A 72,089-nucleotide genomic window follows, 5' to 3' on the forward strand; every position below is an offset into this window, starting at 1 on the left:
GGTTCTTTTACAACCCAGAAAAGCAAAGAATAAACTTTTCTATGAAACAGCTGAAAATTAAAGTTTAAGTCCAGAAAATTTTCCATTCATCAGAGATTATCACTGCGACTGTTTGGAAGCTGCTTGTCCTCACAAGAGAAAGTAATTATTTTAAGTATGAGCATGTTATTATAAATGCTTTATTATTGTGTTTGTGATACAACGTCATGCCCTTACATCTCCCAACAACAACATAATCTGATTAGGCATAAGAAAAGTTAGTCTTGTCTGAAATGCTACCTTTTCTTCATAGTTTCACTAGTATATGCCACATCGTAGATTTTAATTTTATATTTAAAAATGTGGTCTAAGTCAGGGAATTCATAGAAAATGGGCTGTTTTTGGCACTATGTTTCTGCAATATAAGAATAAAAGAAAATCAAAGTTAGTAAAATAATTTATTATTCTGCCTGAGAGAAAGTAAGTGAGCAGTTTGATAAAACTTTAGTAAAACAAATTTAAATACAATATATACACAGAATATGCTTTTATGCTACTTTATATGTTTCAGCCATTAAAATATATCTCTACCCAAATATTACTAGCTTACCAAAGGTGATACTTTGTACTCTTTATAAATAATCATCGCTTCTTGTCTTCCCTAATTCAGCTAATGGATTGAACCATTTTTGAAGACTTAAGTTCGATATCAAAATTACCTTTTAATATTCCTGTTTCTCTTTCTTATGCAATAAACCAACCAACATTTACTGAGTGTCAAACAACCGTGTTGGAGAAATCAATACGACAGATAAGGATACTCTTGCCATGAAATTCTTTTAGGTCTAATATGGAAGACAATATTGTCTAAATAACACAATGTGATATTTAAAAAAAAAAAAAAACAGCATGCTATATGAGCAACATATGTGCTGTGTGAAAAGTCAGGTCTTCCTAAGGATATGTCATTTAAGCTGAGACCTAAAACACAGAAATGAGTGAGCTATGTAAACACATTGAGGACAAGATTCCAATTAGATAGGACAACCAACACAAAGGCATTAGAGAGAGGGTGATGATCTCAAAAGGAAAAATATATATATAATTTTCTGCCTAGAGTGTGGGGAGCAAGACAAGAAGTAGAAGTATATGAGTCTAAAGAGAAAGTCAGGAACAGGGTTACAAAGGCCTTGAAGACTGTGTGGTGGTCTGTTGTCATTACAAAACCACCCTCACTTCTTTCACCCAGGTAAAACTCCAGTTTTGCTGAAATGTACACCCCTATATGAGTCCAAGAAAGTTAATGACCTTCCCAGTATTAGAGGTAAATTTTGTTTGGCATAAACTAACCATAGAGTTCCCTTTTCTCTTGCCAGTAATCAGCATTAGGCATATTACTAAACCCTGGCCAATTGGACGTGAAAGAAAATCTACTGGGGATTGTTATGGTCTGAATCTCCTCCCTTCAAAATGTATATGTTTAAGAATTAACCCTCAGTGGGTCTGTATTTGGAGATGGGGCCATTAAAGAGTTGATTAAAGTTAAATAAATTCATAAGGGTGGTGTTCTAACCCAATAGAACTGATGTCCTCATAAGACAGAGAAGACGTCCTTTAAATATAGGGTTCAAAAGTAAAAAATATAAAAGGGGCATCTGGGTGGCGCAGTCAGTTAAGCGTCCAACTTCAGCTCAGGTCATGATCTACTGATCCGTGGGTTTAAGCCCCATGTCAGACTCTGTGCTGTCAGTTCAGGGTCTGGAGTCTGCTTCAGATTCTGTGTCTCCCTCTCTCTCTGCTCCTCCCCTGCTTGCGCTCTGTCGCTCTCAAAAATAAAATAAACATTAAAAAATAATAATAATAAAAATGTACCACGCATATACCAAGCATAAGTAAACTCCTATGGCTGTATTAATTGCCAGCAAAGTAAAATCAAGAAGTATTACTAAAAATGAAAAAGGATATTTCATAATTAAAAAGGATTAACTGATCAAGAAGACATAAAAATCCTAAATTTGTATGTACATAGTAATTTAGTTTCAGCCATTTTCCCATAAAATTGAGGAAAAAACCAAGACATGCAATTTTACACTTCTGTTTGACTCTCGTTCTGTTACCCTTCGGATCCCTTCCATGTCATTTCATTCAACCTCACGAGAGCAAATAGAGTCCTGACCATGTTGTCACTTCCACATAAAAAATACAAAGTTCTAAATTTATTATCTTTGCTAAGCACTTAAATTTGTTGCAAGAATGCATGGTGATTAGAGTTGATTTATGTGGTTCTGCAAGTACTTGGAACTTCCTACTTCAAACTGCGTATTATTTACTGGATCAGCCATAAACACGGTGACAAAATGAGAGTCAGCAAAAGTGACTTACGTTTTCCTGAAATCATATTACTTCCTGGAGACATGAGGCTTTAGGAAAAAGGGAAGAGGCACAGACTAAGGTCTTACGAGTGTGGTGTTAGTCCAAGAACAGTTACTGACTTTCTAAGCTGCTGTTTTCTCATTCGGTAAGTGGCATGGATTAGAAGTGTTTTAATAGGGAACAAAATAAGATGCTATGTAAGAAAGAAAATTTTAAACTATTTAGTGATTTTTTTTCAAATAAGGTACTAGAAATAGTCTTTTATCTCAATAAAACAAGGGAAGGAAATTAATACTTATTAAAGACTGCAATGTGTCAGACAGACATTTGTGGTCTTTCTTAAAACTGAAAAACAACCCTAAGAGGCTATTTTTATTTTTCAAATGAAAAAAAAAATGGAGGTTTACAATAATTAATAAGTCATCTGAATAATATGACAATAATAATACTACATTATTTATGTTGCCATGGACAAGAATGCTTAAGAATTTAAACTCTCATGTCAGCATTTACTAGTCAGCTTACTTACTAGCTGAGTCCATTGGAGACTCAGTTTCGCCAATAGTAACACCCGAATACTATGTATTAGATTCAATGACATAGGTATTACATGAGAAAAAAATTCCGATGAAGTGATTAGCATAATATCTACAACATAATAAATACTCAAAAGCCATGAACTCTGCTATCGTTAACATAATAGTATTAACAATAAAGATTTCCTTATTATTTTTATTTTTTAACTTTATCTATTTTTTAGAGAGAGGAGACAGAGAGAGCACAAGTGGGGAAGGATGAGAGAGAGGAGACAAGAGAATCTCAAGCAAGCTCCCCGCTGTCAGTTCAGAGTCTGATGTGGGGCTCAAACTCATGAACCCAGAGTTTGAGCACCCCTACTATTTTTTTAAATGCTTATTTATTTATTTATTTTGAGAGGGAGAGAGAGACAGACAGAGAGAGACAGAGAGAAAGCGTGACCAGGGGAGGGGCAGAGAGAGAGAGAGAGAGAGAGAGAGAGAGAATCCCAAGAAGCAGGCTCCATGCTGTCGAGTCAGAGGCTCAATCTCACAAACATGAGATCATGACCTGAGCTGAAATCAACAGTCAGACACTTAATCAACTGAGCCAACCAGGCGCCACAAGATTTCTTTAAACAAAGGCATTGAAGAGCTTGAGATGAAGGAAGCATGGTAAGTTCCATCTTCTGTCTTCTATTTTAGGAAATGACTATATGACTACAGATTCTATGGAATCTATTTCTGCCCCATTGGAATTGCCATACTCTTTCCTACACACCATGCACAGGAATCAAAACCTTTTGGAAATCATCCCTAAGAAAGGGCATTTTACATACACCTGTTAAGGGCACTGATAGCTTTTTTTCTTTCTTTCTTTCTTTCTTTCTTTCTTTTTTTCATCTTCACAGAAAAGTAACGTGCAAGGGCACAGGAAGGACAAGTTGAAAACATGATCTTTGGAAAAGTGACACTGAAGGATTTCTTTGGAAATAGAAGTGAAAATATTTATCAAAATTCCATGAATATTAACAAATGGGAAAATAACAGGCTACTATTAGGAGATGAAACCAAACACTCAATCCCACTCTTTTCTGTACTCCACTCCACAGGACTTGCTTTCCCACAAATTTCTACAGGGACTGCCTTGTCCTCAGATCAAACATAACAAACAAGCATGAATTAAAGGAGATGCTTTGTGTTCAGAATCTAAATAAAATGAGATATAACACTAGCAATATAAACCTCATCAGAGCTAACATTTCAACTTTTAATCATTAACATTAATAACAAAAATATTTCCCCAGTACTTAATCTATGTGGAACAAATTTGTATTCTTTAAATATTTGAAAAGGATAGGAATTAAAGATTGAAAAAAAAAGCCACTTTTACCCTGGAAATGTGACATCCAAAGTGTCAAGAGAAATCACATATTTACAGCTTACTTAGGAGCTCCTGGAAATCAAGATTTGGAAGAAATCCTCATAGATCCTTCAGAGTTTTGTAAGGGTAGTTGATAGTGCCATAATAAAAGTTTAAATTAAGAACCCACATTTTGGCATGTATCAGGCAAAAACCTGCTAACAATGCCTAGGCTGGTTTCCAAAAGAAATCAAGGAGTTCTGGCAGGCCAGCTGCATGTATAAGGTAGTAAATTAAAAAATAATAAAACATTCATTTGTCAGCATAAGTCTGGTTGCAAAGTATATGGCCATTATTTTGCAATTAGTGTCACTTACTACAATAGTGCTTTTGCAGCAATTCAGGATTTAGCCACAGTTTTCCAGAGCATTTCCTTCCACCACTTCTGAAAATTATTGCTGAAATAGTCACTCAATATTAAATCAATCTGTCAATTAGTGATTGTGGAAGACCACTCCCTCTTCTGTTCGACACACATAAGCACTCAGACAGTATGAGTGTAACTTTTTTTTACAAAGTCATGATGTTTTGCATTAGCCAAAGCTTATAGGAAGATAGAACTTTCAAATATGTATTTCCATCTTATCTCATCCATCAGAAGCAAATCCCAGAGCCAGCCACTGTATTATTTAATCTTGGCTTTGCCCATCCTCAACATTATTAAGTTCAGTTTTACTACTATACTTTTGAGTTTTAAACTTTGCTTGTCCTTTTCTTCCTTGCCAACTTCTTACGGAACTGATAGTTTTATTATTACATAAAGGTATATTAAAAAGTTATTTTCATGTTTACCCCTCTCAAATGGTATTTGCACTTCAAAAGATGATTCAGGCTGCCGTGGTTCCTTGGGGAGTTAAGACAGGGAACTGATATATAAGATTTTGCAGGATGTGCCCCGCTTAGGACATAAAAGGAGTCTGAAATCCTTTCCAGCTTCCCGTACGAAGCTGAGTACTCTGACTCAGAGCAGAGACATCCAAAAAGGAAAGGTCCCTTATTCTTATTCAAGCAAGCAGTCTTGGGAAAGGGAGCTTTTACTACATTGTTTGATAGTATGTACCAAAGTGAATTGACATCACACAGGTAGCTAGTCATGTTTTGTGTTCCAATAAAAAGGGTTTAAAATCTCCTTCCCAGTAAAACAGCAAGTGGAAGAATACCAATGCTACAGAGAGAAAGCAACCACAGAGTGCTTCGTTTAAAGAGACAGACAGCCTGTATATACCACAAGCACAGCTATGAGCAGCAAAATATACAGGAGAGAATAAGAGCCTCGCATTGAGGCATGGGTCAATAAAGACTCAAGCTTAAAAACCATAGTGGGCTTCAGGGCTCCTGAAGAATAATAGCAGCTGCCTAAATCTGAATATCTTTACACATTTGCCCATAGCCATAGAGATGGAAAAGTAGAGCAAATAAAACTATTCTCAAGCATAACTGGGGGATGGAGAATAGTATACGGTTAAGTATATATGCACGTTAAGAAGTAAATATCTAAATCTCACAAAGCTGCCTCCAGACTCAATACCTAAGCAGAGTCAGGTAGAGATTGCATGTAAAAGACAGCCCAGAGATGGCAGAAAGCACATAAAGACCCCCCCCCCAAAAAAAAAAGAGAATAGCCTCTGACCCAGTGACTCAGAGCAATGCTAAGAAGAAATTGAACAGAAGGACTTGAATAACAGTAGAGTCTCTTGGAAGACACTACTTTGATGGTGGGAATGAAAAGGGCATGTTTATTGGAAGACTTGCTGAAGGAAAGAAGAAAGTGTATGGTGAAAATCAGGGCATTACAAGGAAAAGAAAAAGGGATTATCACAAAAGCAGAATCATGTCTCTTAAAAATGTAAGGTCTCAATCTATTAACATCCAATGACACTGGCTCCCCAAAAAGGGTTTTTATGAACTAAATTTTGTGAACCATGAAAATCTCTCCCCATAAACATATAGGAATGCTGTTATTGCTGGATGAGAATGTGAAACATTTTTAAATAAACAACAACAACAAAAAAGGCAGATAAGATTCACACAAAGCTGTTATAAAGAGAAAACAGAAATTTGGAATCAGAACATTTAAGTATATAGAAACACTAGGACAGAAGGACACAAAGCAGAGAAAAATTTTAGTGCAGTACCTACCCTTGAAAAAAAATTCTTAAGCAAGCACTTGCCAAAATGAAAGAATAATTCAGCAACGTGGGAAAGAAATAGACAAAAACAGTAATGTTGAAATATCAGTTGAGTTTAAATCGGAAATATTAAAACCGACATAATATCACATGATTAAAGACAAAATGGCAAGATAATTAATACTATATATTTATCTGAAAATATGACAAGGGACATTTAGAAAGAGTAAAAATGCCCAAAAGAAATGAAATAAAGATGGAATCTAAAAAGATAAAAAAGATTATATGAATGAAAGGCCAAAAAAAAAAAAAAAAGAGTCACTAAACACATAACTGAAGAACCTGGAAAAGAATAATGAAACAATGGAACAGAGCTAATAATAAACCTAGAACCTAAGAAAACTCTAGATGGTTTGATTTTTTTATACATTCTTTTTGGTGATTAACCAATGCTTACTTTTATTTAGTTAGTTCATCATTAATTAGTTTTCTTTTAATTTTTTAATGTTTATTTATTTTGAGAGAAAGGGGGAGAGAGAGAGAGATCAGGGGAGGGGCAGGAAGAGGGAGAGAGAGAGAGAATCCCAACCAGGCTCTCCACTGTCATCGCTGAGCCCAATGTGGGGCTCAAACCCACGAACTACATGAGATCATGACCTGAGCCAAAACAAACAAGAGTCAGACACTTAACCAACTATGCCACCCAAGTGCCTCTTAATTAGCTGTTTTTAATGATGCAATGCACAACCTTGACCCTTCACCTAAAAGAAAAACTAAGAACTAGACAAACCAACTCCTGTCCCTCCCCAAATCAATAAAAAAAATCATCCTGAATTCCACATGCATCATTAATCTCATATTGTATTTATATGCATTACTAAAAAGTATGTGAATATAATATATAATACATATATAGAGACTATATATGTGTAACTAGTCATATGTATAGACATATACATATTTTAAATGCTTTTCATTTTATAAAAGTGTACTTTTGTTCTACATGATCTTTTGAATTTACTTTTTCACTTAATGTTTTATTACTAAGATTCATCCATATTATTGTATGTCATTTTGGCACATTCATTTTAAAAGTTATATTTATTACGTGATCACATGTTTTAGCTACTCTCCAAGGACATTTGTGCTGTTTTTTTTTTCTAACATGTTCATTATATTACATGTTGCTACAGTGAACCTAGTCAAAGAGTGGAAATTTGTGAATACTGAGTTAAAATTCTAAAGAGCAAAAAAATCAAAACATAATTCCTTTAGAATCAACCCAGATGTTGTAGAGAACAGTCAATATATTTCTAAAAGTATCATGGTGGGCAAGGGTAGATTGAATTCTAAAACATTGGCAATTAATTGAAACTGACCATACACTGAAAGCCAAGCAGAAGAGAATATACTTTAATTGGATCATACAACGTATAAACACTTCCAGTTTTTCATAGTGTATGTCTCAATTCTCAGAAACATTTTGGGAAGAAAGTGCTCTGTCCTTCGTTGCCTCCAGCATTTATCTAAAACATAGTAAATAAATGTCAAAGTAAAGGATAATTAATGAGTGAGCAAATGGATATATCAACTAATGTGTATTTCCGAACAAAGACACTTTTTAGAAACACTGTTAGAGCTTTGTTCACTAGTAGTTAACAAGTTTAAAATCAAGATTAAAATATAAAAAATTCATTTGAAACTGATCTTCACTTTATTGCCAGGCAGCTCTGTACAATTAACTTCATGGTCTACTGTTAAAAAAAATTCTTTCTTTGTTATAATTATTTTCATGCTTATTTACATACATAAACACCCACACAATCACACATATACTCACTCCTTCCCCTTTCTAGAAATCTGAAACACATTCATATATTCTAATTTTTTTCTGTAAAATAAAGATGCTATCATAGTACTCTCAAACTGAAAGTAAGGCTCCTTCCAGAACATTTTATGCATGCACAAATCACCTTATATAACTCTTATAAAAAATAATTTATTTACTGTCATAAAAATCTTACAATCTAAGTCATATTCAATGTTTTCAAATTTAAAAAAGTATATAAAAAGCAAAGACAAGAATGTTTATATAAATTATCCATATCTTTACTTGTGTGGAATTAAAAAAAAACACTTTGCAAAATAAAATAAATTTGGAAAAATCAATGTTTATTTTTTAAGTCAGTGTTGTTTTTGATCTACAGTAAGTATAATAGAACAATTAAAAATTTGAAGTATAATCACCTAAAATGTAAAAGGAATGAAAATGAAAGGTAAGATACATACAGATTATATGAGAAGAAAATACAAATATGCAGTAGAATTTTAAAAATCTATAATAATTTCTTATAATGAAATATATCTATTAAATGGCAATTAATGCTTTGGTCTTAGTACATCTAATATACAGATGTAATGCAGCTAAAAGTTCTCAAATAATGTTTTTGAATATTCAAAACAAAGTTAAAAATGTTTAGCTTATTAAATAATCTATATCCATGTTGGCTTAAAACAAAACAAAACAAAACACTAAATTGATGATGACAGACCTAAGGCAGGGCATGTTCAAGGAGACTGAGTAAATCTCATTTAAACCAGTGGCGAAACTGATAGCATGAATCATTCATAGCTAATTTGTCATTTTATCTTTTGTTCTTGCCCCCATGATATTCTATTTAATCACTTTTCCTCAAGACCTGCTCTGGACTGAGCATTGTGGCTGGTTGGGTTAAAGCAAGAATGGTGCATTCTAATCCTATACAGGCAAGACCGATGTTACCATGTCTGTAATTTTTTTTAACGTTTTTATTGATTTTTGAAACAGAGAGAGACAGAACATGAACAGAGGAGGGTCAGAGAGAAAGGAAGACACAGAATCTGAAGCAGGCTCCAGGCTCTGAGCTGTCAGCACAGAGCAGGACATGGGGCTTGAACTCACAGACCATGAGATCATGACCTGAGCCGAAGTTGGAGGCTTAACCGACTGAGCCACCCAGGCGCCCCTGTACTTTTTTTTTTTTTTTTAATGCCTTCTATATAGAAAGTGTGATATTATGTAGGCATTGAGTGGTTTAAGCTGTACTCCAGGGACATTCAGTGTTTCATCAGTAAGTCACACTCTGAGGGTGGTCCACTATCATTCCGTCAGAAAAGCCACTCTAGAGTCAGCTTCCACAACTTCAAGTCTTCTTATCTAGCACAGATATGTCATTAGCAAAAAAAAAAAAAACAAAACAAAAAAAAACAAAAAAAAACATTAAAAATGGATTTTCTTGGATGAAATTAGTAGTTTGTGAGCAGAATGGATATTTAAAAAGATTTTCCTTGATGAAATATATATAAATATATATATATATATATATATACACACACACACACACACACACATACATATATATATGTATATGTATGTTATTTATTTCTATATAAAGTTATTTCTTTCTTTTATTTTGGAGAGAAAGAGAGAAAGAAAGCATGGGGAAGAGGGACAGAGGGGGAGAGAGAAAGAGAAAGAGAATTTTAAGCAGACTCCACATTCAGTGCAGAACCTATGTGGGGCTAGTTCCTATGACCCTGGGATCATGACCTGAGCCAAAATCAGAGTCAGATGCTTAACCGGCTGAGCCACCCAGGTACCCCAAAATATATCTTTTTTTTTTTTTTTTTTTAGTGAATGGCTTAAATATGTTAGATATTTCTACTAACTGAATATGAAACTTGTATCAGATTCTTCATCCTATACCTATAATAGCAGACCTATATACCTATATACATACCACAGCACATGCTTTGTTCTATCAATGGTTCTGGGGATTCTTGATTGATTTAGAATCAATCTAATTCTTTAGGTGACTAGACAAAATGCTGTGTTGGAATGTTATTGTACTTGTTTAAGAGGAACCTTACACATAGGGTGAATTTCTAGCACTTAAGAAGAGTAAAAGATGAAAATTCTTTGCACTCACAGAACAAGCAGTGGTACAGTCTAATGCCTGCTTGTTAAGTGTCTATGTAGACACATTTGTTTAGGACTTTTGTTACAACCTGGTGGTGAGCTTGTGGAAGAGTAGCCAACCCTCGCCTATCATTAATTATAGACTGCCAATGTTGCAAACTGTCACACAACAAAACTAAAACAACTTAATAAAGAGTCTGGTGTCCTTTATTCAGGAGAAAACAGTCTATTGATTGGGGGAGTGCAGTGCCTCACAAGCAGTGAAGCGATCTCAAGGGATTTTGGCAAAAGCGAGTTTTGTAGAGCCTTAGAGAAAACAACATGGAAACAGGACACGATTGGCCATCAGGTATGGGATTTCTTTACATGGCTAGCAGGTCCTACTCTCTGGGTAAGGTAAGCTAGTTATAGTGGAGTTGGAGGACTGTGGTTGGTGTACATTAAGTTTCCTTGATAGGTGTTTCCTGTAAGTGTAGACTGACTTACATTTAGATTCGATATGGGCATGGCCACTGGCACACTATTTTGTGGGTCACAATATACCAATTAACTGAATCATTACCAAACAAACAAATGAAAAACAAAATTTAGGCGTTGTGCTTTAACTAATGGATTTCAACTAGCTCCCAACAATAAAAATGTAGAAACGTAAAGCTGTGTCAAGGCTGCTCTCAGTTTTTCAACATTAAAGACATGATGATATCACAGAAGCAAATGGCCATTTAGTCATTATCTAAATAAAATACAGTGTCTGTTTAGTGCTACAATCTCACAAATTCTCTGTTATTATTTAACTCAAAGCTAAGAGGCAAATGGACACAATGATGGTGTTATTTAATGGCAATTAATTCTTCATTCATTCATTTCATTATAAACTCTGAGCATTTTCCACCAGGATTTCATTTGCCGAAAAAGAAAGGAATTTATATAAAGGATTTCTTTTTTCCTTAATCTTTACATGCATGATAAGAAACAGAAGAGACCAACTATTGTAATTATCAGAGGATTTTTCAACCTAAGAATCTGTTGATTTATTTCAGAATATGGGAGAAAACGATAGTTATTCTAATCTCTGGGTTAGTAAGACTTTATGGTCTGTATTTCTCAATTTTCAAGGAATAACTAGATTTGTGTGCCAACTTCATTGATTCTAGCAGAGTGGGTAGAAAGTAAGGTTGTTCAAGATAGGAAATTTCCTGGGCTGAGATGCAAATACTTCTTTTGTTGTGAATTTGCCTGTTTTGCAACTGTGCCTCTTCAGAAGGAGCATTTGAGTTTTGAAGATGAAGAATAACTCATTTTTTTAAAAAGTTTGTAGTTGGGTAATCCATTTAAGGATAACACAGTAAAGGGGTCAATTAAAATCCAGTGTTTGGTGAGTGAGCAATGATCCACCAAAGGCACCAAATGCATACTAAATACAAGATGGACAAAATCAACAATATGCGTACAAATGAAATAAGGCAGTGTTGATTTATAAAAAAAAAAATGAGAAAAAAGCTACTTAAAACAGTAATTTTTCCTCCATATGACAACAGTAACCTCCAGAAAAATAAATAAAAAGGTATTGCTTTAAGATAATACAAAGATACAGAAAGACAAATACCATATGATTTCACTCATATCTGTAATTTTAAAAAGGAAACAAATGAGCAAAGAAAAATAGAGACCAAAAAAAAAAAAAAACTCTCACATATAGAGAATGAACTGGTGGTTGCCAAAGGGATCTGGTTGCCAGGTTGGTGTAATAGAAAAAGATTAGGGGTACATTTATCTTGAGCACTGAGTAATGCATAGAATTGTTGAATCATTATATTGTACAGCTGGAACCAATATAACACTATATAAAAATAATAATAAAATAAAATACTAGAAATAAAAAAAACAATGGTTAAACACAGATTTTTACATTTTTAAGTTGAAACTTTGAGATTTTATTCCACCAGTAAGTGAAAGAATTCTCTGAAGTTCTAAAGCTTTAACAAAAATGAAATAATACTCAGAAGAATTAAACACAGGCATGTCAACCGAACTCCATGGCAGTTATCAAATAGATTTAAGTTAATTGTCTTGTAGACTCATTAAACACTTGTAATTATTTTGACAAATTCTGGGAGTGTTAGACTGATATCCAAAGACTGGGGGAAGTGGAGAAATCGTTAAAAATAGAAATGATTGATAAATTAAAAGTAATGAAACAAAAATTGAAATGATATGCATATATATAAGTGAGAAAATGAAGAAATGTCAGATCACTTAAAAGGTAAAAATAGTGCTTAAAAAAAAAACACATTCCTATAGTAATACGAATGAACTTATCACGATCAAAAATGTATGAGAAACAGAAACATTGTCATAACAATGAGTATATTACTAGTTTCATGCTTGAACATCTCTCAATTACCTCATGTAATTCTCACATCAACACATGAAACTGCTCATTCTTATCTTCATTTTATTATTAAAAAAAAAAAAAGCCAACTTCTGAGACACCTGGACAGTATATATGGTGATCTGAAGTCAATGCCATAGAATCTGTACTTTGTTTAATGTCTTTTGAATTCTGATTGATTATTGCTTTGGAGTGTCTGTGAATACCCTGCCTTTGGAGGCACAATTACAGCTTCTGTGGTTTCAACAGGAAAACTATGATGCATATATGCAACACTGATGTGTAGACACACCGAATAGCTTTGCTTCAAATGGGAAAAACTCCAAGAAGACCCTCTTTAGACATGAAAGAGAAGTTCTTGGCGAAAAGTGAGAGTGTGTGATAACTCCATGGTTCACTCTATCATGTCAGATGTTCATTCTGCCTAGACAGATGGTCATTTCTTCAACCTCATGCGGCCCACAAGGAAATCACAGACAGATTTGCTTCAACAGTGAGGTCCAGTTAGCAAGTGTTCCTTGAGAGTTTATTTATGTAGGAGAAAGGAAGCTGTGATAGTTTTTTACTGAATTCATTATTACTTAAGCATCTCCACTGCATGTTTAAAGTCCCCAAGGAAATGTCTTTGAGAGATCTATGTTCTAAGGCAGGGGGCATGCAAATATAGATAACAGAGCCTAAACCTGATGCAAACACAAGATCTCTTGTTTTCTCTGAAGACTGTATAGCAATAAATTCACTGGGTTAAAGCAAAAGAAAGTTGTAAATGAGATTTTTTTCAAAGCTAATGATTTGACCCCTCAGGAGTCACGTTTAGAAACTGGAAATAATTGTGACTTCCTATTAAGGATCAAAAGAAATTCGTTTGTTTTTTTTTAATATTTATTTATTTTTGAGAGAGAGAGAGTGAGTTGGGGAGGAGCAGAGAGAGATGGAGACACAGAATCTGAAGCAAGCTCCAGGCTCTGAGCTGTCAGCACATAGCCCGATGCAGGGCTCAAACTAATGAACTGTGAGATCATGACCTGATCCGAAATCAGACGCTTAACAGACTGAGCCACCCACGCGCCCCCAAAAGAAATTCTTTATCAGAAACCTTTGACAAACCAACCATAGAAATAATTCCACTGCATATGTGTGTTTGTGTAAATATATGCCTCTGTGTGTCTATATAAACTAGTTCAGGACTGTATATATTTAGAGAAATAAACAAAATTCAATGTGACCAAAACACATGTTCCTTAGGAAAAGATGTAGTAAACATATTTTCACTGGATGTCCAAAAATATTAGTTTTTAATCACTTTGGTTGAGATTATATATTTAAAATTTTTATATCTAGTTTCAACATGTTTTTTTTCCAAATAATTTAAGAGATTTGGAAAGCATCCAGAGCAGAGAAATTTAAATGATTAAAGAAATCAACACAAAGTCTTAAGTGAAAAAAAAAAAAAAAACTGGAAGAGCTAAATTTGTATAACTTATCAGAAGAAAAACATTTACAAATATTTGAAGGGTGTGAAGAGGAAGAAGTAATAGCAATTATTCAGCATAACACACAGGAATATGATATAATAAAACAAAATAATATCAACAAGCAAAAATTTCTTTGGTACCTTGAAACATCATAACTGTGTTTAAAAAGACAGCAAATAAAAAATAATTTCCACCTTAGCAGATAATTTTCTATTAATATAATTAATAAAATATGACTTTGGCTGTAAGATAATATACACTTTGCAAAAGACTTGAAGACTAATGCCAATTATAGTAACAACAATAACCATAGTATCATCTGGCAATCACAGTTCTAACTCATTTCATTTTTACAATTAGTCTGTAATTGTAACTATTACTATTCCCATTTTATGTATGAGGAAACTGAGGGAAAGAAAGGTAAAAGAAAATGATAATGCCTAATCATTTGTATTTCTGTATTATTCAATATATTATTAGATAAAAATAATGTAGCATAATAATCTAATAATTCACATTAAGTATACACTTTTAGTTATGCAATAAGTGATAGTTGTTTGGCTAGTATTAATAATGTAACAAGGTAATTAAGATGAACAACTATTTCAAAATAAATATTTTTATTCAATAGATTTGTTTGTAATTAGAGCATGTTTGTATGTTCACACATAATTGGTTTTATAACACAAATGAGAACACATGATAATGTTAAGGACTCCATTATTTATTCTTTTTGTTTTTAATGTTTATTTTGAGAGAGAGAAAGAGACAGAGTGTGAGTGGGCGAGGGGCAGAGACAGAGGGAGACATAGAATTCGAAGCAGGTTCCAGGCTCTGAGCTGTCAGTGCAGAGCCCGATGTGGGGCTCAAACTCATGAACCATGAGATCATGACCTGAGCCGAAATCGGACACTTAACCGACTGAGTCACATAGGCGCCCCTATTGTTTATTCTTTAAGTATCCTTATAATGTGCATCTATAGACCAAACCATTAATTATAAAATTCAACAAATAATTTATTACTACACATATTTGGACCATTCTAGGCCCTGGTGATATAGCCAAGAACAAGACAATTAAGACCACTATTCTCATGGAACATACCTCTAATGGGGAAGAAAAGGATAATAAAGAAACACTATTAATGAGAGTTCTCCACAGAAACAAAACTAATAGGATAGATGATAAGTTATAAAGACAGATGATAGACAATGATAGGTAGATATATAGATGATGATGGATAGATACACAGATAGATAGATAGAATTACTGTAAGGAACTGGCTCATGCAATTATGGAGGCTGATAAGTCCAAAATATGCAAAGTGGGCTGGCAGCTGGGAGACCCAAGCATAGCCAATGCTACATTTCCAGGTGAAAGGCCATCAAGCCTTCAGTTTAAGTCTGAAAGCCATTCACTGGAGAATTCTTGCTGCAATAGGGAAAGATCAACCTTTTGTTTTATTCAGACCTTCAACTGATAGGACAAGTCACACCCACCTTATGAAAAGTAATCTGCTTTCCTCAAAGTCCACTGATTTAAATGTTAATCTCATTCAAAAACACCCTCACAAAAATACTCGGAATAATGTTTGACCAAATAGCTAATCACGCCAAGGCCCAACCAAGCTGTTACATCAAATTAACCATTACATGGTGAAGTAACATCATGGAGGTCTGTGGGATTTGAGTGGTCAGGAAGTCCTCTCTTAGGAGGAAATGTTGAAGATAAGATGTGGATGACAAGCAGTGAAGTGAACACGCATGGGACAGTCTGTGGGAAAGAAAACAGCTCTGTGAAGGGAATGTAATGGTGAGTCAAGTCAAGGAGCACAACAAAGACCTTTGTGATTGGAGTGCTGAGGAGAGTGAGGACAAGCAAAGATACCAGATAGGACTAGAGAAAGGTCATGCAGCTATGGTATGCAATTCAAGTTTAACGTGGAGCAGGATGGAAAGCTGCATTGTTCCAAGTGGTGGATGGCCCATAAATCCATGAAATCCGCACTGATCCCAGCGGAATTCTCCTTCACAAGGCATTTGTAGGGTTTGAAATAATGTTCTTCTACATATGATCAGTAACTAGCAGCCCACAAGCATTTATTGAGCACCTAATATGTATACCAATGACTATGTAATCATTGGGGAATGAAAGAATAATGAGACATCATCCCTACTTTCAGTACATTTCGATCCCAGCCATAGAGAATAATGCAAAAACATAATTTTACCTCATGTTTATTCCCTAAACAGAAATTCTGTTGTGGTACAATAGCTGATGGGTGATGCATAAGGTTACTAATCCTGGAAAACTGTCGGTAAATTTACATATGCAGACAAAACCAAAGATTGAATTATTAACAGCTTAAACATTGTTTTTTTTTTTCCCATTTGTTGTCAAGAATTTGAGTGCATTGTGTAAGACAATGAATTTTACTTTCAGACTACCTAGGAATATCTGAATAGAACAGTAGAACATTTTCTCTGCCAGCATAATTTCAATTAAATCACCTTATAATGAACTAAGCTAAAGTACAAATACAACCTGAAACCTTAAGCAGCAAATTCTGGCTTTAAAATCAAACCTAAGTTTGCTTTCAATTAAAAAAAAGTCTCAGTTTAATAAATGTTATGTTAATAAGGAGAGACTCAAGTGGTTTAAAACCCTTTTTTATAGACATTGTCCTCTATAAAAATAATCTACCTACACATCTACCCAGAAAAATAAATAGGTAAAGTTACAGATATGAGCATTTTTACTGACCTCAATACAGTGTAAATACTTCTTTTTTATTTGTGATTGCCAGATCAGCACTACCCTATGTCTGTGTATTACATATCTAAATTCCAAATCTTCACAGGGGCAGAGTTTTAGCTTCACATTCATAACATCTCCTGAATATTCATACAAATTGCCTCTGAAAATACTCTCATTAAAAAAGACCTGAGTAATAGCCCTTGTAAAGCACTTTAAAAATATGAACCTTTGTGTAAATGCTAAGTAGCATTTTTATTAGTGTTAAACATTAAACAATAGCAGAGGGAGTAATAAATTTAGATTTATGGCATGGCCAAGGAAGAAAAATATTTTCACAAGGAGCATCAAAGGACAGTAAAAGGAGATTTAAGGAGGGAAGCTACACTATGCCGCAGCACAGAAAAAAGAGCATCAAAAATTGGTCCAGCCAATACCGTAAGAATCAAGTCTGGTATAAAACTTTAATGCAAATAATAATAATTAGAGTCATGGAGGTCAGGAGGAGAGGCATTTAAGCTATTTGAAAATGGAGGCCGAATGAAGGGTAACCCCCAATGGACCCTTAGTCACCCAGTTTCGATAAGGATAGTGTTGTATTTGAGGTTTCCACCAGGAGACAAGGATACCTGCAACAATTTGCCTCCCTTCACCACATGGTGAAACAACCTTCTTGGAAGCTTCTAATCAAAAGGATTGTTTCCTCTTCTGCCATCCCTAGGTCACCTCTTCTCTGTTGATCCCAAGCAGTTAATGTGTTTGGATGGTTGCTGCTATTGATAGTGAGTAGTGGCAGCTCTCACTTGGTGCCTAGACCACAAGAGCTGCTGATGGCCAACTCTCTTACAAATTCCAGTCTGAGAAACATCCTCCATTTGCCATTGCTCTGGTGCTGAAAGAGAACACTGGAGTCGGGACCTCTGGCTGCTGCTGTACTTCTGGCTTTAATTAGACCTAATGCAACATATCCTGCTTAGGTCATTCAAAGAGTGAGGAAGGATCGCCCAGCCCTCATTGCCATGCAAGCCCATCATCTGTGCTCTCCAAACTGTTGCCCTCTAAAAATCAAGTATATGGCCTTATCATTAGAATCCAAGTCCATCCTAGGGAAACTCACTCAGGTCAAGTTAAGGGATGCCGCAGCTCAAGGGGTTCAGAGCCACCATTATCCTTTGACAGTGCAGCTCTGTGCAAGACCAGGCACAGTGATAACCATCATCTATGTTGGCCTTTGGAAAACCAGCAGCTTCATTGACCCTCCCTTTCACCGAGCCTTTGTCAGCACTAACAAAGTTCGTGTTGACAGGGTTATTTAGTTTTCAGAAGGAAGAATTAAAGTCCTGTTTCTTTCTCTAGTGTAAAGTCTGAAAGCTCCAGAAACAAATCTGCCCTTTCTTGTCCCAGAAGCTTTCAGGGATCCTATAACAATATCATTTTCTCACATATTTACAAAAAATGGTTTTAAATTTTGGCTTTCACAATCCCACTTAAGTGTTTTATTATATTCCATTATAATGTTATCAAACATAAGAAATTATATCTAGTAGATCATATGTTAGTAGATCTAGTAGATCATAGTAGATTATATGTTATAATACATATAAGTGGTGATATAAATTCTCAATGAACTTTCAGCAGCATCTCTTTTGGGGTTATACAGATAATTATCAAGTGTGTACAATATTTTATTTGAAATCATTAATTTTGAAATAATTCCTGGTATGATTTGTGTGTGTAAAGGTAAGTCTGATCAACACATTAGAGTTGTGTGATTAGCATATATAATGCCTTCAGCTACTTGTTTAGACATTCTTTGATTAGAATTTTGCATCACCTAAAACACAATGCTTTTGGTTAGGGGACATGTAAGAGAACTTCCCTCCCTTGCATGTAAGCCAGCAACCCCACTTTTCTATGCCGGCCAGTCAAAGCCTGCATCTGGCCACTCTCTTCCTCCTAATCTGGTTATAGGTCTGACATATACTGCCACAGGAATTCCAAGGCACCTTCAAAGTAACTCTTTCATTCAAAAAGCTGATCAGGGGGCGCCTGGGTGGCTCAGTTGGTTAAGCGTTTGACTGGATTTCAGCTCAGGTCATGATCTCATGGGTTGTGAGCTCAAGCGCCACGTGAGACACAGTGCTGACAGTACAGAGCCTGCTTGGGATTCTCTCCCTCTTCCTCTCTCTGTGCACAACCCCCTTCAGGATAAATGGATAAACAAACAAACAAACAAACAAACAAAAATGCCGATCAGTGTTCCTGCACCTAGAAAGAGATCTACTCTCAGATATGGATAGGTTTCAGGACTGTCTCTGCCTGCATTTACAAATAGGTCTTCATTTTGTGGACTTGAATATGAGGCTTTGTTTCATTTTAACTTGGTGCCTAATACTAAGCTTGGTTAGAGGGGTAGAAGATGAAGTTCTAAAGCCTTTAACCAACCTCAACCAACAAACTACTAATATTCACCAAAATGAACTTGTCCAATCTAAGACCAATTTGTTTTATGACAGTTATCTATACAAATCTCAATGACAAAAGGGAACCCAGAATATGGTAGCTAATGTTGTTAGATTAGGACAACTTTTTCAGAAAACCTGAGTTGAATCTTATTAGCAAAAATGTTTGAAATAAATAGGTGAATTGAACATATCTATTCATGTTGAATTGTTAACTGCTCCATACATCATCTAAATGATATAGAGTATGAAGAATTAAAGTCAAATAAGTATGTTTAAATTAATTAAAGAAATAAAAGGAATAATTGAAGCCATAACAAAAGGCAAGATTCTACAAAAACACAGCAGGAAGATTTGGAGGAAAAAAAAAACAAAAAGGTAAATTTCATAAAGGAAAACACGGTTAATGGGATGAAACACTAACTTTACAGATTCGAGAGCACATTGGACATGATAAAGAAAGAATTAGTGAGTTAGAATATATATATGAAGAATCACCCAGGAGGAGGCATAGCCAAGCAGAAAAGATATTAGGAAAATATTTGCTGCATGAAGGGTAAAATGAGAAGTTCTAACATATCAGAGAAGTTCACAAAGGGAGAATACAAGCAACACTTGCAAAGATGAATGTTAAAAAAAAAAAAAAAAAAAAAAAAAAAAGCCCAGAGTTGATAGAAGACTTGAATTCTCAAAAATTTTCCCCCAGGACCAAACATGTTTGGTCCCCAGGAACCAAAAACTAAATAAAAATTTGCAGTTTTCTGAACTGCAGAACACCAAAGACCATCAAAAAGTGAACTTAAAGGGGACCCTGGATGCTTTAGTTGGTTAAGTGTCTGACTTTTGATTTTGACTCAGTTCATGATCTTGTGGTGGTGAGATCCAGCCCCTTGTCAGACTCTGCACAGGGCATGGAGCCAGCTTAGGCTTCTCTCTCTCTCTCTCTCTCTCTCCATCTTTCTCTCTCTCTCTCTCCCTCCACTACTCTCTCTCTTTCTCTCTCTCTCTCTCAAAATAAATACATAAATTTAAGAAAAAAAAGATCCCTAAAGAAGTGAACTTAAAAAAATTCTTTAAACTTTTTAAAATTTATTTTTGAGACAGAAACAGAGCGTGAGAGCTGGAGGAGCAGAGAGAGAAGGAGACACAGAATTTGAAGCAGGCTCCAGGCTCTGAGCTGTCAGCACAGAGTCCGATGCAGGGCTCAAACGCATGAACTGTGAGATCATGACCACAGCTGAAGTCTGACATCTAACCGACTGAGCCACCCAGGCACCCCCCAAAAAAGTGAATTTAAAGTAACCAGAGAGGTAATAAAAATTACTTGCAAAGAAGAATAAAATAAATAATAAGCAAACTAGAAATCTATACCTCGCTAAAGAATGATCATAAATATATTTTTAGACAAAGATAGCATTTTAGACAAACAAGGATATACTTTAAAAACTAGTAAAGAGTGAACTTAAAAATGAAATGGAATGCAAAAGGCAAATGAATACTAAATTTGTAATTTAATTAAATTTGGTAGCAGAAGGGTTATAAAAACAAGGTTGAACTAACAATGTATATTGGCAAATGATTATAGTCAATTGATTAAAATTGTTTCAAATAATATGTGTCACATGATTATATCAGTAAATTAGTTAGAATGTGTTACATTTTATACTGCTTAGAAAGAGGATAAAAACATTAATAAGCTTTAGATTTCATTAGGTCAAATGTAAAGTTAAAATTTAAAGGCTAACCACACACACACACACACACACACACACACACAAAACAAATGTACACAAATGCAATAGAAGTTGGATGCATCACTTACAAATCAGGAGATGAAAAAAAATTGAATTAAAAATATTTCAACAATCCAATGAAATTAAGATAGAGCAATAAATCCAAATATATTATTAATAACTAATAAAAATAATAAATGTGAAAGGGTTAAATCAATCAGATTTGATAAAGAAGCAAATATAAATGTGTGAAAAGGATTACAAGATTAACAAATTGAATAGAAACCAAAATTCAATTAAACACTTTATAAAAGACATTAAAGAGTATAAGGAATTGCAACTGGAAGCAAAAGAAAGGTAAAAGTTGCAAATACTAAATATAAGAAAGCTGGCAGAGTTATAGGCCTGTTGATAAAATGAACCAAAGAGAAAAAATACATATATATTTTATATGTGTAAATACATATAAATTCCTAATTTAGATAGATAGATAGACGGATATAGATATGTGGTATATATTAGGTATATAAAGAATGAAATGAGAAAGTTTATAAACGGAAAGCTTTCACTGGGAAAATAGAACAATTCAAATCAATGAACTCCTAAGAATAAAGTATACAACTTACAACGCCAAACTGGAACTATTATAAGAAAAAAATAACAAATCTATGATCACAGAGGGTAAATTTAACTTGCTTTTCTCAATAATTGGTTTATTAAATAAAAAGAGAGAAAAATGGAGAGAGAGGAAAAGGAGACAAAGAGAACACATATTTAGACAAGAAAGACACAAATAACCATCTTGACATATTAAAAGTATATAAAGTATGGAAACTTGGGTTCTTGATTAAACTATTAAACTGGTGGAAATTTCTGGAACTGCCCACTGCAAAATCTTTCTTTATGGAGATAATCAGTATTAGTATGATCTAACTCATTGATAATTGGATCTTCTCACTACTAAAATGATATAGCACCAAATTTGAGAATTGAAAAATGATCCACTGAGTAAATCCAAAACCAGAGAGAAAACAAATGATTAAAACAAAGAGAAGACAATTATGTAAGAGAAAATGAAATAATAAGAGCAATAAAATATAGACTAGTTAACTAAAAAATTAATGTAATAGACAATGTAATGTATATAGATATGTATGTATGTATATATGTATATATATATATTCTAATTTATACATGTATGTATGTATATGTATGTGTATATATATATTCTAATTAGAATAACAAATGTGTTCAGCAATTTACCTGAACAAGATTAACCTACAAAAATCAACTGCACATCTACACATCAGTCAGAAATAGTCAGTAAAATTTTCTTAGATAAAATGTCAAAAAATAATATGAAGTACTAAGGAATAAAACTAGCAAAACACGGATAAAGACCTTTCATGGAGAATAATGCAAAATGTAATTGAAAGCTGTAAAAGTAAACAGAAATGTAGTGATACATTACTTTTATATACGGCAAGTTTCAGTATTATAAGTATGTTAATTCTCTATATATTCAAAGTTGTGTCATCAGAATCACAAAAACATTATCTTTATAATCTGAAATACTGATTGTTATCTATATCGCAAAGTAAAGATCTAAAATGCTTACTCTCTTAATTGTAATCAGAGATATGACTTCTAAAATGTATATTTTTTGGTAATCACTGAAGTTTCTTTGTAAACTCACATATAAGCTATTTTTGGTGAAAAATCACCAGGTATTTTAAAAGAATATGTTTTCTCTCTGCAGCATAAACTGATTATTTGGCATTTAAATAGAATAACAGCTTACTTTGTCACAAAAAGCTCTAAGGATAGAGTCCATTTCCACATTCCCTGGGCCCAGAGGAAGATGCTCAATGTGGTTGCTACGTAACAAAACTACTAGAGAGAAATTATTCTTAAATCTGTTTGTGGAGATCATCTCAGGCAAGACAATTCTGAAGAAAAATAAGTGAGAAAATTTGCCTGACAAAATATCAAGATTCAGTCTACAGTTAAATAAATGGGAAATAGTTTCAGAACAGTTATGTACATAACGGCTAGTGGAATTGAACAGAAATTCTGGAAACACATATAAACATAGATGTTTTATATAGATCAAAGAAGGTATTGCAAAACAGGATAAAAGATGGAATCATCAGTAAAGGGCACTCAGAGAATTAGTGCCCCGGGGTGCCTGGGTGGTTCTGTAGTTTAAGCGTCAGACTCTTGATTTTGGCTCAGTTTATGATCTCACATTTGTGGGATCTAACCCTGCGTTGGGCTCTGTGCAGACAGTGCAGAGCCTGCTTGGGATTCTCTTTCTCCCTCTCTTTCTGCCCCTCGCCCACTTGTGTGCGCATGCTCTCTCTCTCTCTTGCTCTCTCTTTCTCTCTCAAATAAATAAATAAACATTAAAAACAAATTGTGCCCCATATCCAAAAGAAAAAAAAAGTTATTTCCTCATACCAGATTTAAAATCCGTTACACAGCAATAATGGCTCAAATGTTAAAAAAAAAAAAAAAAAAAAAAAAAAAAAAGTCTATATAGAACAAAACATTGAAGTGTCTCTTTCTAATATCACATAAGGTAAAATATCCTAATTGAGACACAGAAAGCCGAAAAGCACAAGACAAAGGGCAGATACATTTATTTCTGCTATTCATCCCCTCCCCATCCAAGCTTTCCTTTTAGTTCTTCAAGTTCACACCTACATCCAGACCTCTGATCTCATTGCCCAGAATGTCCATCTAAACCCTGTTCCCGTCGTTAACCTCAATTAACTGCAATTCATCCTTCAGATCTTTGTTTAAATGTTCAACTTCCTCAAGAAAGCTTTTCATGAGGTGCGCCTGGGTGCCTCAGTCTGTTAAGCATCCGATTTTGGCTCAAGTCATGAGTTTGTGGTTCAGGAGTTCTAGCCCCAGCCCCGCATCAGACTCTGCTGTCAGCTCAGAGCCTGGAGCCTCCTTCGGATTCTGTGTCTCCTCTCTCTCTCTGCCCCACCCCCACTCACGCTCAGCCTGTCTGTCTCTCTCTCAAAACTAGATAAAAACATTTTTAAAAAATTAAAAAGAAAGAAAGAAAGAAAGAAAGAAAGAAAGAAAGAAAAGAACGCTTTTCATGATATCCCAACCTAAGTGTAATTTAAGTCTCCCTATTGGGTTGTAAACTCCCAGGATCTTCCTTAATATTCATCACCGTCCGTCATGGCATGTTTGTGTGGTTGTTCTATTAACAGCTAGCTCCATGCACTACAATACAGCCCCATGCTCATCAGTATGTCTCCAGCACCTAAAACAATGCCTGGGACAAAGAAGGTATTCCATACATATTGTAGAATAAACAATATATGAGACTGGTTTCAGTGGAAAGGTGAGGAGAGGAGTGGAAAAAGCTTAATACGACTTTTGTATAAAGGTGATCTGTGTGCTGGAGCTTTGTAAATAGGCAGGGTTTGGACATCTGAGAAGTGTAGACTGCATTTCCAGAAAGTCAGAAAATCCTAGTGCTTTTCCTCCTAACCCCACTGGTTGTAATCAATCTTTCCTTTAATCCCGCCTTTAAACCATTATCCCTGTTCATTTGTAATTCACTTTAGGGCAGATTCCACATCCCATTTATCTCTGTGTTGCTCATTTCTTCATTGATTTACTTGAGTCTGGCAGACCAGACTACTTCTTTCATGGAGACTTCATTCTTATTGTGGGGCATGAAGGGCAGAAAAATAAAAATGTAATAAAAATATGTCAAATTGCAGTTAATGATTGGAATGTTCTTGAATACCTAAAAATAAAACACAGGCTAATGTCCTTGAGAGAGACTGGATTATAATGGGTAGCCAAATGTGAGTTCACTAAGGAGGTGACATTTAAGCTAATATTTTAATATGTACCTCTAAGCTCCTGACACATTGTAGTGGTTTATAATGTTAGTAGCTGCTTGATTATTGTGTGTTAGATTTAATTGAATATTTATGCAATCACTTAAAATCCTGATAGCTCCTTGTAGCTTTCTGTCACTAAACTAGGTCAGGAGAAGAAGTTATCTCTATATCAGTTAAATAACTTTTACTAGTCATTAAAACTGTAATCAAAGGGAGAAGAATGCCAACCCTGACCTACCTTTGGGTGTCCATCTTATGAAATAGAACTAGTGGCTCTCATTTGTACTCCCAGCCCCTTTGCTGAGTTTTCTTTTATTGGTATTGTCTATACTCTACAAAGCATACCCTTACCAATATTAATTTATCCTATTTACCTTCTCAAACAAGAGCCTGAGGCACCCTGTGTGGCTCAGTCGGCTAAGCATCTGACTCTTGATTTTGGCTCGAGTCATCATCTCACAGTTCATGAGAGTGAGCCCAGCATCCAGCTGTCAGTGGAGAGCCCACTTGGGATTCTTTCTTTCTTCCCCTCTCTCTGCCCTTCCCCTTCTTGTGCGCGCGCTCTCTCTCTCTCTCTCTCTCTCTCTCAAAATAAATAAACCTAAGCTAAATAAATAAACATTTAAAAAAAATTGTTAAGAAATATTCTTTAGTTCATCATAGAGAAGTGCTCCGTATATTAGTTTTCAATGTTGCATAAAAATTTAATGACTTAAAATGACACCCATTGACTCTCTCAGTTTCTGTGGATAGAAAGTCTGAGCATGGCTTGCCCAGTTCCCCACAATATGGCAAGCAAGGTGATGGCCAGGACAGGTGCTTATCTGAAGGCTCAACTGGGGATGGATCCAACTCTGTACTCATTCGGGTTTATCGACAGAGTTCATTTCCTTGAGTCAGGAGAGATCACGGTAATTCACTTCTTTAAGCCAGCATTGGAGACAGAGTCCCTAGAGAGTCTGTAAATTAACAAGTCTTGTTAAACATAACATAATCCCAGAAGTGACATCCTAACACCTTTATTGTATTCTACTGATTAGAAGCAAGCCATAGGTCCCTCCCACATTTCATGAAGAGGATGTAGGAAGGTATGGATATTAGGAGATGAGAAACATGGGGTAAAACTACAAATCTGTCCACTGCAGTATTTTTTTTAAGTTCCCTGCTTTAAAATTTCTTAATGTTTTCATTTTATTTCTTTGAGAGACAAAGTGAAAGCGGGGGCAGTGGAGGGGCAGGGAGAAGGGGAGACACAGAATCCGAAGCAGGCTCCAGGCTCTGAGCTGTCAGCACCGAGCCTGACGCAGGGCTCGAACTCACAGGCCGCAAGATCATGACCTGAGTCGAAGTCGGACGCTTAACAGACTGAGCCACCCAGGTGCCCCTTAAGTTCCCTGCTTTTAGATGAACCTTTCATACACCATAAATTTTGTGCTACAAGTCTTCATCACATATGTTATTACCAATAGTTATAACAATCATAAGATACCGGTATTCAGGTAGCCCTACTGTCGTACTTCACCTAACATATCTTTTGAACAACAGGTAAGCGACAGCAACAGTGCCTGAGGAAATAAAAGCCTAGAGAAGTTATCTACACTCAAATAATCTATAAATAGCAGAGCTAGAATCTGAACACTGGTTTCCTAGTAATGATAATAATTCCTAATAATAATTCCTAATAATAATTCCAGTGCTCCAATTTACCACTTTGTTTCATTGGGAAATGCAATCGCAAAGATTGGCTTCCTCCAACTCAGCAAAATAAATGTAGCTCCAGGAGACACAGAAAGCCAGTTACTGCCTCCAAAATCTAGTGCATCTGTTTACCACTTAATGAATGGAGGAAATTAATAACACTTTATTCCAACCATACATAGGAAAGAGAGTGCAATTCTCTTCTTTGCATTTCTGTGCTATGAGCTGCTTGTATTTCCCCCCTTTGTGGCCAGTCTTAGCCAACTGTTGTATCTCACTCCCACAAGGAGTTGAATGAATGCTTTTCCTCAAAAAATGCTACAAAGCAGTCTCTGCGTCTATAGCTGACTCATAGCTTAATTAATGATTCACCTCTCTTCTTTCCTTTATATAATCATTTTTAAAATGGGTAGGTGTCTTTCTTTTGAAGATTTAAATGTACTAAACAAAACAAACATGTTTTAAGCTGGTTTAGACAGGCTTCTTCATACAACAACAAAAAACTCACAAAGAATGATCTTTGCACAAATAAATTAAATTATACCCAAGGTGGGGAAATGTCTGAATTTCTTATTTGATATTAAGGGTCAGTGGCTTGGCTTTAATTTCCATAAGGTATTGCCTTTGTAGTCATTGGAAATTTCTGGTGTTTATCCATGTTTGTTTAACATGACCTGGTTGGAATGTTTGTCCAATTACCTTGTGCCATCTTCACGAGATTTACTAGGGCAATGCATAGGACAAAGATTTGTTTTGGAGAGCATGGAGGAGTTGAGCTTATGGGAAAAGAAGCTGATTTCAGGAAAGCAAGTAGTGTTTGAGAATACTAACTGAGCTGGTAGAGACAGGTGAGCAGTAAATGTGTCAATAGGAGAAAAGGGAAGAAGGCATGAAATACATGACTTCACTAAAATTTCACTGTGTCCATTTCAAAAATTTGTTCTGGATAAGTAAAAAGAAACATATTGAGATGATACGGTTCTGAAAACTCTTCAAGAATTTGATACAATTTAAGAATTCAAAGAATGTCCAAAGGGATTTAGAGTAGAGGGCTATTTTTGAGGTTATTTGCTTTGTTCAAACTAATCGTAATTCACCCACATTTAACATACACAAGTTATATTTATTTCTTACTTGGGCAAAGAAGAATTACCAACATATGTGGTTTTCTTGCTAACCAAAGAGAGAAGCAGGGCCGTTACAGGATTTGGGAGAAGTGTGGATTTTGCATTAAATGTAAAGAGAGAACCATTTTGATGAGTTATAAACAAAGGAGAATGATTCTGAGCACGTGGTTAACATCAAGTCAACCTTCAAAAGCCTATTTCCTTGGAAGTTATACCATTAAGATAAATGTGCAAATTTGAGTCTGCTGTGTTTTCTGTGAAAGCTCTAAGCCCCAGAAGTAAATCTGAACTTGAGATACAGAAAGCTTGCAGGCAGTACTTGACTTACATAACAAGAACAAAATTAAAGATAGGTGAGAAGACAACGTGACCCACAAGGCTCAGATTCTTTAGGTTGGAATAGAATGAATGTCCCATTCTTAGATTTGAACAGATCAATACTCTGAAACTGAAATTTTACAGAAAAAAAAATCACCTTGCCTCTGGTTAAAATTTTATATCACAGACTAAATGGGATCACAGAGATTCAAGCAGATTAAGGCAGGGGGAGAGCATTAAAGGAAAAAACAATACCTAAAATCTACCAGAAAGGAAAAAAAGTGTGTTGTCTTTGTGTGTGTGTGTGTGTGTGTGTGTGTGCGCGTGTGTGTTTATTTTGTTAATAAAGAAATGAGTTTCATGTTGACATCACAAATCCTAAGAGCCACCCACTCCTAGACAAAAAAATCAACTGTAGTTTGATGATATATCCAAGAATTGATAATATTAATGTTGTCGAAATTGAAAAACTCATGGCTGAAATGGGCGAATTTCATAGGTGATAATAAAAAAGATTTTAGCGTTTTGATTTCCAAAACAGATATGAATTTTTCAAATAGTCTATGACTAAATGATATAAAAGTCTAAATTAATTTAAAAAAAAAAGAATTTTTATGTCAAATATTATTTATTACTAAAAATTATAAAATACAAATTAAAAATAGAAAGACCTCATGTGTTCTTGAATAAAAAGACAAATAATAACTTTCTCAAAATTAATATAATTTTAATAGAATTAAATTTGATCCTCAATATTTATAATGGAGAGGGAGAGGAGGGACTGAATGAAATCAACATAGTTAATGTGGGGAAAACACATGCTTCAATATAGGTAAGAACACTGTAAAAATAAAATAATAATCATAAGTACTTTGCCTTAGCAACTGTTAATATATAGCATAAAGTTACCATAATCAAAAGTTGAGGATTGTTATAGAAATAATCTACTAAATCAGTAGATCAGAGTAGAGACTCCAGACATGAAAGCAAATATATATGCGAATTAATTTTATTAAAGAATTTCCATTTCAGTTCAGAGAGGAAAATAACTATTAATTTAATAAATAGTGTCATTAAAGCTGACTATCTAGAATAAAAGCATGTTACACCTCACTACTTCACACTGTATTAAAAAAAGAAATAAAATGAATTATAATCTCAAATAATAAATGAATAAAACAAATAAATAAAATGTTTATAGCCAACTAGGATAAAATAAGCTAAGGATAAGCATATCAGCTCTAAATAAGGAAGTTAAGAAATTATATTTGACTATGATATACATTATGTTATAATATTTTATAAAGAAAATCAGATGCATCTGATAGACTGGGAAAAGGGCAATGCAAATAAAGAAAATTATCTATAATATAAAATATGGTAGCTATAAATTGATAACTAAAGATCAAAAAAAAAACCAAACAATGATAGTGGGTAAAAAATTGCATAAACATATAACAAAGAGCCACGCCAATGGCCAGTGAATTTGTGAAAATAGATTCAAACTCAGTAGTCATTAGGAAAATGGATAAACAAAATAGTCTAGTGCTCATTTTATCTTATACCTCAGTCTCCACCTCTGAGACCAAATGCCTATGGAGGAGAGAAAAATTCTATTTTTCATGAATTATTAATTACCTTTTCAGAAAAGTCTCTTCTGTTCCAAAGTGATTTTCACTCACACAGACACATAGTTTCCTTTTTCTTTTCTTATATGTTCAGAATTCAAGTCCTTGAAGGCAAAACTTAGAATCTTGTCCTAGTCCTAATCTAGCAATTATAAAAAATAAAGGAGATGATGCAAAAAATAACAATATATAACCCAAGTCCTGACACATTCATTGCCTGCACTATTTTCTTTTGTCTCACGGGGATATTAATATTTTATAAGAAATGAGCAACTGACATACATAAATATGCAGTTAGTACAAAAGAAAATATTTTGCCTTATTGTAAAAACTAAATTCTCTCTAATCTGGGCATTGAATTGAGGCCAAAGTATCATTTTAGTATTTTCGTTTTGATGTGATTAATCGAGTATTTTCAGGTTAGATGTTTGTTTTTGTTAGGTATATGAGAGTTTGTTACTCTTGACAAGCCGGACCCCAGAAAATAACAACAGCAACTTTTAATTTATTTTAAACTGAGTATTATTATCCAGATTTACTATCAAAGTAATTGATGATGACTACTGGGCATAATATTCCACTAATAAATGTTATGCCTTATAAGCCACAGAGGAGTAAAAATCTAACATGTTCCAAGGTTAAAGAAGGCAGAGGAATGAAGATCAATCTAGGAAAATTTACAACTGCATTTGTATGTAGTGTCATGGTTATGAATTCTGTTTCCCATCCTGTATCTCAAGTACAAAGTAATTGCTGGTGGTTTGATTTTTTTTTTATTCTATAAACTTCCTTGTATAGAAAATGTAAATATAATCAAGAAGGAGAAACATATGTGTCACAAATAGTTTAGATTGCTTATTGATGATCTCATTTCTATATTTAAAAGCATATAAATTACAGACTTCTTCAACCCTGTTGATTATTTTAAAACAGAGTCATATATTGAAACAACATCTTAGATTCCTGTTGCATAAGCCTGAAGTATAGTTGCAAAAATCAAACTTCAGTTTGATTCAAACTTTATAAGTTTTAAGCCCATTTTAAAATATAATTGAGACTTCTTTCGTATAAATATCACTAGAGTGGTTATATCTATAACACACAAACATCCACACATATATACATTTGTGCAAACTGTTCTCTTCTACAACCCTATAGTTTAGAGCAAACTCAACCCCAAATATTTGAGGCCATTAAAACCCTATCAATGTTGGAACAGTCCTATCTGAATCATGATGCCCTACGGTTCCTAAAGCCCCAATAAATACTCAGTTTACTTCAACATTCCTAGAATATCCTTAGCCACATATCCTCCAAACCAGAAACAATTGCTCCTTCCTTTTCACTCTATTCCATATGAGTTCACACATACCACCTTATTATTTGTGCTAAAAACATTTGTTTACATTGAGTTCATCCTTTGATAAAAGGATTTCCATATTAATTACATATCCCCAGTAACTCAATCCAACAGCACCTTTCACACAGGAGCCAGTCAATAAACATTTGCTGCAAGTAGTTGAAGTTTAATGTCTGAATTTGCAGGGGGAAAAAAAAAAGAACAATAGCAAAGGCTTTCAGTCCATCTTTCTTTCACTAATAACATTCCCAAATACAGAGAATGTGTACTTTCCCATATTTCTTCCAAATGGTATCTGAGTGCTCTTTCCTCTGTCTTAGTGATTTGTCTATTAACATATGGAATAATTTAGATGAACTTTAAGTATTTGCCTTGTTGAGCATCATTTACCAAGTGTAGCTTTAAGCAAACTGAATGTTTTTTCCAGAGGAACTGCTTTGAAAATTCTGTAGACTAAGTTAAGAGTCCCTTAGTCCTTTATCTGACAGAATGACAGATTCACTGAACAGATCAGTATTTTTAGCGGGGAATTATTTCAGTTTCCCAATCATCCAGGACCTAAAGTCAAAGATATGTGCATCGAGATTAATTTTTAAAAATGCCAAGAGACTTTCCTTGTGATTTTTAATGCAATAGTTAAAACTGCCTGCATGCACACTTTGAATAAATAACCTAAGAGGTCTGAAAGTGTAATGTCTTCTCTGGAATCTCTGTTAAGACTATTTTTCCTCTTACTCCATTCCCCCTCCAAAAAGCTTTTTAAAAGAACAATCTGCCTTTAAGAGTGGACACAATGAACTAAGTATTGATTCACTATTGATTCAGAACTGATTCAACCAGAGACTGCTTCATGAGAATCTATTACGCACCAGGTACCATATTGTACAGCAAGGCAGATTAGATTGGTACAGGACCTTATCTGCACTCAGATGGACCTTAGGCAAAAGGAAGAGATAGGCCATAAAGGTACATGAGGTTGTGTAATATAACTTTAAATAATGATCAGTGTTTCAAAGCACTGACAGAAAGGGACAGTGAGTGGCCGGTGGGGAGTAACATTTTCAATAAGTTGCAAAGCAAATTGGGAATGGAGTACTTCAGCAGAGAATGGAATTTAACATTCAGTGACAGGAGAAGAAGCTAAGATATGGATAGATATTCATGATAAAGGAAGAAAATTAAAAACAAAAACCAAAAAAACAAAGGTTACCTGATGAAAGTATGTCAAGTTTTTTTTTTAATTTTTAATTATCATTTAGTGTCCTAATCTTAAGCATTAACAAATAGCCAATGATCATTGGATATTTAATAAATTTTCTTATTAAGAGGGAAGCACTAAACTAAGTAGAATAAGTAAGAAAATAGAGCACTGGTTCCATGAATAGAAGTCCTTAGAATATACTCAGTTGATATACTCAGAGAATTCAAAGAAAATATCATATCCAAAAGATATATACAAACATGTTAGTACTATTCAGTTTTGTATATCAGTAACAAGAATGATAATGTAAGAAATTCCTTTGTATAATATACTATTAAGTAGGTTATCTTTGTTAAAAAAAGAAAGTATATATTTTTATGGTAAATTGTGGCAGAAAGAGGAGAAAACAATAATAAATGAAACAAGATGGTTCTGAATCTTCAGAGAGACATTATGTTGGTCTTTTTGATATAGGACTTTCTCTTATTGATCAGCTAAAGTACTATGATTCCAAGTAACAGAAAAAGCAATGCACACTGACATAAAAATGATGAAATCTAGAGTTAATTTGGGTTTCCTGAGGGTCAACTTAATCGACGGTTCTGGTTTCTTTGCAGTACTGTTGCCTTGAATGTGCCTTCCTCTCTCTGTTTCCTTCTGGCTGTTTTCTTCACATGAAAAATGATTAAAGAATTTCCTGTGCTGATATTTATTCTTTACAAGATTCAGAGGAAAAGAGTTCTAGAAATTCAATAACTTTCCCGAAAGATCCAACAAACCTTTAATAATGACTCAAATGCTCAGTGTATGAGGAGGCTGTTACTGAACTAACCTCTTGGAAGGGGAATGGACTCACTTAGATCATTCACCACCTGGAGCTGAGAGTACAGTCAGGTTTCCCTGAGTCATAGGGCTATATGCAGAGCAGTCGTCCTAGAAATAAGGGAAGTGGGGCAGGACACTGAAAAGTCAACCAGGACTGTCCATCACAGCATATCCGTTACACTGGAACATTAAATTATTTAACACACAAAGGTATTTCGAGCATCTGCTACAACCATGCTAACAAAGTGGTCACTTGCAAAATACCAGTTCAATAACCAAATGGATGAGTGGCAGGCATAATAGGAAGACTATATAAGAAGTGGTGAAATAATAATAGAAGAAAACCTCATTCTGAAAATTTGTGAGTATGAATTTACTCTGAAGGGCCAACGTGTTCCCCCATGTGGAGACATCATTGCATTCCGCAAGATAGTATCCCTGGCTGTTGAAGCCTGCTGGTAGCCTATACAGCATGGCAGGAGAGACCATGGAAGAGGAGAATTTCTGGTGGTATCATTTCAGTGGAATTATTTGATCAATATTTTAGTATTTCAAGTTAGCATAAGGTTTCATAAAGCTGGGAAACACCCTCTAAAATGCCTCTCTAAACTCTCAGAAATGGCAATCGAAAATCAAAGGTCTCTCCTTTCTGTCTTTCTTTCCCTGAGTTAAGTTTTCCACATTACAAGACAGGATTAACAACAAGTCAACTCTCATGCAGAAGGCGAGTTGTGCGAAATCCCTTTGTGCTTTATTTCTAGTGTTTATATGACATTTAAAGCACCTTTGCTTTGTTGATAGATATTGAACACCAGTAATTGTACTACCTGAGTTAATTAGGCAACTAGAACATGTTTACCATGCCTATCAATTTTCTGTCTGGCAGAATATCTCAAAACCAGTTAAACAAGCAAGGACAGTGTGAAATGCTCGCTTAATTGTGTATACAGTATTCTCTGAAGCTAACCAATGACCTCAATTAACAAATCGAGGTTAGCGTTGTTCATTTCATTGCCATTTTGCAGCCTTCTGCAACTGCTTTCCCCAAATCAAGGCTCTATCTTGCAGAAAAGCTCTACTGGGTTTGCATCAAGCAGAGGGAGAATTGTCAAACCATGAAGGAAATTATGCAGACTTTGGTTTAACCTAAACCTGAGTAGAGCCACAAAGAACAAAACAATTTTAGCATGTTATTTTTCTTTTCAGAGTGCTTTAAGAAAGAATGATTAGGAAAAACAGAATTTTATGTCTTCATATCATGAACATCTTTAGGAGATATACCAGAATGTTAATAAAATGCTAGGTCTTGTACATATAATTTTCCAGGGACAGGAATGTACTCTCTTTGCAGCATTAAATAAGCTGTGTCGTTATCTTGCACATTAGCTCATAACTTAAAATAAACCTTGAACGTAGCTCAGATATTTCCAGTGGTTGGAAACTATCATTAAAGAGGAAACAGATGGGACTGATATTCTTTAATCTGAGTAGACTTTTGTTTGTAGAAAGTTAAAAGGATAATATACTCAGTTTATTTATTTTTTTACTCTTTATGTAAAACTTAACTTTTAAGACTAACCATAGACAGAGGGCAGCTTTAAAGAAAGAGAAAAAAATAGCTAAAACTTACTAAAATCAGACTACATCAACTAAATTATTTTAATTTTTTTAAAACATTGAATGCAGAAGTAGTCCTTCATAGTCACAGCTAAGCATGTCGTATTATCTTCACATTATATTTTATAAACTCACATAGTGCATTCAATTTCCATTATAAGTTCCTTCCAACTCTGGTTATAATGAGGAGAAATTGTAGTGTCGAATGCACTCTAGGAAAGATATTAAAATATTCTGCAATCATCACTGTACTATCTGAACAAACCCAGTTTCATTTTTATTACTTCTTTCTATATGCCAGGAAAAGTTTTTAAAAAGCATAATTAAATGATGGAGAGATCCTTTCATGTATTTACAGAGAAACAAAATATTCTGTAGAAAGTTTTAAGTAGGAGAACAGATGGAAAAACAAAAAGGAGAATATTATATTCCTATTCATCTCTTATAAGAAAAGAAGGGGAAGATTTTTAAAAAGACTTGTCTCCATTGTTTTAAACATTTTTTGGAAATTTGGAAGAGGAAGTTGAAAATGGAAACTTTTATGTTAATCTAAAATATCTAATTTTGTATGATTCTGCCAGTATTCATTAAAATTCTGTTTTCCTTGTTTTTATTCTCTCCCTCAAATAACCCTTGTATATTGTACTTAATATCTCTATAAACCAGTTGGCTGAGAAGTAACAATGTAAAAAATAATTTTGCTCACCATTTACAATAACCCCCCCCCCCCCACATGCTTTCTAATAAGGGAAAGCATGATTTTGAAATGTGGGTTCTGGAGTCAAACAGATATGGACATGAATTCAATTTCTTCTTATTAGCTATATAGTTTTATGTGGGTTACTTTTCTGAGCTTGGATTTCCTCATATTCTAAGTCAAAATAATAACAAAAAAAGTTTTGCCTCAGAGTTTTGATTTTTGAGATACTCCTCCTTAGAAGTATTTCTTTGACTTAAGTATTAGCTATTATTTTTTATTGCTATCACCATCATTATTATGAATTCAAATGATTACCAGTTATCCTCCCTTTCCTGGCAGAATCGATGAGGATTATAGATTTGAGATGTGTAGCTGTATAGATGTTACTTAATCCTATGGACAGTAAGAAAAATCTTTATAAAATAAACAGATATTGGGGCGCCTAGGTAGCTCAGTCAGTCAAGTGCCTGACTTCGGCTCAGGTAATGATCTCATGATTCATGGGTTTGAGCCCCATATCGGGCTCTGTGCTGACATCTCAGAGCCAGGAGCCTGCTTCAGATTCTGTGTCTCTCTCTGCCCCTGCCCTGCTCATACTCTGTGTCTCTCTTTCTCAAAAATAAATAAACATTATTTTTTTTAATAAGTAAATTAAATTAAATTAAATTAAATTAAATTAAATTAACAGATATTTGTAAGGTAGAAAAGTCTCATTGTTTTGATCTTGGAGTCCAGTATAAAAATCACACATATGTAAAAAAAAAAGCCCCAAATCCAAAAGTTTGTTCTATTTCCTTCCCCTATGATAAAATAGACTTCAGTTGCCTTAACTAGTCTTATTTAGCTCTTTTTAAAAGTTTTATATTATTACTAAGTGTCTAGAATAGCAGGTCATTTTTATGGATTAGCTTGAAGAAATCTACACACACATTGAACTGAATGTAGATTTTACGGGGCATCTGGGTTGAGCATCCCATTCTTGGTTTCGGTTCAGGTCATGATCTCACAGTTTGTGAGATTGAACCCTGAGTCCAGCTCCACACTGACAACACGGAGAGTTCTTGGGATTCTCTCTCTCCCTCTCTCTCTCTCCCTCAAAATCAATAAAGAAATTTAAAAAAATAAAAAATAAATGAATGCAAATATTAATAAGTATAGTTTTCTAAATTGTCCCCCCCAAGCCACACTTGTCCTCATCTTGGTTTTTCTTCAGATTTTTCACTGGAGCCAGAACATTTTTATTTTCTTAATGAAAAATACAATACCACTTAGTACATCTAGTTGAGTAAGATAAATATCAAAATCCTTAACTTGCGCTGAAAGATTCTGTACAGTTTGTATTTTATCTACTGAAATTATCTCATTTGTTTCCTTTCACTTTCCTAAAATATATCTACTCCCTCCCACTCCATCCCCACAAAGCCTTAATACCTGCTTCTCTTTTTGCCAACATGCTGGCTCCTCTCTCCCTCAATAGACCCTACTTCATCCTTTAGATCTCAGTTAAAATGAAGGTCTTTTCCTAAGCTCTTTGAAAGGCACAGAAATGCCAACATACCCTTTCATAGTATCATGTAACCCCCCATATAAATTTTTTAACAGTTCAACTTTAAATTTATTCACATATTAATATCATTAATTCTTGCCTCCTACATCATACTACAAGTTCCTTTCCAGGAAGTATTTGGTCTGCATCTATTCATCTTTGAATTACCATCATTTAGCACAATGCCTGGCAAAATAGATATGTACTAAATGAGTTCATAATTTTTTTAAAAAATGACAAAGTTAAAAACCCTTTCTATCTCCTATGTTTATCACATTATATTAACACCTCGAAAGTAGGAGATTTCCCTTATTAATCTTTGAGGTCTTAGTTGTTGCATGTAATGCCTAATCCATAAAATTAATCAAAAAATCTTTGTTGAATATGGAGGAAGGTCAGTAATGTATCCTCTAGACTGAGAAGACACGGTAATAATGAAAAATGAAGCAAGCCACTCTGTACCATTTACCCAGGATTTTATTCATGGTAACTTCCTGACAGGGGCAATCAGACTGGCGGAGGGACAAAAGATCCACAGCACTATGAATTTCCATCCCTATTCTCTGCCTCAATCTGGACCTTAATCTTCAACTTTTATGGAGCAAGAGGCATGGACGTGAGGTCACAGAGTAGTTGTCTAAAGTGGTGCCTCTTTGTGCCAGAGGGGAGAACAAGATGGAGGACCAAAGATGGAGTCAGTGTTATCAGCTCTCCCACATGGAATAAAGAGAGAAATAATGTCTAGTTCAGTACTGACAATGGAGTAGTCTCTTAAAAGCGATAACTAGTAGGGGCGCCTGGGTGGTTCAGTTTGTTGAGCATCCAACTTCAGCTCAGGTCATGATCTCCCGGTTTGGGAGTTCGAGCCCGCATCAGGCTCTGTGCTGACAGCTCAGGGCCTGGAGCCTGCTTCAAATTCTGGGTCTCCCACTTTCTCTCTCTCTGCCCCTCCCATGCTCATGCTCTGTCTCTTAATAATAAATAATAAACGTTTCAAAAAATGATAACTAGTACTAATTAATAACTCATAATTGTTTTCATGATTATTTATGACCTTGAAGTAAACTATTACTCACATTTTTCAATATATATGAACATGTGCAAGCATTTTGGAAAGCCATAGCTTATTCTTTACTTTAAATAAGAATTCTAAAGATTTTGTTGAGACTTTTAAAATTTGAGATTCAATTGAAATCATAATCTTAGCATTTGATATTCTACTCACTTTTAAATCAAGCCTAATATATTTATTAACTTAACTAACTTCATCCAAATATAATCATGTTAATATTTATTTGGCTGGCTTGAAAAAGATGAAGAAATAACTATTCAAAAAGACATTCAATGGCATCTCTTTCTTGGAAATTAAGATAAATGTCTTTTTCAGTATTTAATATTGAAAATATATATTACAGTTCATCTTAGGTATAAATTTCCAACATAATGTTAAGTTATCCCCAAGGAATAAATACTATCAAAGAGTAATTCAGAAAACTCACAGAACTCTATAACTTCATAATACTTTTAAAAAACATATGGTAGAAAATAAAGTTGTGGATTCAAAGGAAAAATCCAGTACATCATTTTGAGAGCCAGATAAAACATATAGACTTACCCAATTTATCCCAAAGAGTTAGGGTTAGAAGCAAGAGTCTAAACAGGGCATAAGTAACTTTGGTGTTATGCAATGATTCACATGAAAATTTGACTTAGAGTACTTGAGGGAAAAGTAGCACTTTAGCAATTGATGCAATTAAAATCTACTTATTTTACAAAATCTTATTTCTTCTTGTTTCGCTTGATCACCTTTCTGCCTACGTTTTCCCCTTAAGAAACAAAAAACTCAGTTTTGACTTGATGCCCAATTGAACAATTTAACACCAACATTAATAAAGTAAAATAAATAATTTCTTCTAAATGTTATTTCACCCTTGAGTGAATTTCTGTGTTGAGTAATTTCTATAGCTTTTGTCAGAGTGCCAATAGTTTAGCTCATGGCTATCCTAGTCTCATGCTCTTTTCAGATTTTTACAGGGATAATCAGAAGACCAGATTCTTTCACCTCTTTCTTCCTGTGGCTAATTGTTGATTGGTGTTTGAGAAAATGATAAAAGCATAAGACTGAAATTAGACTACCACAAAATTAAAGTAAATTTTGGTCACGTAAAAAAGGAAAGAAATACAAAAGTGATGTATTGCTTTGACATATATTTTGTATTTTATGTTCTACTATCCTGAACTCAGGCAAAACTTTCCAGTGAATGCCAAGAAACAAAATTAAATACCAATCCTTAATAAAACAGCAAATAAGAATTAAATGGCTTCAAGACAGAACTATCCACTTACTGAGTTTTCTGTGTTCTGAAGCTGAGACACTAGACAATATTTTGCAGCTTTTGTCAAACTAGGCTTTAAAAATTATAAATATATTGACTGCGTAATCCACTTTCTTTTTTAAAAAGATTATTTTAAGCTTATTTATTTATTTTGAGAGAGAGAGAGAGAGAAGAAGAAGAAGAACAGAGAGAATCTCAAGCAAGCTCCGCACAATCAGCACATAACCCCACTCGGGGCTTGATCCCACAAACCTTGAGATCATGACCTGAGCTGAAACCAAGAATCAGACACTTAACTGACTGAGTCACTTAGGCACCCCGTTCGCTTTCAATTCTATGGGAGCAAAAGCAAATTCTTCATAAAATTCCACCTTCATCCTGCAACTTAATGTACATAGGGCTAATGAAAAAGTGTGTTCAAATATGTTGACCCCTAGGGTATCTGAGTACTAACATCTGTTGTCCCAGTTATTGTTATGACACTCAGCACAAACTCTGGTTTGTGATGCTGGGGCTGGGACTTGCCCATCCTATTTCTGTTTTGTTATGCTGGCTTCTGTGAGTCTCTGCTGATAGAAGATACTAGAAAAGCACTGGAAGACGTAGGGAAAAAAAGAGGCTCACTCCTTCCTGTGTGTTTCCTGTTCCTGTGTTCTCTTCTTGCTGCACTCAGTCACCACGGCCACAATTTTTCACCCTGACAGTGATATTTCATTTCAGTAGCAGTGGCTGGTTTCTTTTCCAACACCTTCTGAACCAACCTCATCACACCTTCTCAGACATGTCAGCTTCACAGAGTGAGCAGTGACTCCTCCTTAGACTTCTGATTTTCAGACACCTGAGTTTCAGCTCTGCAGATTCCCTCATCTATCTCTGAAGTATTAATAATTTGAAAATTTAATTGTCCCAGCCTTGGGATGGACTTATTTTTCAGTAGCTACTCTCTCTAATGACTTACTGTTTCCTTTCTGCTTTTCAGTCCTCCAAAACTGGTAGCAAAGCTTTTTATTAAATCTTCCAATCAAAAACAAAAACGACAACAAAAACTGTTGTAACTTCTATATCCTGACTGGACCTTGGATGATACATGGGTCATGGTCATGGATTAACAAATGAGGGCTTAAATCCTTTTGCCCACATATCTTTGTTTACTGACATATGAAATCATTGTATGAGTTCTTATGCAATTTTCAGGTAACTTCAATTCCTAGAGGCCTTTCATAAAGAGACCAGAGTTGCATGTAAACACTTTACTTCTTTAAGTAAAAAGTGAATTACTCTTGACATTACTAACTCAGTGAAAACTAGTTCCCAACAACTTTTCAGTTATCACCAACAGATTTGCAGAAAGGATTGTCCTCTCGTAGACATTTAAGTAGTCTGAACGAGTAGCAGCTCTAATTCTTTACTCAACTGCATGCACTTGTGTCTCTTCCAATTAAATACGCTTTTGTGTGCATGATAGATACAATGTCAAGAAAACCCAGGATTTCAAACTTAGCAATGTGAGTTTATCTAAAAATTCCTCTTTTATTTTTTTCCAACCTAACACTAAGTTGAGTAGCTCTTTTCTGTGCTTCTTTACCATCAAACATAAACACTTATCATACGTATTTCCTTATTTTCCTGCCTTCTGAACTACACTATCAACTTCTTGAGATAGAAAATATTCTTAGTATCATTCCTACCAATCATGATTCCGTTCAATGCCAACCTTTCTGCATGCTGTCAATAAATATCAGATGAATGAATCAATGAATGGTTTTAATTAATTCATCACTAATCCTCTTGTGTTATATAACAAACACTTGCCATGTCCATACATTTCTATGATCTGGACCTTAGTGTTATTCACTCCCCACCCAAAATAATCTAATCAAAACCTATTTTTTTCCCTGTATACGTTGTATTTGTGCCACATTCTAAACTGCTGCCATAAAGTATTTCTCCCAAACTCTACAGTCATTAAAATGATTAAATTGCGTTGATTTAATTTAGTGTTAAGTACATTCTATTGTTTTCTAATTCTTTGGAAAATTGGTAGTCCCCTATATAGTGTATGTGATAATTCCTTATTAATTAAAAAATCTGTTTAACAAGGACAGCAATTCCCTTTCTACAATAGATAATACAGAGTTTATTCAATAATTAGCTCCCTGTCAAAGTTCTCAAACTAATTTCATCTTAGGTTATTTTCTGAGATGCTTCGGCTCTATCTATGATTCTAGAAACCATCTGGTACAAATCTCCCTTGATTTTTCTATTTATGACGTAATTTTCCTACATAAAACTAAACTATATTTTACTATAAATTCATTTTACTGTATTATTCAACTTAGCTCTTGCTGTTGGTTCAAAACCTCAGGAGCCTCCTGGGTGAAATCTGAAATGGGCTTCTGAACATGAAGGGCAGGGAAAGACCAGATTGGTAGGTAGGCAGGGTTAATAAGCAAGGGAACTTACATAGGACGCTTGTCCCCGGGATCGCAAAATGAGCCGCTTGCACCCACATGCCAAAATCTTAAAAGTTTATACAGAGGGCCTAAATTGGGCAAGTCACATATACCATTCACATGGTCCCAACAACATGTTACTAACTCAAGGCCCTGCCCTTAGGCAGAGGACCTTGGCTCAGGAGGAAGGCAAGCGGAGTGTACATTCCTAAGAGGAGGGAGGAGGGAGCTGCCAATCCCCCCAGATCCAGCTCAAAGGTCAACCTGCGGTCACATCCTCTCCATGACCCCCTCCAACACTTGCATAGGTTTTATTTATTTATTTATTTATTTATTTATTTATTTGCTCACTTTCATATTTTAAATGACTGGTTATTGTTTTTACTAGTCCTCTTCCTACAATATGTATCTTCTTTTAAGAGTGGCAAGTTAAGTGTTCTAATCTCTGCTGTGACATTAGCATATTATGTGAAAGTAAAAATTGTTAGGTTAAGTCAAGCCTCTTAACTTTGGGGAAAATTTCTTACCTCAGTATGAGAGTATAATACCTTTCACTTACTAACAATATCGTTGAGAATATAAAACAAGATGACACATGTATGTTTGCTTAGAAAAGTAACCATTTAAATTTAAGGCACATTAAGGGGCATCTGGGTGGCTCAGTCAGTTAAACGTCTGACTTCAGCTCAGGTCATGATCTCACAGTTCATGGGTTCGGGCCCCCTGTCGGGCTCTGTGCTGACAGCTCAGAGCCTGGAGCCTGCTTCAGATTCTGTGTCTCTCTTTCTCTCTGCTCCTCCCCCACTCATGTTCTGTCTCTCAAAAATAAATATTGAAAGGAAAACATTAAATTTAAGGTACATCTGGGGCATCTGGGTGGCTCAGTCAGTTAAGTCTCATGATCATGAAATTGACCCCCGAGTTGGGCTCTGCACTGTCAGCTTGGGATTCTCTCTCTCTCCCTCTCCCTCAGCCCCTTCCCTGTGAGTGTTTTCTCAAAAGATAAAAATAATAATAAAATAAAACAAATTGAAGGCACAAAATACCTTCTTAATTTTTAGATTCAAGCTTTCCAGAAGTAAAGATATTCAGTCTCCATTGCTTTTCAGGCCCATATCCTGACTTCTCTACAGTGACTGTTTTCTTTATTCTGTCCAGCTAACACTGATCATGATAAAATTGTTATCTGAATAACTTTCTAAATGATATTAGTTTTCCTATGGAATGCTCTTTTCTATGTATAAACATAAATGCAAACTCTTCCTATGTCAATTCAAATCACATGCTACCATTTTCCCCATTTTTCCATGAAGTCTTGATCCCACAGCACTGGTCCCTTTTAATTTTTTATTTAAATTCCATTTAGTTAACACACAGTGTAATATTTGTTTCAGGTGTACAATTTAGTGACCCAGTGTTCATCACAAGTGCCCTCCTTAATCCCCATCATATGTTTGACCCATCCCCCCCACCCATCTCCCCTCTGATAACCATCAGTTTGTCCTCTGTAATCAAGAGTCTGTTTCTTGATTTGCTTCTGTCTCTCTTTTTTCCCCTTTGGTCATTTGTTTTCTTTCTTAAATTTCACATATGGGTGAAATCATATGGTATTTGTCTTTCTCTGACTGACTTATTTCACTTAGCATAATACTAGTCCCTTTTAATAATACCATACCTCAACACCTCAGGACTTTTCATGCTTACTAGATCTTATGACTCTCTTCTCATTTTCTTTTGAACCAACTTTGTTCAGACTTTCACCCCATTTTTCCACTGAAACTGCTTTTGTTGAAATTACCAACAATTTCTACATTGCTAAATCTCATTGCCAATTTTCACTGGTCATTTGCTCATCCTTGAAAGAATTTCTTCACTGGGCTCTCAGAACAATCTTTTAATTTACTATCTGCAGCCCACTGTGCCAGATTCTACTTATATCTTCAACCTGTAAACAGTAGGAGGGCCTCAGCTGTTAATCCATGGATCTCTTTTCTAACTACACCACTCCTCTGGTGATTCATGGCGACTTTTTGTTCTAAATACCATTGATATGCTGACAACTTCTTAAAGTATGCATCCAGGTAGGATTTTGTCAGCCTATGTAACCAACGACCTAGTGTACATTTCCACTCAGATTAATAATAGAATTTCAAACTTATGATGCCCAATATAGAACACGTTGGACATACGATATTGCCTTTTCTACTCTTAGAAAATGGCAACTGTATTTTTCCAGTTTTCAAGGACAAAAGTCTTGGACTCATTCGTGACCCTTCTATTTCTCAGCTGTTGAGATATCACCATCCTTATTAGTTCTAGCCTCAAACTAAAACAAGCATCAAGTCATTTAGCAACTTTGCGGTTAGCACCCTTGTCCAAGCCAACATTATCTCAATAGCATATAATTCATTTTTATACTTGCAGAATCGCCTTCCTGTAGCCTATTCTCAAACACAGTCATGAGGGGAATTTTTCAAAAATGTAAGCCATATATGTCACTGGTCTGAACAAAATACTTAAATGACTTTATATTCAAAGTTAAAGGCAGTATCTTAATAATGTTACACAAAGCCCTATGTGATCTTGCCCCCATTACCTCACTAAGAGCTCATTTCTTACCATTTGGCAATGGTTCACTCTGCTCCAGTCACACTAGCCTCCTTGCGATTTCTCCAACACGCTAAGTTTACTTATGCCTCAGGACACTCACACGTGCTGTAAAGCTGTGCTTAGAATCCTCTTCTCTTAGGCATAACAATCCCAGACTTTAGCCTCTAGTACAAAGCTATAATCATCAGGACAGTATGGTATTGGCACAAAAACAGATAGACCAATGGAATAGAATAGAGAACCCAGAATTGGATCCACAAATGTAAAGCCAACTAATCTTTGACAAAGGAGGAAAGAGTATCCAGTGGAAAAAAAAAGACATTCTCTTTAGCAAATGATGCCGGGAAAACTGGACAACAACATGCAGAAGAATGAAACTAGACCATTTTCTTACACTATACACAAAAATGAATTCAAAATGGATGAAAGACCTGAATGTGAGACAAGAAACCATCAAAACCCTAGAGGAGAAAGCAGGCAACAACCTCAGCGCAACAATTTCAGCAACCTGCAGCCACAGCAATTTCTTACCCAACACATTTCTAAAGGCAAGAGAATTAAAAGCAAAAAGGAACTATTGGAACCTCATCAAGATAAAAAGCTTCTGCACTGCAAAGGAAACAATCAACAAAACTGAAAGGCAGCTGACGGAATGAGAGAAGATATTTGCAAATGACATATTGGATAAAAGGCTAGTATCCAAAATCTATAAAGAGCTCACCAAACTCCACACCAGAAAAACAGATAATCCAGTGAAGAAATGGGCAGAAGACATGAATAGACACTTTTCCAAAGAAGACACCCAGATGGCCAACAGACACATGAAATAATGCTCCACGTCACTCCTCATCAGGGAAATACAAATCAAAACCACACTGAGATAGCACCTCATACCAATCAGAGTGGCTAAAATGAACAAATCAGGAGACTATAGATGCTGACAGGATGTGGAGAAACGGGAACACTCTTACATTGTTGGTGGGAATGCAAACTGGTGCAGTCGCTCTGGAAAACAGTGTGGAGATTACTCAAAAATTAAAAATAGAACTACCCTTTGACCCAGCAATAGCACTGCTAGGGATTTATCTAAGGAATACAGGAGTGCTGATGCATAGGGGCACAAGTACCCCAATCTTTATAGCAGCACATTCAACAATAGTCAAATTGTGGAAAGAGCCTTAATGTCCATCAACTGAGGAATGGATAAAGATGCGGTTTATATATACAATGGGATACTACCTGGCAATGAGAAAGAATGAAATCTGGCCATTTGCAACAACGTGGATGGAACTGGAGGGTATTATGCTAAGTGAAATAAGTCAGGCAGAGAAAGACAGATATCATATGTTTTCACTCATATGTGGATCTTGAGAAGGGGGAAAAAATGTTACAAACAGAGAGGGAAGGAGGCAAACCATAAGAGACTCTTAAATACAGAGAACAAACTGAGGTTTGATGGGGGGTGGGGGAGAAGGGCAAGTGGGTGATGGGCATTGAGGAGGGCACTTGTTGGGATGAGCACTGGGTGTTGTATGGAAGCCAGTTGGACAATAAATTATATTGAACAAAATAGAATCCTCTTCTCCTAGATTTCCTTAAAGATTGCTGCTTCATTTTTCATAATTCTTTTCCAAAATGTCACCCTAGGAGTGAAACTTTCTCTGTTCATGTATTAAAAATGGTAAGCTGACCAAGTCTCTTCTCTATCAGTCCTCCTATTTTCTTCTTATAATACTTATTACTTACCCTAGATTTTACTTATTTGACTACTCTCTGTCTTCATCTACTGAAGTAAAAGATCTATGTGGATGAAGCTATATTCTCTGCTACCAGAAGACACTGTATATATATATTTATAGCTCATAATAGGAACTCAATAAATATTTGTTGAATAATTAAATAAAGTCAAGTAAATAAAAACTTAAAAACATGTCTGAAATACTGGAATTAGACTATTTACCATGACCTAACTATTATCCCCTGTAAATAGAAACATAGGCTGCTATATAAATAATCTTGATCCTATAGGTATAGGTTAAAATATTAAAAGCTTGACTATCTGAAAGAGAGAACATAAAACAAAATATTGAGGATGACTTTCCTTGGAGGTTGTATTGGCTAATTGCTTTCTATCATGCAAGACATTTTTAGAAAACTCAACAATAGATACTTTAGGGAATATGAAGTAGGTGAAATAAATACTAGATACACAGCTTAAATATTTTTCCCAAAGTCTGAGGATTCATTTAGAAGTATTCACACTTGAAAAACGGGCTTTCAAATTAAGAAGGACTCTTGGTTAGGAGGTATGCATGTAAGATGAGAGAAAACTTGTTTTCCATAGTACCTGCTGGCATGTGTACACTAAATATTTACTATACTCATTATTCATTTAATTATAGTGGTAAAATTCTATAACAAGATCCCAGTAGGTAATAATAGTAAATTGAAGAACATTGATTTTTAAAGCAGAAACTACAGATGACATAAAACTGGCTCTATTTACTTTGCCAGAAGAATGTTTTCTGAAATTACAGTCCTGTATTACTGAGTTCATTGTGCCCATATTTTCAAAGTACCTAAAATCATGTACGTGGTAAGGTGTGAGTAAAGACGTCACGAGGCAGCAATTTGAATATAAAAATCATGAGCTGAATCTATAGTTCTTCAAAACCCAGAAAGCAGTTCAACTTTAAAACTCACAATTCTACAATGGGTATACAAATCAATATAATTATCTTATTATTTTTATCATAACCAATCCTTATTTAAAATTACCTAGAATCCTAAAGTGGCTTAAAACATTACCAAGTAAATCTCATGAAACTCTCCTAAAAGAGATTATATAATAAGAATGCCAGTTGACTGATGAGAACCATAAAACTTTTAGCACAAAGGACACCATCCAACCTCCCATGCTAAGAGAATTGGCCAAACTCTAGCATACCTTCTATTGACCCAAGACCATGTTCCTAGGATAATCACAGCCACCACCTCCACCCTCTTAAAATGTCTACTTGAGAAAGCCCAACAATGTTGTAATGGTTAATTTCGTAAGTCAACGTGACTGGGCCACGGTATACCAATGGTGTTGGTGGGGCATTACTGTCGGTGAGGTTGTTTTAGAATGAAATTAACTTTTGATTGAGTAGAGAAAATTGTTCTTTCAGTGTCGGACTTCAGCTCCGATCATGATCTCACGCTTTGTGAGTTCGAGCCCCACATTAGGCTCTGTGCTGACAGCTCAGAGTCTGGAGCCTGCTTCAGATTCTCCATCTCCCTCTCTCTCTACCCCTCCCTCGCTCATGCTTTGTCTCTCTCTCTCTCAAAACAAAACAAAACAAAGTAAACTTAAAAAAAAAAAAAAAAAGAAAATTGCTCTTCCTAATGTGAAGGTGTCCTCATCTAATCAACTAAAGGCATGAATAGAAAAAAAGCTCACCCTCCCAGGAATAAGAGGAAATTCCTCCTGACTGACTGCCTTGACCTGGAACATTGATCTCTCCCTGACTTTCAAACTCAAACTGAAATGTTTTGGCTCTTTTCAGGTCTTGAGTCTGTTAGCTGTAGGCTAGAACTTAAACCATTGATTCTCTTGGTTCTCAGGTCTTTAGATACAGACTGGAACTACATTATGGCTCTCCTACATCCACCTTGCAGGCTGCAGATCTTGGGACTTCTCAGCCTTTATAACCATGTGAGCTGATTGCTTATAATAAATCACATATAATTGAGTATGTGTTTACATGTATGTGTGTATCTCATTTGGTTCTGTTTCTCTGGAAAAATCTAATACAGCTGACAAAGGAATTTACTCTTTATTCCAACCAGACCTAGGCCCCTGACCTCTATTTTTTCTTACAGGAGTTACTTATAAATTATTTCACTGTCCCTTTGAGGTGTAAGTCTTCTACCACTCAAAATTGTCTCCTTGAATAACTGGGGGCCATTGCTTGAAAATGCAAATATCCAGGGACACTCAGTCAGTTAAGCATCTGACGCTGTTTTCAACTCAGGTCATAATCTCACAGTTTCATGGGTTCAAGCCCTGCTTCAGGCTCTGTGCTGGCAGGGCACAGCCTGCTTGGAATTGTCTCTCTCTCTCTCCCTCTCTCTGCCCCTACCCCACTTGTGTTATCTCTGTCTCTCTCAAAATAAATAAATAAATAAATAAAATGCAAACATCCAGGGAGATGGCTGTCCTATTTCCCAGTTCCCTTGGGACAGTAAGCCTAACTTTGGTGGGCACCTTCTCTAATTTGCAAAACTATCTCCTGTTCTAAAGATATAAAAAGTTTGTTTCTCCCCCAGGTAACTGCCAATTAACAAACTACGATGGCCTAGTCACATTGGCCAAGCCCCTTTAATGCAATTCAGTACTTTTCCTAAATTTAGTGCATTCTTGCATTTAAAAACCTCCTATATTACATTTTGGTGGAGTTGAACCCAGATTATACTGAAATATCTCTCTCCTACTGCAGTAGTCTGAATAAAATCTGTCTTGCAACTTTTATTATTTTTATTTTTTAATGTTTATTTTTGAGACAGAGAGAGAGCATGAGTGGGAGAAGGTCAGATAGAGAGGGATACACAGAATCCAAAGCAAGCTCCAGGCTCTGAGATGTCAGCACAGAGCCCAAACACAGAGCTGAACCAACAAGGCACTAGGTTGCAACCTGACCCGAAGTCATATGCTTAATGGACTGACCCACCCAGGTGCCCCTTTCTTCCAACTTCTAAAGTTTTTCTTTTTTTAAATGTTTATTTATTTATTTTGAGAGAGATAGAAAGTGCATGCACACACACACAAGTGGGAGAGGCTCAGAGACAGAGCAAGGGAGAGAGAAAATCCCAAGTAGATTCTGATGCTAGGCTGTCAGCACAGAGACTGGTGCCAGGATTGATCTCATAATCTGTGAGATCATGACCTGAGTCAAAATCAAGAGTTAGATTCTTAACTGACTGAGCCACCCAGGTACCCCTGTCTTGCAAATTTTAACCAGTGTCTGCTGAATTTCTCTTTGACACTAACTTGGTCACTCTCTAGAACAGACACTGACCTTGGAAATGTGGTTAGAATCAGAAAAAGTAATACAACCTGATTTAAACATTTTTTCCTGCTTGTTGAACAATAGACCTCACACTTTCATTTTTCAATGGGCTCCACAAATTATGTAGGTGACCTTGATTGTAGTAGTAATAGTAACAGTAGTCATGGCAGTGGCAAAAGTGGACATTAAGTGATTCCTTTGTGCCAGACTTTGGCTTAACTGTTCTTTGTGTATCAAGTTATTTAATCTCATAACAGTGGTAAAATATACTATGCTAATACAAATCCCTTTCAATAGTTAAAAACTGAAGCAACAGAGGAATTCATTGCTTTTTTTTGTAAAAGACAGCACGCAGTGCTCATCCCAACAAGTGCCCTCCTCAATACCCATACCCCCTTTCCCCTCCCTCCCACCCCCCATCAACCCTCAGTTTATTCTCAGTTTTTAAGAGTCTCTTATGGTTTGCCTCCCTCCCTCTCTAACTTTTTTTTGTCTCCTTCCCCTCCCCCATGGTCTTCTGTTAAGTTTCTCAGGATCCACATAAGAGTGAAAACATATGGTATCTGTCTTTCTCTGTCTGACTTATTTCGCTTAACATAGCACTCTCCAGTTCCCTCCACGTTGCTACAAAAGGCCATATTTCATTCTTTCTCATTGCCAAGTAGTATTCCATTGTGTATATAAACCACAATTTCTTTATCCATTCCTCAGTTGATGGACATTAAGGCTCTTTCCATAATTTTGCTATTGTTGAAAGTGTTGCTATAAACACTGGGGTACAAGTGCCCCTATGCATCAGCACTCCTGTATCCCTTGGGTAAATTCCTAGCAGTGCTATTGCTGGGTCATAGGGTAGATATATTTTTAATTTTTTGAGGAACCTCCACACTGTTTTCCAGAGCAGCTGCACCAGTTTACATTCCCACCAACAGTGCAAGAGGGTTCCCATTTCTCCACATCCTCTCAGCATCTATATTCTCCTGGTTTGCTCATTTTAGCCATTCTGACTGGCATGAGTTGATATCTCAGTGTGGTTTTGATTTGTATTTTCCTGATGAGGAATGACATTGAGCATCTATTCATGTGCCTGTTGGGCATCTGGATGTCTTCTTTAGAGAAAGGTCTATTCATGTTTTCTGCCCATTTCTTCACTGGATTATTCGTTTTTCAGGTGTGGAATTTGGTGAGTTCTTTATAGATTTTGGATACTAGCCCTTTGTCTGATATGTCATTTGTAAATATCTTCTCTCATTCCATCAGCTGCCTTTTAGTTTTGTTGGTTGTTTCCTTTGCAGTGCAGAAGATTTTATCTTCATGAGGTTACAATAATTCATTTTTGTTTTTAATTCCCTTGCCTTTGGAGATGTGTCAAGTACAAAGTTGCTGCGGCTGAGGTGAGAGAGGTTTTTTCCTGCTTTCTCCTCTAGGGTTTTGATGGTTTCCTGTATCACATTCAGGTCTTTTATCCATTTTGAGTTTATTTTTGTGAATGGTGTGAGGAAGTGGTCTAGTTTCATCCTTCTGCATGTTGGTGTCCAGTTCTCCCAGCACCATTTGTTAAAGAGGCTGTCTTTTTTCCATTGGATATTCTTTCCTGCTTTGTCAAAGATTAGTTGGCCATACTTTTGCAGGACCAATTCTGGAGTCTCTCTTCTATTCAATTGGTCTATGTGTCTGTTTTTGTGCCAATGCCATAAAGTTTTGATGATTACAGCTTTATAATAGAGGCTAAAGTCTGGGATTGTGATGCCTCTCACTTTGGTCTTCTCCTTCAATATTACTTTGGCTCCTTGGGGGTCTTTTGTGGTTCCACACGAATCTAGGATTGCTTGTTCTAGCTTTGAGAAGAATGCTGGTGCAATTTTGATTGGGATTGCATTGAATGTGTAGATTGCTTTGGGTAGTATTGACATTTTAACAATATTTATTCTTCCAATCCATGAGCATGGAAAGTTTTTCCATTTCTTTGTATCTTCTTCAATTTCCTTCATAAGCTTTCTATAGTTTTCAGCATACAGATCTTTTACATCTTTTGATAGTCCCCTCTCACCGCTATTGTTTAACATAGTGTTGGAAGTTCTAGCATCAGCAATCAGACCACAAAAGGAAATCAAAGGCATCAAAATTGGCAAAGATGAAGTCAAGCTTTCACTTTATGTAGATGACATGATATTATACATGGAAAACCTGATAGACCACCAAAAGTCTGCTAGAACTGATACATGAATTCAGCAAAGTCACAGGATACAAAATTAATGTACAGAAATCAGTTGCATTTTTATACACTAATAATGAAGCAACAGAAAGACAAATAAAGAAACTGATCCCATTCACAATGGCACCAAGACTCATAAAATACCTAGGAATAAACCTAACCAAAGAAGTTCATTAGTTCTAAGTATTAGAACTGAGATAGGGAAGAAATAGTGAAAATGGTATGAAAGAAAAAAAAAAAAAAACAGATGAGAGGGTAGAAAGAGAATCAAAAAGAAATAATGCAAGCTTGGAATGAAGTACTTATTTGTGTCAACAACATTCTTATTTTTGTTTAATTTTTGCTTTGTTTGGTTTTGATCTAGGGGTGGTGCATAGTGCCACAATAATTGAGATGGTCTTAAAGAATGAGATAAGTCCAGGTTTAGTTAAACTGAGTTTATATGAAAATGTCTAACAGGTAATTGGAAATATGGGTCTGTCACTCAAAAGCAAAGTGAAGTTGAGGAAGGAAATTGGGAATAACCCAGCAAGGTAATATTTGAGCTCATAGGAATACATGATATTGACAAACCAGAAAGACATCTAAAGAAAGAAACTTAAACAAGGCTTTTTTAAAGACCTGGAAGAGGGGGAGGCAGAAGTAGGGTCTGAGAAATGCTCTTTATTCCAGGTGCCTGCAGTTGTCATTGAACTCAAGAGAGGGGAGAGAGTTTAAGTCAGCAAATGTTCAAGAGTTCTAAATGCTGCAGAGAGCTCAAGGATGGATGAGGAATTGCAGAGAACCAAATATTGGAGTTAAGGATAAACTTTGGTGAATAACAAGAGAGCAATTTCTCCATAGTGAGAATAAGGAGCCAGATTGCAAATGTTTACAAAGGGAATTGTTGGTGAGAAAGTGATGGTTGTTTGTTCCTTTCAGGTGTTGGAATTGAAGAGAAAGAAAGAATAGAATGGTGGGGGAAAATAGAGTCAAGGAAAAGAGTTTTGGGATCAGAGAGGTTTGTCTTATTTAAAAGATGAAGGACAGAAAGAATTGAGAAGGAGAGACACAGAAGGTGTTAATCATTGGAGCTGCATCTTTCACCTCTCCTTATTGGAATCTTTCAATCCCTTTTTCATTTTATTTATGTATTGGGTATATGGGTTTTGCCACTTTCAAGAAGATAATCTCTATCAATAGACTTTGGCTCACTGTATCTCGTTTTCCATTTAAAAAATTAAAGTTGTCTGAGTTTACTCACTCAGGGGACCAAAGAGGAAATGTTTGCAAAACAGACTATAAAATGCATAAGTGAAAATTAAACACAAAAATATAATTATACAGAAAGTTTAAAATTTTTGTTTTATTATTACCACGTTTCCTGTTCCTTGGAATTCTTCCAAGGAGAACCATGAGGTTCATTTTGTTACTCCCTTACAAAGAAGGACCTGCCTGAAAGTCAACCTCAACCTCTTCTAGCTGTAGATCAATTTTGCTGTTTTTCCATTCAACTGTGCCAACATTCTAAAACTATAAGGGCAGAAAATAAGCAAAAATACCAGTGAAATAGCTGTAGGTCAGGTCTAATAAAAATGACATATTCACCATTGTTCATTTAGGTATGTGAACTGACATATTCACATCTTCATATTCATTACTCAGGAATCCATTCTGATTCTTAAAGTTAGTGTATTATGGTTATCATATGATTATCTGCGGCATCAATTTTCCTTCCTGCTACATTCTGTTTTTACAAGCTGTAAGCATCATAAACTTGGAAGATTTTATTGGAAAGTCAAGGTGGCAGAGTTATGGAAATGACTCAGAAATGATGCTTCCCTGCTGCAACAATGTTGATTTACTTGTAATGCTAAACACACTCCACTAAGTCATACACAGCGCTTGGGAGAGGGATGACTAATTAGCTCAGTGACTTATCCGCCCACATGCTCTGCTGATTCTGATACATTAAAACATTTTATTAGCCTGCAAGGTTAGGAAATCTTACTGCTTGGGTAGTATTTCTAAAAAGTTAATAGCAATAGCCTGATGTTAGTTCCTTTGCGTCTGTAGATTGAAAATAAATCCTCAAAGATGAATAAACTCATATACTTATTTCTTAGAACTTCTTTTCATGTAGAGATCTCAACAAAGATTGAAACGTTTAAAGTGGAATAATCATTGGCAAAGTCAGACAATTATTCATATGGTGACAAATAAATTCAGTTCTCTAAAAACTTAGAATCCTCAATATAGTCTACTCATTGTGCATTTCAATATGAGATAAAGATTTGAAGTTCATACTTGTGTGTAAAATGCCCCCTTTTAGCATATCTGATCAGTGGATCATCTTCAGCAAGCATTTCTAAAGACTGACATGTTTCAGGATGTTCAATGTGCAGCTGTCAATGGTAGAGCTGTAAACAGAACCAGAGTAACTAAATATTCAAATAGGGATTCTGTAATCATAAGTGACATTAGCCTACATTCAATCTTTAGTAGATAGAACACACACAAATTGAAAATTTATTTTCCAACATCATCACCATAATCATTAGTTGGGCACAGAAATATTACATTAAATTAGACAACTATGGGCCATGTTAAGTTGGGAGAATTATGCTCATCTCTTAGTTTTCTGCCATTGACTAAATTCCACAGTTGGTGCACTGTCTTCTTTGCATACAAAAGATGGTGGCATTTATTTCTAGGCAGTTAATTGCTTTTCCAATGTTAATCACTTGAAATACCCTATACATTTGATTAGCATCTCTTAGAGCAAAAAGTACTGAAGCAAAAGTGTTGTGGGGAAAGAAAAAAAGGTAGAAATCAAAATAAAGCCAGAGGGCAAAGAATGAGCTGGGTAGTTTATTTTTGAATGCAGAAATAATACATTGATTAACCTGAGGCAGGAAATATTTAAGATTCATATATGTTGCAACTTTTCCGTAAGTACCATATTGTCCCATGTTATTAAAAACATGCAATACCATTTTTTTTTTCTTCCCACTTTGGACTCAGTCATTTTCTATTCAACTGCTACATTCTGAAGACTACCTACCTCTAAGAAAGCACAAAAATATTTGAAGTTGAGAATATATAAAAACAGACTTAATGAATTATTAATTGCTTTTAAATTTTATGTGTAAAAGTTTGATAATCCTGCAAACCAAAGTGGTTCCCCAAATCCTTCAGCACAAAGCACACTTTTTATACTTTTTCTGTTTCCTCATTCTGACACTTTTCATTCATAAAACAATGATTCAATTTTTATGTATGTATTTTTTTTCTCAAACTTTACAGTTCTGACAATGAATCATGAGTTTCAACTGTGCCCACATCTTAAACTATCCAACTCTGTCCATATCCTAAAACTGTAAGGATAGTAGTAAAAATTCCAGGAGAGTAGCTTTGAGTAAATTCTAATAAAATTACTTACTCAGCATTATTCACTTATGTATATGAACTGACATATTTGCTTCACTTTGGGTAGAACACAGCACAAGAAAGAGTATGGGTGATTGAGATGTCACAGATCTGAGTTCAAATTTAAGTTTTGCTATGAACCTCGCTGTAACCTTGAAGATATATCATATTCCATCTCAGCATCAATTTTTTTGAGCTGTAAAATGATGAGATTGAGTCAAATGACCACAAAGATTGCATCTAGCTCAAAATTCCCATGCTTTGTGCCCAATAACATGCACCCCAATTCTCAGTACATATACAAATAAAATGTGGATGAATTGAAGGCTTCCACATATGCAGGGGGAAAAAAGTACTTTTAAACACAGTTGGCATCTGAGTTAAAATGAGAAAATCAATAAACATTTAATTCAAGACAAAAAAATGTGTTCAAGCTTTCTTACCATAGTTAAGGGAAGGCATCTTATGACTTTGAACTTTACTTCCTAGTTACAAACAAGTCGCCTTTCTTCTTTAAAGAAGGCAGAAGTATTTTACCTACCAAAATATCTAATCATTAAAAAGCAGTACACTGATGTAAGAATTTCCACTGGAAATCAGGAGCTCTGTTCCACTTAGATAGTGTAATATCTATATTATATCTCTATTAAGCCACAGAGTCTTATTAACCTCAATCCTTTTCATGTGCATTTTGCTTATTGAGCTAAAGTTGTATAGCACATAGACTGTTAATATCCATTTATACCTCCTTAAGCCTAGCTGAATTTCTTGAACCCACAATAAAGAGTTATTTTTTAGAACATATGAAAGGGAAAAAAATCTTCTGTTGAGCTAGATTTATGAAGACTGAAAAAGTCACCTAATCACACAATCATCATGTAAGTAAATACAACCTTAAGTAACAAAATGAACATGTACGTATTGGGATATTTTTTCATTAATATTCTAGTTAAATTACAAAGAGATTGTCAACAGTTATATGGGCAGAAAACAGGTCATTTTTCACATGAGTAATTTATGAATGCATTCTCAGATGAAATAGAGGCACCCATACTTGGTGTCAGCTATCCCCCCACAGAAAACTCACCTCATGGTTGAATGCCCTTAAGGCAGGCTCTCCAGCCATCCATTTTCAGAATGGGCCATGATATTTTTACCAAAAGGGAAAAGGGACTCAGGATCTGCATGCTTTGTCCAAAAGCAAATGGTTAGCAGAGAGATACCTGTAAAGATTTCATCTGTGGCCTAAGACCCTAACTCTCCCCAGGAACTCACCTAAAATATTGTACACAGAGATTTTTAAAACCTGTGTCTTTTTCTATATCACTAAAATATCCTTTTTAAAACGTGTGATATATGAAGGGGAGATTAACACTGAGCTACCCACTTCAGAGCAGTCATTTTAAACAGCATATACAAATATATAAGAGGAGAGTGTTGGAGGGTAAGTGTGACAATGTCCCTGAGATCTTCTGAAATTGGTTAGGAACAAATTAGTTTCTGGATTTCTTTTGATTTGTAATTATGCAGAGAGACAGAGACAGTTTCTTATTATCAATAATGTGAGTTTCATGTCCAGGCTTGTTTGAACTGGGGAAACTTATAGCATATTTGGTAGGAAAAAAATAATAAAACAGACATGATATAACTCATAAATCTAAGTTTTCCTATTGTTCTCTAGGAAAGATGCCAAAAAATAAGGTATGAAATGAATTTATATTGCTTATTCAAGCAGTAATCATTAAGTCCTGAGCCATTTTCCCGTTTGAATAATGATGGGATTGCTCTCATGGAATATGGAATGTTTTCACATAGGAATACACATTTTTATATACATGTATATTCCTTTGAAGGTGTTATGCTTTCTGGTCTCTATGCAGAATATATAGCTTAACTGCTTCAGTTTCTTGAGCCACAAAATGAGACATGCAGAGATCAAACACTTAATATTAATTTGGCTTTTATGCTATAGCCTGTATAAGTTCAGGTTCACAAGGCTGTGAAGGGGAATATGTCATAAACAAGAAATAGTGATGAGTCACATGAATTTGCAACTCTTTGGCCCTATTCAATCTTTAGTTCTGAATTTAAATCACCTTTGAAAATAGGAACATAAATGAATTTAGACCACAAGAATAAGTTCTGCATTAAATACATAGTCAAAAAGTAAATAAAATTCCTGCAGGAAGGTAAAATGTACAAATCCAGTACTAAAAACTAACCAAGAATCTACATTTCCAAAGTCTGCAATTGTTTTCTGGTAGTGACCCACACCTTGCCATAACCTCAACAAATTAATAGATATGCGCTGAAGAAAATTACTACATTTCTTATTTCTTTCCAGGTTGGCTACGTAATGTATACTGTAATATCTATTTTTAAATACATTTCCTCCCCCCTAGAGGATTTGAAGACTTAGGCTTTCTTAGAAATGACAGAAAAACATAATACGTCTTTTTGAAGGCAGAACTGCAGGTAGTTTGAAGAATGGTCTAATCCAAAAAATTCTCATGCTTGTTATTCATTAATTCATTCATTCACTCACTCAAAAATTATTTGTGAGTTCCATGACATGTCCAGCACAGTACCATGGATACGAATATATAAAAAATCCTGACTCATGCCCTCAAGGAGCACAGAGTCTAGTAAACCAAAGAAGTGAAACAACATGTATGAGGGAAGGAGTAGCACAAAAGAGGACAATGTTTTCCTGAGGTAGAAAGAGAAGAGGGAAGTGTGCAGAATCCCTATGGCAAATCAAATATGCTTTGTGCAGCCACCTGTTATAACTGCAATAGTTTCCACCTAGTAGTTAAGAAGAAACGTGTTCAGTTCAATGTCAGCTTACAGCTAAGAGCTTTTGCTCACTTCTCAAGCTCCTCTGTGGAACTCTGGTGAGGTTTTGAACCACAGAGAGCCGCAGACATAACTTCTGCCCCCACCAGGCAGGCCTGTGGGAGGTAGACTATATATTCACCACTCCGTGATGAGAAAATAATCAAAAGAGCAGCAACATAACTCCCTTTGCTATTTTCAAACCTCACTTGAATGCATATAATTGATTGATTCAAATTTGCATTCAGAATCCTAGCTGTTAATGCAGATAATTTTAATTTTCCAGCTTCTGCAGCAAAAGGAGAATGGAATGGACACTTAGATAGTCATTACCAGCAACCATCATCACAACAACAAAATCCTAAAAGGAAATGCTACGGAAAACTGAGAACTTTTAGCCTCTTCCATCTTCATACATAAAGTCACATGGTCACATTCTGTTCTTGTCTTTGATAGTTCCCTTAGTAGCCTTCCTCTAAATAAGTATTGCATATTGGGGAAAAGGTTTAGGATAAGAATAGAAAAAGAGAGGGAGAAGGAAAGAGAAAAGACTTCATCTCACACTGGTAGTATATTTCTGTCTTTCCCTTAAACCTTTGAAATTATCTTTTAAAGTTTCAAAGACTTAAAAATCTCATTACTTATGTTCTAATGCTATTGTTTAATATGTTTAGTATGCTCTCTGTGGGCAAGGAATTGTCACCAATCCATTTACATAGAAAAAAATCTTTTGGAATTTTCAGATGGCCCTGGTGCCATTCTTCTATTCAAAGTGATTGCTTTCTCCCATTCTGTAGGCTGCCTTTTAGTTTGTGATTGTTTCCTTCACCATGCAGAAGCTTGTTTTTTTAATGTGTATTTATTAAACAGTGAGTGAGTGAGTGGGGGAAGGGTAGAGAGAGAGGAAGACAGAGGATCTCAAGTGGCTCCATGCTGACAGCAAGAGAGCTGGATGCAGGCTCGAACCCATGAACCACGAGATCATGACCCAAGCCCAAGTCAAACACTTAACCAACTGAGCCAATCAGGTGCCCCAAGAAGCTTTTTATCTTAATGAAGTCCCAATAGCTCATTTTTGCTTTTGTTTTCCTTGCCTCCAGCAATAGTCTAGTAAGAAGTGGCTCCGACCAAGATCAAGGAAGTAGCTGCCTGTGTTCTCCTCTAAAATTTTGATAGTTTCTGATCTTACATTTAGGCTTCTCATCCATTTTGAATTTATTTTTGTATATGGTGCAAGAAAGTTATCCAGTTTTATTTTTCTGCATGTTGCTATACAGTTTTCCCAACATTATTTGTTGAAGAGACTGTCATTTTGGCATTCAATATTCTTTCCTGCTTTGTCGAAGAGGAGTTGACCATACAGTTGTGGGTCCATTTATGGGATTCCTATTTTGTTCCACTGATCAATGTTTCTGTTTTTGTGACAAAACAATACTGTCTTGATGACTACAACTTTTTAATATACCTTGAAGTCCAGAATCGGTAATGCCTCCAATTTTGCTTTTCTTTTTCAGGATTCTTTGGCTATTCAGGGTCTTTTGTGGTTCTATACAAATTTTAGGATTGATTGTTCTTCCTTTGTGAAAAGTGCTGATGGTATTTTGATAGGGATTACAATAAATGTGTAGAATGCTTTGGATTGTATCGACATTTTAATAATGTTTGTTCTCTAATCTATGAGCATGAGCTTTTTTCCCATTTCTTTGTGTCCTCTTCAATTTTTTCATAAGTGTTCTATGATTTTCAGAGTTGGAGAAGATATTTGCAAATGGTATAGCTGATAAAGGGTTAGTATCCAAAATCTATAAAGAATTTATCAAACTCAATACCTACAAAACAAATAATCCAGTTAAGAAATGTGCAGAGACATGAATAAACATTTTTCCAAGGAAGACATTAAGATGGCCAACAGATGCACGAAAAGATGTTCAACATCACTGATCATCATGGAAATATAAATCAAAACTATGATGAGATACCACCTCACACCTGTTAAGAATGACTAAAATTAACAACACAATATACAACAGGTGTTGACAAGGATATGGAGAAAGAGGAACCCTCTTACAGTGTCAGTGGTAATGAAAACTGATACAGCCACTCTGGAAAACAGTATGGAGGTTCCTCAAAAAAGATAAAAAAGAGAACTACCCTACAATTCAGCAATTGCACTACTAAGTATTTGCCCAATGAATACAAAAATAAAAATTCAAAGGAGTACATGTACCCCAGTGTTTATAGCAGCATTATCAACAATAGCTAAACTATGGAAAGAGCCCAAATGTCCATCATATATATAGATATGATGGAATTTTACTCAGCCTTCATTATTTCATCCAATATTACTTCAAAAAGAATGAAATCTTGCCATTTGCAATGATGTGGATGGAGCTACAGTGTATTATGCTAAGAAAAATAAGTCAAAGAAAGACAAATACCATATGATTTTATCTACATGAGGAATCTAAGAAACAAAACACATGAACATATGGGAGAAAGAAAGGCAGGCAAACCACAAGAGACTCTTAAAGAGAACAAATTGAGAGGTGATGGAGGGAGGTGGTGGGTGGGCTAAATGGGTTATGGGTATTAAGGAGGGCACTTGTTATGATGAGCACTGAATGTTATATGTAAGCGATAAATCACTAAATTCTATTCTTGAAACCGATATTACACTATATGTTAACTAGAATTTAAATAAAAATTTGGGGGAAAAAAGTGATTGTTTCCCCAATACCCATTCATGATAAAAACTCATTCTCAGTAGACTAGGAATAGTGGGGAACTTCCTTCACTTGATATAGAATACCTAAAAAAAATCCACAGATAATATCATACTTAATACTGAGAAACTCAAAGTGTTTCTATGAAGACCAGGTAAATGTCACAAATGTACTTCCTCATCACTCTTTTCAACATTGTACTGGAAGTCCTTGCTAATGCAGGAAGGAAAGAAAAGGAAATTTAAAAAGGCAGGGCGCCTGGGTGGCTCAGTCAGTTGAGAGTCCAACTATGGCTCAGGTCATCATCTCGCAGTTCGTGGGTTCAAGCCCCGTATCGGGCTCTGTGCTGACACCTCAGGGCCTGGAGCCTGTTTCAGATTCTGTGTCTCCCTCTCTCTCTGCCCCTCCCCTGTTCACGCTCTGTCTCTGTCTCAATAATAAATAAACATTAAAAAAATTTTAAAGGCATATATCTTTGGGAGGAAGATATAAAAATGTCTTTGTTCACATATGACATGATCATCTACATAGAAAATATGAAATAACAAAAAAAATCTCTTGGCACTAATAAGCAATTATAACAAGACTGCAAGGTATAAAGTTAGTATGCAAAAGTCCATTGCTTTCCTATAAACCAAAATAAACAAGTAGAATTTGAAATTTAAAACACAATATCATTCCATAAAAAATGAAATACTTAGGTATTAACCTAACAAACTAGAAAAAAAAAAACTAATAAAAGAAATCAAAGAACTAAATAAAAGGGAGATAGTCCATATTCATGGATAGGAAGTCTCAATACTGTAATGATCTCAGTTGTTTCCAGCTTGACCTAGAGATTCAATGCTGTGTCAATCAATATCCCTGCAAGTTATTTTATATATATTAAGAAAAAAAAAACTGATTCTAAAGTTTATATGGAGTCCAATACACAAAATAGACTAGATAATATTTAGGGAGAAGAACAAAGTAGGATGATAGATAGTACCTGACATCAAGACTTACTACAGAGGCTACAGTAATTAAGATGTGTGGTATTAACAAAGTAATAGAAAGATAAATGGAACAGATTAGAGAGTATAGAAATAGACCCACACAAATATCGTCAACATATCTCTGACAAAGAAGCAAAGTCAATAGAGTGAAGTACAGATAGTGTCTTCAATGAATGGTGCTGAAAACAGTAGACATCTACATGCAAAACAAACAAACAAACAAACAAAAAAACATGAATTTAGACCCAGACCTACACTCTTCACAAAAATTAACTCAAAAGATATTGAATCCAAATGTTAAAACATAAAATTATAAACCTCCTAGAAGATAATATAGGAGAAGCATATGTGATTTTGGATATGTTTATGCCTTTTTGGACATAACATCAAAGACATGATCCATGAAAGAAAAAAATCGATAAGTTGGACTTCATTAATACTAAAAACTTATGCTCTGTGAAAAATACAATGTCAAGAGAATTAGAAGATAAACCACAGATTGGGAGAAAATATTTCAAAAGAAATCTCTTATAAAGGACCGTTATCCAGAATAAACAAAGAACTTTTTTTTTTAATTTTTTTAAATGTTCATTTATCTTTGAGATAGAGAGACAGAGGGAGACAGAGTGCGATCAGGGTAGGGGCAGAGAGAGGGAGACAGAATCCGAAGCAGGTTCCAGGCTCTCAGCTGTCAGCACAGAGCCCGACATGGGGCTCAAACTCATGAACCACGAGATCAACTTGAGCTGAAGTTGGACGCTTAACAGACTGAGCCACCCAGGAGTCCCTAAACAAAGAATTCTTAAAACTCAACTATAAAAAACAGAAAGCCCACTTAAAAAAATAGTCCACAGACCTTAACAGACACCTCACTAAAGAAGATATATAGATGGGGGAAAAAAAAGCGTATATCAAAAAGTGCCCATATCTTTGTCATTAAAACAACGAGATACCAGTAGGTACCGAATCAGAATGGCCAGAATCTGGAACACTGACAACACCCAATCCTGGTGAGGGTATGGAGCAATAGGAACTCTCATTCATTGCTGGTGGGAACACAAAATGATTCAGCCACTTTGGGAAATAGTTTGGCAGTTTTCTATAAAACTAGACATATCTTTATCATGGTACCCAGTAAGTATGCTTCTTGGTATTTACTCAAAGGAGTTGAAAATCTATGTCTACACAAAAACCTGCACATGAATATTTACAGCAGCTTTATTTATGATTGTCAAAACTTGGAAGCAACCAAGATGTCCCTCAGTAGGTGAATGGATAAGTAAACTTTGGTGTTTTCAGAGGATAGAATATTATTCATCAGCACTAAAAAGTGAGTTATCAAGCCATGAAAAAAACTTGGAAGAAACTAAAATACCTATTACTCAATGCCAGAAGCCAAACCAAAAATAGTGTGTACTATAGGATTCCAACTATATGACATTCTAGAAAAGGCAAAACTTTGGTGATAATGAAAAGATTTGCTAGGAGTGAAGGGATGAGGGAGGGATGAATAGGCAGAGCACATAAGAGTATTAAGGTAGTGAAAATATCCTGTATGATATCATAACGATGAATATATGTCATTATGCATTTGTCTAAACCCAAGAGTGAACCCTAAGGTAAACTATGGACTTTGGGTACCTCTGATGTATCAGTGTAGATTCATCCTTGGTAACAAACGTACTACACTGGTGGTGAAGGAGAATGCACATGTGAGGACAGGGAGTATGTGGGGTATCTCCACACCTTCTCAATTTTGCTGGAATTTACAACGGCTCTAAAAATATTAAATATTGTTTTACAAAGTTATTATTCTCCAGGTACATGATAACATCTACAAAGGGAGTCCAGTCTGCTTAGATCAAGGAAGCTAGAGAATGTTGACTGGGAGTGGGCTTATGGAGAAGTCAGGCACTTCAAGTAAAAGGTATTTAATAACCATTAGTCAAATGAAGGGGTACTGAATCTGAGTTTGTGCTATACTGTGAGGGGGTAAGTGTCTATATTTCTTCTAGAACTTAGTATATGTACCCTTGTCTAGTTATTTCTCAGCTCCTAATGTGGTGCCTAGTATATGATTAGTATTTAATTAAAATGAGCTAAGTAAAATAATGTCTATGGAAATGGCCATTGACATCGGGAGCCTATTTATTGTACTAGTTGTGGGAACAGAAATGAGATCCTGCATTGGAATTTAATGATGGAATAATAAACTCTTCACAGAGTGTTATGACCAATTATCTATTTCAGTGTCCTAGTGCCTGCCACCCGGAAGTTAGTGCACAGTGATTACTAACTCAGATAGGAAAATTATTGCATAAATAAATAAATAAATAACAGAACAAAGCAACTGACAAAAAAGCCCGACAACTAAAACTTAACTATTCATGGAGATGTGAAAAATGACCAAGAATCGGAAGTAGTTATTTTAAATTATGAATTTAATACAATTTACGATATCATATAAAAATGAATTAACCTGGCTTCTTTTTAAAATCTTTTTAAATGCTTATTTTTGAGAGAGAGAGAGAGAGCTCAAGGGGGAGGGGCAGAGAGAGAGGGAAACACAGAATATAAAGCAGGCTCCAGGCTCTGAGCTGTCAGCACAGAGCCTGACACAGGGCTTGAACCCAAGAACTGTGAGATCATGACTGGAGCTGAAGTCCTATGCTCAACTGACTGAGCCACCCAGGCACCCCAACCTGGCTTTTAAGATCAAAATGTAATATATTAATTTATACCTTATAATCTGTAACAATGCAGGAGTGATACAAATTAAAAGGTAAAAATTAATCAAAGGAATATATATCCCTCTAGAAAATTGAAAAATATCAGTTACTTTGATCCTCTGCAATCAGAATGGACAAAACATTGGAAAACACATTGCAAAAAATACTCTCCGCCTGACTTACATCAATCTCTTTTATCTTCCCTCTAGCTGACTCAGTAATTAATAGATACTATCTCTGTCTATATTGGGCATTGTTGACATCATTTTTTTTCAGCTAAGTTTTTTTTTCTTTTAATGAGCATTAACAAATAATCTATTCTAATATCACTTTCCAAATTCATTGGAAATAATCATAAAATTATGGGCACCTGGGTGGCTCAGTCGTTTAGGCATCAGACTTCAGCTCAGGTCATGATCTGGTGGTTTGTGAGTTCGAGCCCCGCATCAGGCCCTATGCTGGAAGCTCAGAGCCTGGACCCTGCTTCAGATTCTGTGTCTCCCCCTCTCTCTGCCCCTCCCATGCTGATGCTCTGTATCTCTTTGTCTCCTAATAATACATAAATAATACATAAATGTAAAAAATTAAGAAAAAAAGAAATCATAAAATTAAAAGCAGAATTAAAAGACAATGTCATTTTAGAAAAAGTAGCAGATGACCTATCTGGCTCTGAAACACCAACACAAAATGCATTTTTATTTATCTTATAATACTTCAGGGTTTCCCTATAAAAGATAAAATTGAAGTGAATGGATTTTTTAAAAATCTAAACTCATTATGTCCTTGAGTTTTCTTTCTCTTTTTAAAATTATTTATTTGCTTTGAGAGAGAGAGAGACAGAGAGAAAGAGAGAGAGAGCGCACATGCTTGCACAGGCACACAAGTTGGGCAGGGGCAGAGAGAGACTCCCAAGCAGGGTCCACCCCTTCAGCACAGAGTCTTTTGCAGGGCTTCTCGATCATATGTACCTATTTTAAGAGAGGAGATAGGACTTTCACCGATTATTAAATATGTCTGCATTAGGATCTTCCAAAGAAACAGATCCAATAGGTTATTTATTATATGTTATTTTGAAATATATTTATTACACATTATTTTATTTATATTTATAAAGTGATGTATTATGAGGAACTGATTTATGTGATTATGGAGGCTGTGAAGTCCGACAGCCTCCCATCTGCAAGCTGGAGACCCAGGAAAGCCAATGATATACATCAGTTCATGACCAGAGGCCTGAGAAGTAGAAGGCAATGGTTTTAGTTCAAAGGCAGGAGGAAACTGATGTCCAACTCAAATTGGCAGCAAGAAAGAATTCGGCCTTCCTCTGCCTTTTTGTTCTGTTCAGGCCTTAAATGGATGGGATGATGTCCATTCACACTGAGGAGAATCCACTAATTCAAAGGCTAATCTCTTCCAGAAACACTCCCACAGACCCACTCAAAAATAATGCTTAACCAGTCAAGTTGACACACAAAATTAACCATCACAATATCTATGACCAACGAAACACTAAAGACCATTGAAAACTCATTCAACTGTACTTATTTTGCTAAAGACTCGCTAAAGACTGAGCCATTTGATCTATCTTCTTTTAATGAGCAAAAATCTTACAGTAAATCTAATTTCTCTGATTCAATGTCATTTTCATTTGCAGCCTAAATTTCAGTTTTTGTCTTTAGTCATTGGCTCTTTGCCTCTTTTTTCCCCCTCTGAGAGAAAGCAAGAGCACAAGGGGGGAGGGGCAGAAGAAGACAGAGAGAAAAAAAATCTTAAGTGGGCTCTAAGCTCAGCTCAGAGCCTGACACAGGGCTCAGTCCATGGCCTGAGCTGAAACCAAGAGATCATGATCTGAGCAGAAATCAAGAGTTGGATGCTTAATCTATCGATCCACCCAGGCACCCCGAGTCATTGCCTCTTCTGTTTATGCGTATTCTTTCTTACAATTTCATCTTCTTTTTGGCTTTAGTTACCGTTTGTGTACTGTTGAATGTTTTCTCTTTATCTCAATCTCTGATCCTCCTCCCGTGCTATAACAACCGAAGTGTAGCTTTGGTATATCTTTATTGCATGTTTCACATTTCTTTAGTGTGTGTTTCTAAATGAACTGATTAACATTCACCCACTCAAAATCTATTGTGAAATTTTCATTTCCTATAACAATCAATGTCATCATCCATCCAGTTTCTTAAGGTCTTCATTAAATCACACCTATTGTAGCTTCTCCTTTTAGGGTACAAAATTTCTTTAATTTTGTTGAATAAATGTCTCTTGAATCTTCTCTTCTTTCACACCGTTATATCTAAATTTAAGCTCTTGTCAAGACTTAATGAGTAATGGCAACTTCCTCCTGAATCTTCTTTCTCCTAAATCCATTCAATTTCTCTTCTAATGTCACCAAAATAAATTACTGGAAAAAACAATATTTTTGGTTAAACATGCTTTCTTGTGTTTTCAACTCCTAGCACTTACTTTAGAGGCCACTTCTGGGCAATAGACTTGAAAAATGGAAACCTGAGTAAGGTGGAAGTGCCCACAGTGACCCCAAACCCCTGGCTGAATACAAACAGGCTCATTAAGTGACTCACCTTGAAATAACCATAGGCCCTAAGTAACCAATGTGCTACCAATTTTTTTAATTAATTATTAATTAATTAATTAATTATTAATTAATTAATTAATTATTTATGTTGAGAGAGAGAGAGAGAGAGAGAGAGAGAGAGAAAGCATGAGTGGGGAAAGGACAGAGAGAGAGGAGAGAGAGAATCCCAAGCAGGCCCCACACTGCCAGCACAAAGGCCAATGTGGGGTTCAATCCCATGAAATCATGAGATCATGACCTGAGCTGAAATCAAGAGTTGACACTCAACCAACTGAGCCATCCAGGCATTGCCCAATGGGCTGCTTAAAACCAGCCACAGTTACCAAAAAAGGGAAAAGTCCATAAGTCCCCCTACCTCCTCACCTTTCCAATTTAAATATACCCTCCCAAATAAATAAATAAATAAATAATCCATCCCCACCCACTGGTTTGTGGCAGACTGTTCTCTCCTTTGATGTCCTGTCCACTGCTCCCTAGTGGTGTATTCAATAAACTTCTTTCTCCTTTGTTCTGCCTTGGGTGAATTGTTTTACCAGTTGTGCCACCAGCTTCCACAGATTCAGGTCACCTCACATTTTGGAACTCCTGTGTGATCAAAGAGACCCACCCTTCCCACACAGCACTACATTTTTTTTTTTTTTTTTTTTGCATTCTTGCTTCCCTCATTACATAGTAATGCTGGATGTCTCACCCACCTTTCCAGTGACTCCCCTAGTCCAGAGTATGTAAGGAACAAATAAAACTACAGCCAAGATGGCTGGCTATCTGTCTACAAAACGTGTGCTTCCCCTTCCATAGTGTTGAGTTCGGGGACACATCGGCACAGCTGTGGACTACATTTCCAAACTCCCGTATAGTGCGTGTGACTAATTCCCAACAGTGAAATTTAGGAGAAGTGATATATTGCTTCTAGACCATGACTTTTAACAATTTGGTAGATGTTACTCTCATTTTTATCTTTTACTAGATGAATTCAGAAAATTCCAAGGCCTTGTAGAAAAAAACAAAAAAAAGCCAAAGATTGAAAAACTCTAAGAACCTGAAAACATACATTAGAGGGGAGCTTTTGCCCTGCCAGAAGGACATTCACTGGGGAACATGAGTGAGAATACATTTCTATTATATTAAGACATATTTGTTTAAAGTGTTATGGCTGCTAATTATTCCTAATATAACTAGATTCCAGTATAACTAATTATTCCAATATAACTTAGTATTCCAATACTTAAGTATTTTGAAATAAATGTTTATAATATACCTACAGGTTATACATTTGCACAAATGGGTGAAGGCAGCAAAAAAGAAAAGCATTCCTCCTTGCATTTCCTAAAATGTGATTACAGTATAATGATCTGCCATTCAAAATATACCTCTTCCTTCCCATATAGAGGGGAAAAAAACAGTAGAATATTATTCAGAACATATCACAAAATTTGCGTCTTTATAAAATTTCTCCATTTTAATAGGATTTTACTTTTAACACACAATTGAAAAGGGCCATTTTGTTCAAGAAATTTAAGAAAAAGAACAATACAAATAATTAAAGAAAATCCAGACCACACTGACAACTAATTAGGGCAATGAAAGCATTTGGATAAGAGCCCAGTTAAAACTATCCAAGAAAAATAGATTAAGCTATTTGAATAACTACATTATACACATTGTTTCTTCATATAAACTGTGTGAGTATCTTGAGATTGCTTATTTTGCCCAGTTTGTATGTAATGGTTTTTCCCATATTTGCATTGTCAGTCATTTTGGTAAAATTGAATTAAGTGGGAAAAGAAAATTTAATCAAGAACTTTCCCCTCCAGCACTCTATCCTTCCTGTTATACATTAGAAATTTGTGAAATGAGATTTATATATATATATATATATATATATATATATATATATATATACACATACGTGTGTGTATATATATGTACATGTGTACATATATATATATACACACACATATACACACACATATACACACATATATATACATATATACACACACACATATATATATGTACACATATATACATATATATGTATAGGTATGTGAGGTGATGAATGCATAATATAGAGACCTATTTAGACTTGAATTTTATGTAGATATATGCATCAGGTCTTTTTGAGTATAATACAATACATGTTCAGAGTACAATAATTACCAATTTTTATTGATCTTACTATCTGCAAAAGTCTGAAGTCTACTTGGTTCTTGCTACTCAAAGTTTGAGCCATGGACCAATTAAACCAACATCACCCAGAGCTTGTTGGAAATGCAGAACTTCAAGTCTCACCTTAGCTGATTTAGTTGATTTGTATATATGTTAAAATTTGACAATCACTTCTCTAGGTAAAAAAGAGAAAATAGATAATGTGTTAATGACAGCCTCAAAGGGATGCACTACTCTGACAATTTTTTTATTCCAGTTTAAATAACATATTTCCTGAAATTAGGACTTTTGTGAGTAACACTATCTAGACTAAATCAGTTGCCTCTTTAGCCTTTGAGTACTAGCATTAAGCTTTAGAGAAAGAGGCAAGATCTTCTTATACAGGCTTTGTTATCAGTTAAGATGCTTCCAGCTAAAAATAATGAAAAAAAATCATCTCCACTATTCTTAGGTAGGAAGAAATCCTTGGGATCACAGGTTAGGGTGGCCCTCAAAAATGACTGACTCCAACAGCTCTGGTTTCTTTTGTTGGCAGTTCCCTTGGCTTTACCTTTTTTCTATGGAGCTTCATTTGGAAGCTACCAAAAGACAGCAGAAAAAGTGACAGGTCTTGCATATGGCAAAGTGATTCCAGATGAATAGAGACTATCTTTCCTTGTGACTAACACTTAAGAAAAAGAATTTTTTTTTCAGGTTTCCCACAAATATCTCTTTGCTTTTCATTGTTTCATTAGGACATCATGCCCTTGCAAAATCAGTCCTTGCAATCTCCAGGAATGTGATTCATTCATTGACTTTGACAAGAATTCTTGAAATAATGATTGTCAAGGGCTTGAAAGTACCTTCATTGACCTACTGTCTGGATCAATTCCTTCAACTGTTTCTCAAGTACCTATTCAATAAGGGGGAGGGGTGAAAGTTGAAAAGCGAATCACAGTGTTTACCAAATTCTACATTTCTTTTATGAGACTCTCATAATTGTGCCTCTCTCTTCTCATTACCATCTCTCTGATCATATTGTCACATGACCTTCTGACACTTGAATAAAACTAGTTGCTTAAACATGACACTTGTTCTACTGTACAGTTTTCATTATGTCCAAAGCTTTCCCCTGGCTCTTTGAGGGATTAATCTTTTTTTTTCTTTTTTTAATGTAATTGTTTTGTTTTGTTTTTCCTACCATAATTCCCACTTCAAGGATTCACTAAGGCCACCCAACCAAGCATAACCTCCATGCCCAGGAATTTCTTTCATCTGTATTTCCCATTGCAGAAGCATGCTCTAATAGAGTGGAGCCAGCTCTTCAGGAAGCTGAGACCAATGTTTACTGTGCATGACTAAGTGAGAGGAAATCCTGTTGCCTTTTGGATGACCAGCTTGAATGTGTTCCCCTTAGTTACTGAAAGATACTAAACAACATAAAACCATATCAACTCTTTCAGGTATGATTCTATGGCACACAAAAGCACAGGTCCAGAGAGATACAGGACAGGATTTGTCTGTATCTCAAACACATTTGAAATGTCAAACACATTCCAGTCTCAAGAAAAGTTCAAGTTAGTGTACCAGGGCTGCAGTGGCAATTTTTACTCTTCCTCTCTGTTAGCAAGCCAGGCTCTTTTTGCTTGCTTAAGTCTCTGGCATATATATATATATATATATATATATATATATATATATATATATTTTTTTTTTTTTTTTCCAAATATATTCCAAATATATTTGTTGAATGAAGGAACTCTAATCTTGAGTAAACTGGCTGAGAGTTCCATATTTTTAAAAATGGTCCATGAATTTTGCCTTATTAATTATGATCATTGCTTGATACTCCAAACAATGATTAGAAGAGAGCTCTCTTCTTGGCTTTAGAATTATTTTTTCTCTTTTATTTTAAGACTTGGAATTAATCATAAGGTAGATGAGCAAAGCCTAAACAATAAATGGGCATATTAAATTTTTAAATGTTCATTAATTTATTTCTGAGAGATAGAGTGAGTGGGGGAGGGGCAGAGAGAGAGAGAGAGAGAGAGAGAGAGAGAGAGAGAGAAAGAGAATCCAAAACAGGCTCCGCACTGTCAGGGCAGAGACTGACATGGGGCTCGAAGTCACGAACTATGAGATCATGACCTAAGCCGAAGTCGGACACTTAACTGAGCCACCCAGGGAACCCAAACGAACATATTAATTTTAAAAGAGTTTAAGCAAGCCAATTTACATTGAAATTTGCCTGACATGAGTCAATGGTAACTGCTTATAAGTGAAGAAATAATATACATCATATATGTGCCCTTAATGGTTGATATACATAAATGAATTATCAAATGAATTAAGGATATCCACAGTATTTCGGAATATCTGGAAAAATTTTCCCCTTTAGGTTCTGATCATTTCCTCCATCTCTTCAGATGCTATTCATTTTTCACTCCTCATTCCACACAGTCTTCTGGTGAGACCTCCCAACTGGACAAGTCCATAGAATTTTTTTTTTCTGTTTCTTATATGTTAATAGCCCTTACAGACTAGATATTAGTCTCTAATAGTTTTGTGGCTATCAATCTTCTTTTGCCAATATAATTCAAATTTCTCAAGACCACAGTAAAATCAGCATACTTATACCCTACACAGGATGGAACATAAAATAAGCCATTGATGAAGACTAATTGACTAAAAAAAAATCACCAAAAGTCCATTTCCTTTCCTTCATTTCCAAACTAAATGTGACATTTACAAAGAATATGGTAAAAATCGTTGTGGCTTAAAATTATTTGTTCCACCTTAAAACCACCTCCACATATTTCTAGCATGACTCTTCTCATTGTTGATTCAATGATGCACAGATGGTGAATCCTCTCTCCATGTCTTGTGCCTTGCTAT

Source organism: Panthera onca, chromosome B1 (genome assembly GCF_046562875.1).
Source record: "Panthera onca isolate mPanOnc1 chromosome B1, mPanOnc1 haplotype 2, whole genome shotgun sequence".
NCBI lineage: Eukaryota > Metazoa > Chordata > Mammalia > Carnivora > Felidae > Panthera > Panthera onca.